The following is a 72,089-nucleotide window of genomic DNA, read 5'->3' on the forward strand; positions in this document are numbered from 1 at the left end:
ACTCCTCCTCAAAGACGCTGATAAGTTAACCTTGGGGCAAAATGTGACTGTGATTGCTTCCCACAGCCTCGAAAGTATTGTGCGGCAGCCCCCCAATCGGTGGATGACCAATGCCAGAATGACTCATTACCAGAGTTTGCTGCTAAACGAAAGGATATCTTTCGCGCCCCCTGCTGTCCTGAACCCAGCTACCCTACTACCAGTCGAGTCAGAATCCACCCCAGTACACCAATGCTCAGAAATCCTTGCTGAAGAAGCTGGGACTCGACGGGACCTGAAGGACCAGCCATTGCCCGGAGTGCCTGCCTGGTATACAGACGGTAGCAGCTTCATTGTGGAAGGTAAGCGGAGAGCAGGGGCCGCCATCGTAGATGGCAAACGGACGGTATGGGCAAGCAGCCTGCCAGAAGGGACATCAGCCCAGAAGGCCGAGCTAATCGCCTTGACGCAGGCATTACGCCTAGCCGAAGGAAAAAACATCAACATCTACACGGACAGCAGGTCGCCATTATCCACTGCCCGGGCCACCAGAGAGGAAATAACCCTGTGGCGGCCGGGAACCGGAGGGCCGACGAGGCTGCAAAACAAGCCGCCCTGTCGGTCAGGGTGCTAGCAGAAACTATAAAGCTTCAAGAGCCAATCGAGCCTGCTCAAGCTAGGACCAAGCCAAGAGAGCTCACTCCTGACCAGGGAAAAGAATTCATTTAGCGGTTACATCAGCTAACACACTTAGGACCAGAAAAGCTCCTTCAACTAACGAGCCGCACCAGCCTCTCCATCCCGAATCTCCGGTCCACCGTTCAAGAAGTCGCCAATCGGTGTCCGGCTTGTGCCATGACTAATGCGACTACCACCTACCGAGAGACCGGAAAAAGACAACGGGGAGATCGACCCGGCGTATACTGGGAAGTAGACTTTACAGAGGTAAAGCCTGGCCGGTATGGGAACAGGTATCTGCTAGTATTTGTAGATACTTTCTCTGGATGGGTAGAAGCTTTCCCTACCAAAACTGAAACGGCCCTGACTGTATGTAAAAAGATACTAGAAGAAATCCTGCCCCGTTTCGGGATCCCTAAGGTGATCGGGTCAGATAATGGCCCAGCCTTTGTTGCTCAGGTAAGCCAGGGACTGGCCACACAACTGGGAATAAATTGGAAATTACATTGTGCGTATAGGCCCCAGAGCTCAGGTCAAGTAGAGAGAATGAATAGAACCATCAAAGAGACCTTAACTAAATTGGCCTTAGAGACCGGTGGAAAAGACTGGGTGGCCCTCCTTCCCTTAGCGCTGTTCAGAGCCAGGAATACCCCTGGCCAGCTTGGTCTGACCCCTTATGAAATCTTCCACGGGGGACCCCCCCCCATACTTGAGTTGGGAGGAACACTGGGTCCCGATGATAACTTTCTTCCTGTCTTATTTACTCACTTAAAGGCTTTAGAAGTTGTAAAAACCCAGATCTGGGACCAGATCAAGGAGGTATACGAGCCAGGTGCCGTGGCCATCCCTCATCCGTTCCAGGTCGGAGACCGAGTGCTGGTCAGACGCCATCGACCCAGCAACCTTGAGCCTCGGTGGAAAGGCCCGTATCTGGTATTGCTGACCACCCCGACCGCAGTAAAAGTTGATGGCATCGCTGCCTGGGTCCATGCTTCCCATCTCAAGCCTGCACCACCCCCGGCACCAAACGAGACCTGGGAGCTGGAAAGGACTGATCATCCTCTTAAGCTGCGTATTCGGCGGCGGCGGAGCAAGCCTACCAAGTAATAACCCTAACCAGCCCAACACCCTCACCTGGCAGGTACTGTCCCAAACTGGAAAGGTTGTCTGGTTCAAGACAGAAGTCCACCCCCTTTGGACTTGGTGGCCCTCCCTTACCCCTGATATATGTGCCCTGGCGGCGGGTCTCGAGGCTTGGGATATTCCAGAAATTGATGCACCGGCCTCTAAAAGAGTCAGGCCTCCTGACTCAAACTATGAAAATGCTTATAACCAGATCAAATAACTCCCCTTGGTTGACCACCCTACTGTCAACCATCGCCGGGCCCCTATTACTCCTCCTTCTGTTGTTCACCCTTGGGCCCTACGTCATCAATAGACTAGTCCAATTCATCAATGATAGGGTAAGTGCAGTTAAGATTCTGGTCCTTAGGCAAAAATACCAAACCTTAAATGGCGAAGATAACTTTTAATTCCGCTCTAAGATTAGAGCGATCCACAAGAGAAATGGGGGAATGAAGGAAGTGCTTTTTACAAGGGTATAGGGAAAATACAGCCAAAAAGTCAAGTTAAGAAACAAGGGGAACAGAGTCAAACAGGATATCTGTGGTTATGCACCTGGGCCCCGGCCCGAGGCAAAGGGCGGATAGTTCCCAGAAATAGACAAGTCAGTTAAAGTTTCAAGAGTGCCCCTCAGCTGTTTCAAGGACTCCCACTTGACCGAAGTTCACCCCTGGCTTGATTTAAACTAACCAATTACCTTGCTTCTCGCTTCTGTACCCGCGCTTTTTGCTATAAAAAGGACCCAGGAGCTCTACTCGGCGCGCCAGTCTTTCGAAAGACTGAGTCGCCCGGGTACCTGTGTGTTCAATAAACCTCTTGTTTTTGCATCCGAAGCCGTGGTCTCGCTGTTCCTTGGGAGGGTCTCCCTGAACTGACTGACTACCCACTGCGGGAGTCTTTCAAATGAAGGAAGTGCTTTTTACAAGGGTATAGGGAAAATACAGCCAAAAAGTCAAGTTAAGAAACAAGGGGAACAGAGTCAAACAGGATATCTGTGGTTATGCACCTGGGCCCCGGCCCGAGGCAAAGGGCGGATAGTTCCCAGAAATAGACAAGTCAGTTAAAGTTTCAAGAGTGCCCCTCAGCTGTTTCAAGGACTCCCACTTGACCGAAGTTCACCCCTGGCTTGATTTAAACTAACCAATTAAACTTGCTTCTCGCTTCTGTACCCGCGCTTATTTGAACTGACCAATTAAACTTGCTTCTCGCTTCTGTACCCGCGCTTTTTGCTATAAAAAGGACCCAGGAGCTCTACTCGGCGCGCCAGTCTTTCGAAAGACTGAGTCGCCCGGGTACCTGTGTGTTCAATAAACCTCTTGTTTTTGCATCCGAAGCCGTGGTCTCGCTGTTCCTTGGGAGGGTCTCCCTGAACTGACTGACTACCCACTGCGGGAGTCTTTCATTTGGGGGCTCGTCCGGGATCGGAGACCCCCACCCAGGGACCACCGACCCACCAACGGGAGGTAAGCTGGCCAGCAGTCGTTCTGTGTCTCGTTTCTGTGTCTCGTCTCTGTGTCTGACTCAGTGATTTCGACTGTCTTTTCTGAGCGCGCGCATTTTGGTTTCAGTTTGTTCCGGGTTAGTCGCTCTGGGAGCGAAGTGCGGGTAGCGAACAGACGTGTTCGGGGGCTCGCCACCCGGCAATCCTGGGAGACGTCCCAGGATCAGGGGAGGACCAGGGACGCCTGGTGGACCCCTTGGCAGAGGATTATTGTGTTTTGGTCTCACCGCGTCTCGGGAGGCGCGCTCTGCCATCGGACTCTTTCTTCTATTTCTACGGCACTCGGTCTCGTCGCCGTTTCTGGTTTCTTTTTGTCTTAGTTGTGATAGGTCTTTGCGTCGTCGTTCCCCTATTGGAAATTTTCGAGATGGGGCAAAGTGCCCTTACGCCCCTCTCCCTTACTCTAGATCATTGGAAAGATGTCAAAGCCAGGGCTCACAATCTGTCCATGGAGATCAAAAAAGGAAAATGGCAGACTTTCTGTTCGTCTGAGTGGCCCACATTCGGCGTAGGTTGGCCGCCAGAGGGAACCTTTGATCTTACTGTCATTTTTGCAGTTAAAAAGATTGTTTTTCAGGAGACCGGAGGACACCCGGACCAGGTTGCCTGTGTCGTGGTATGGCAAGACCTCGCCCAGAATCCCCCTCCCTGGGTGCCACCCTCCAGCAAAGTCGCTGTTGTTTCGGGATCAGAAAATACTCAAAGGCCACCTACAAGGAAGCCTTCCGCCCCTCCCCAACCCCCCGTCCTCCCGACACCAGATGACCTATTTTCTCTCTCTGAAACCCCACCTTACCCGGCGGCTCCGCTGCCCCCTCTGGCCCCTCAGGGAAACAGATCGGCACCAGGCCGAGCGCCCGGTGATCCTAGCCCTGAGGGACCGGCTGCGGGGACTAGGAGCCGCCAACCTCGCAGTCCGAGAGACGGCTCCGGTCCTGACTCCACCGTAGCTTTGCCCCTCCGAGCCATAGGGCCCCCAGCTGAGCCTAATGGCTTGGTCCCTCTACAGTATTGGCCTTTTTCCTCAGCAGATCTTTACAATTGGAAGTCTAACCACCCGTCTTTTTCTGAAAAACCAGCAGGACTCACGGGACTTCTTGAGTCCCTTATGTTCTCTCACCAGCCCACTTGGGACGATTGCCAACAGCTACTCCAGATCCTCTTCACCACTGAAGAGCGAGAAAGGATTCTTCTGGAGGCCCGCAAGAACGTTCTCGGGGACAACGGGGCCCCTACACAACTCGAGAACCTCATTAATGAGGCCTTCCCCCTCAATCGACCTCAATGGGATTACAACACGGCCGAAGGTAGGGAGCGTCTTCTGGTCTACCGCCGGACTCTAGTGGCAGGTCTCAAAGGGGCAGCCCGGCGCCCCACCAATTTGGCTAAGGTAAGAGAGGTCTTGCAGGGACCGGTAGAACCCCCCTCGGTTTTCTTGGAACGCCTGATGGAGGCATATAGGAGATACACTCCGTTTGACCCCTCTTCTGAGGGACAGCAGGCGGCAGTTGCCATGGCCTTTATCGGCCAGTCAGCCCCAGATATCAAGAAAAAGTTACAAAGACTAGAGGGGCTCCAAGACTTTTCCTTACAAGACTTAGTAAAGGAGGCAGAAAAGGTGTACCACAAGAGAGAAACAGAAGAAGAAAGACAGGAAAGAGAAAAAAAAGAGACAGAAGAGAGAGAGAGACGGCGTGATAAACGCCAAGAAAAAAATTTAACTAGGATTTTGGCCACAGTAGTAAGTGATAAAGGGTTTACAGATAAGCAGAAAGGGACCCTGAGCAACCGGGCAAGACCGACACCTAGGGACAAAAGGCCTCCTCTCGACAGGGACCAGTGCGCCTACTGCAAAGAGAAAGGCCACTGGGCAAGGGAATGCCCCCGAAAAAAGAAAAACGACAAAAAAGCTAGGGTTCTATCCCTAGACGACTAGGGGAGTCAAGGTTCGGACCCCCTCCCCGAACCTAGGGTAACATTGACAGTGGAGGGGACCCCCATCGAGTTTCTGGTCGATACCGGGGCTGAACATTCGGTGTTGACCCAACCCATGGGGAAGGTAGGGTCCAGGCGGACAGTCGTAGTAGGAGCAACCGGCAGCAAAGTCTACCCCTGGACCACACAAAGACTTTTAAAGGTTGGACATAAACAAGTGACCCATTCCTTTTTGGTCATACCTGAGTGCCCTGCTCCTCTGTTGGGCCGGGACATCCTGACCAAACTAAAAGCTCAAATCCAGTTTTCTACAGAGGGCCCACAAGTAACATGGGGAGATCACTCTACCATGTGCCTGGTCCTAAACCTAGAAGAAGAATACCGGCTGTATGAAAAGCCGGCCTCTCCCTCCATCGACCCATCCTGGCTCCAACTTTTTCCCACCGTATGGGCAGAAAAGACAGGTATGGGACTGGCCAATAACGTCCCACCAGTAGTAGTAGAGCTGAAATCGGGTGCCTCACCGGTGGCCGTCCGACAGTATCCAATGACTAAAGAAGCCCGGGAAGGCATCAGACCCCACATCCAAAGGTTCTTAGACCTAGGGGTCTTAGTGCCCTGCCAGTCGCCCTGGAACACCCCTCTGCTACCAGTAAAAAAGCCAGGGACCAATGACTATCGGCCAGTCCAAGACTTGAGAGAAATTAACAAAAGGGTGCAAGACATTCATCCCTCAGTCCCAAACCCATACAGCCTCCTGAGTTCCCTTCCGCCTAGTCACACTTGGTACTCAGTCTTGGATCTCAAGGATGCCTTTTTTTGCCTCAAACTACACCCCAACAGCCAGCCACTGTTCGCGTTCGAGTGGAGAGACCCAGAAAAAGGTAACGCTGGTCAGCTGACCTGGACACGGCTGCCACAGGGGTTCAAGAACTCACCCACTCTCTTCGACGAGGCCCTCCACCGGGATTTAACTCCTTTTAGGGCTCTCAACCCCCAGGTCATATTACTCCAATATGTGGACGACCTCCTAGTGGCAGCTCCCACATATGAAGGCTGCAAAAGAGGGACACAAAAGCTCTTGCAGGAACTGAGTAAGTTGGGGTACCGGGTATCAGCTAAAAAGGCCCAGTTATGCCAGAAAGAGGTCACCTATTTGGGGTACCTGCTCAAAGAGGGAAAAAGATGGCTGACCCCGGCCCGGAAAGCTACAGTTATGAAGATCCCTACTCCCACAACCCCCAGGCAGGTCCGCGAATTTCTGGGTACTGCCGGATTCTGCAGGCTCTGGATTCCTGGGTTTGCTTCCCTGGCTGCACCCTTGTACCCCCTGACAAGGGAAAACATTCCTTTTACCTGGACTGAGGAGCATCAAAAGGCTTTTGACCACATAAAAAAAGCCTTGCTGTCTGCCCCCGCCTTGGCTCTCCCAGACCTCACCAAACCATTTACTCTATACGTAGATGAAAGAGCCGGTGTAGCTCGAGGAGTGCTTACTCAGACCCTAGGACCATGGCGACGGCCAGTAGCTTATCTATCAAAAAAACTGGATCCAGTGGCCAGTGGGTGGCCAACCTGCCTAAAAGCGGTTGCTGCAGTGGCACTCCTCCTCAAAGACGCTGATAAGTTAACCTTGGGGCAAAATGTGACTGTGATTGCTTCCCACAGCCTCGAAAGTATTGTGCGGCAGCCCCCCAATCGGTGGATGACCAATGCCAGAATGACTCATTACCAGAGTTTGCTGCTAAACGAAAGGATATCTTTCGCGCCCCCTGCTGTCCTGAACCCAGCTACCCTACTACCAGTCGAGTCAGAATCCACCCCAGTACACCAATGCTCAGAAATCCTTGCTGAAGAAGCTGGGACTCGACGGGACCTGAAGGACCAGCCATTGCCCGGAGTGCCTGCCTGGTATACAGACGGTAGCAGCTTCATTGTGGAAGGTAAGCGGAGAGCAGGGGCCGCCATCGTAGATGGCAAACGGACGGTATGGGCAAGCAGCCTGCCAGAAGGGACATCAGCCCAGAAGGCCGAGCTAATCGCCTTGACGCAGGCATTACGCCTAGCCGAAGGAAAAAACATCAACATCTACACGGACAGCAGGTATGCTTTTGCCACTGCTCACATTCATGGGGCAATATATAAACAGAGGGGACTGCTCACTTCGGCTGGAAAAGACATTAAAAACAAAGAAGAAATTCTGGCTCTGCTAGAGGCCATTCACCTCCCTAAGCAGGTCGCCATTATCCACTGCCCGGGCCACCAGAGAGGAAATAACCCTGTGGCGGCCGGGAACCGGAGGGCCGACGAGGCTGCAAAACAAGCCGCCCTGTCGGTCAGGGTGCTAGCAGAAACTATAAAGCTTCAAGAGCCAATCGAGCCTGCTCAAGCTAGGACCAAGCCAAGAGAGCTCACTCCTGACCAGGGAAAAGAATTCATTTAGCGGTTACATCAGCTAACACACTTAGGACCAGAAAAGCTCCTTCAACTAACGAGCCGCACCAGCCTCTCCATCCCGAATCTCCGGTCCACCGTTCAAGAAGTCGCCAATCGGTGTCCGGCTTGTGCCATGACTAATGCGACTACCACCTACCGAGAGACCGGAAAAAGACAACGGGGAGATCGACCCGGCGTATACTGGGAAGTAGACTTTACAGAGGTAAAGCCTGGCCGGTATGGGAACAGGTATCTGCTAGTATTTGTAGATACTTTCTCTGGATGGGTAGAAGCTTTCCCTACCAAAACTGAAACGGCCCTGACTGTATGTAAAAAGATACTAGAAGAAATCCTGCCCCGTTTCGGGATCCCTAAGGTGATCGGGTCAGATAATGGCCCAGCCTTTGTTGCTCAGGTAAGCCAGGGACTGGCCACACAACTGGGGATAAATTGGAAGTTACATTGTGCGTATAGGCCCCAGAGCTCAGGTCAAGTAGAGAGAATGAATAGAACCATCAAAGAGACCTTAACTAAATTGGCCTTAGAGACCGGTGGAAAAGACTGGGTGGCCCTCCTTCCCTTAGCGCTGTTCAGAGCCAGGAATACCCCTGGCCAGTACGGTCTAACTCCCTATGAAATCCTCTACGGGGGACCCCCCCCCATACTTGAGTTGGGAGGAACACTAGGTCCCGATGATAACTTTCTTCCTGTCTTATTTACTCACTTAAAGGCTTTAGAAGTTGTAAAAACCCAGATCTGGGACCAGATCAAGGAGGTATACGAGCCAGGTGCCGTGGCCATCCCTCATCCGTTCCAGGTCGGAGACCAAGTGCTGGTCAGACGCCATCGACCCAGCAACCTTGAGCCTCGGTGGAAAGGCCCGTATCTGGTATTGCTGACCACCCCGACCGCAGTAAAAGTTGATGGCATTGCAGCCTGGGTACATGCTTCTCACCTCAAGCCTGCGCCACCCTCCGTACCAGATGAATCCTGGGAGCTGGAGAGGACTGATAATCCTCTTAAGTTGCGCATTCGGCGGCGGCGGAGCAAGCCTACCAAGTAATAACCCTAACCAGCCCAACACCCTCACCTGGCAGGTACTGTCCCAAACTGGAAAGGTTGTCTGGTTCAAGACAGAAGTCCACCCCCTTTGGACTTGGTGGCCCTCCCTTACCCCTGATATATGTGCCCTGGCGGCGGGTCTCGAGGCTTGGGATATTCCAGAAATTGATGCACCGGCCTCTAAAAGAGTCAGGCCTCCTGACTCAAACTATGAAAATGCTTATAACCAGATCAAATAACTCCCCTTGGTTGACCACCCTACTGTCAACCATCGCCGGGCCCCTATTACTCCTCCTTCTGTTGTTCACCCTTGGGCCCTACGTCATCAATAGACTAGTCCAATTCATCAATGATAGGGTAAGTGCAGTTAAGATTCTGGTCCTTAGGCAAAAATACCAAACCTTAAATGGCGAAGATAACTTTTAATTCCGCTCTAAGATTAGAGCGATCCACAAGAGAAATGGGGGAATGAAGGAAGTGCTTTTTACAAGGGTATAGGGAAAATACAGCCAAAAAGTCAAGTTAAGAAACAAGGGGAACAGAGTCAAACAGGATATCTGTGGTTATGCACCTGGGCCCCGGCCCGAGGCAAAGGGCGGATAGTTCCCAGAAATAGACAAGTCAGTTAAAGTTTCAAGAGTGCCCCTCAGCTGTTTCAAGGACTCCCACTTGACCGAAGTTCACCCCTGGCTTGATTTAAACTAACCAATTAAACTTGCTTCTCGCTTCTGTACCCGCGCTTATTTGAACTGACCAATTAAACTTGCTTCTCGCTTCTGTACCCGCGCTTTTTGCTATAAAAAGGACCCAGGAGCTCTACTCGGCGCGCCAGTCTTTCGAAAGACTGAGTCGCCCGGGTACCTGTGTGTTCAATAAACCTCTTGTTTTTGCATCCGAAGCCGTGGTCTCGCTGTTCCTTGGGAGGGTCTCCCTGAACTGACTGACTACCCACTGCGGGAGTCTTTCAGTCGTGGCAAAAACCAGCGAGAATTTGAAAGTAGGGCAGAGCAGGGAAAAGCAGCTGAGTCCCACTGAGGGAATACTACCTCTTGTCACTGCGGCCAGTCCTGGGGAAACCCCAGTAACAATTGACCTACCGTTTCAGCCCTTTCAGCAGACACTTCTTACACACCTAGTAACGTGGCAAGACACTGTGCCGGGTGCTGGGCGTGTGTCAAGGAGCAAGGATAAGGCTGTCTTTAGGATCCAATGGCAAGTATGAGAGTACTTCAGAAAGGTAATGGAAAAGTCGTGGCATCTTCCAATTCTATTTTCCATGAACTATTCGAAGTACCCTAGTACACACCCCAGCCTTTCTGAAGAGCCCCGGTATGGTAAGCACCCCAGCATTTGAAATACTCGGTACATCAGATTTGGTTTTTAGTGCAAAATTACTGTTGGTGCTTGCTGTTGATGGCCACTGTCATCCTCGATTAGTTCTTGGGGACGTGGCATTTTATCACTTAAGGCTCGTGTGTTTTCTACATGCAGTGCATGGAAGTGTGAGGTTTCCAAGCACAATTTACCACCCGTCCCCTGAGATTGTTGGGGGTGGGAGGACGACAGCTTCAGAAAGTCAAAACCATGGAACCAACGTAAGATCGATGAGATCAGCCGCATTAGGAAAGAAATCACCTTGGGGTGTGTGTGTGTGTGTGTCTGTGTGTGTGTCTGTGTGTGTCTGTGTGTGTATCTCTGTGTGTGTGTGTCTGTGTGTGTGTGTCTGTGTGTGTGTGTCTGTGTGTGTGTGTCTGTGTGTCTCTGTGTGTGTGTGCATCTGTGTCTCTGTCTCTGTGTGTGTCTGTGTCTGTCTGTGTGTGTCTGTGTGTGTGTCTGTGTGTGTATCTGTGTGTGTGTATCTGTGTGTGTGTCTGTGTGTGTGTCTGTGTGTCTGTGTGTGTGTGTCTGTGTGTGTCTGTGTGTGTGTGTGCATCTGTGTCTCTGTCTCTGTGTGTGTGTCTGTGTGTGTGTCTGTGTGTGTCTGTGTCTGTGTGTCTGTGTCTGTGTGTCTGTGTGTGTCTGTGTGTGTGTGTCTGTGTGTGTGTGTGTGTCTGTGTGTGTATCTCTGTGTGTGTGTCTGTGTGTGTCTGTGTCTGTGTGTCTGTGTGTCTGTGTGTGTGTCTGTGTGTGTATCTCTGTGTGTGTGTCTGTGTGTGTGTGTCTGTGTGTGTGTGTCTGTGTGTGTGTGTGTGTCTGTGTGTGTGTGTGCATCTGTGTCTCTGTCTGTGTGTGTCTGTGTGTGTGTCTGTGTGTGTCTGTGTCTGTGTGTCTGTGTGTGTCTGTGTGTGTGTCTGTGTGTGTGTCTGTGTGTGTGTCTGTGTGTGTGTGTGCATCTGTCTCTGTCTCTGTGTGTGTCTGTGTGTGTGTCTGTGTGTCTGTGTCTGTGTGTCTGTGTCTGTGTGTCTGTGTGTGTCTGTGTGTGTGTCTGTATGTGTGTGTCTGTGTGTGTATCTCTGTGTGTGTGTCTGTGTGTGTGTGTGTGCGTCTGTGTCTCTGTTTCTGTGTGTGTGTGTGTCTGTGTGTGTGTCTGTCTCTGTGTGTGTGTGTCTCTGTGTGTGTCTCTGTGTGTGTGTGTGCGTCTGTTTCTGTGTGTGTGTGTGTGTGCGTCTCTGTCTGTGTGTGTGTCTGTGTGTGTGTGTCTGTGTGTGTCTCTCTGTGTGTGTGTGTGCGTCTGTGTCTCTGTTTCTGTGTGTGTGTGTCTGTGCGTGTGTGTGTGCGTCTGTGTCTGTGTGTGTGTTTGTGTGTGTGTGTGTGCGTGTGTGTGTGTCTGTGTGTTTAATTTGGACTCATCCACAGAACTAGGTTAGTCATAATCTTTGGTTCTTCACTGGTCCCTGAATAGCCTTTTAAAACAATCTGTTTACTTGATAATGAATTCAACAATAATAGTCCATTACCCAACAGGAGATGTAGAACTTGATGAAACTTAGATCTTCTAATCCATCCCAACCCTGTCACCTGATGTAATCAGTATCTAGACACACACACATATTTATATTAAAGAGCATATACATGACAAAACTGTATTTTAAGTATACGTGTGTCTCTGTGCACTGCGCCGTTTTACCACAGCTTAATGTACCCGTTCTCCTGTCTGGTGGCATCTGGGTTGTCTCTACACTGTATTTTACTCTTTATTATGGAAGTTTGCAAACGCACAGAAGTGGAGCAAAGGCCCTGGGGCAGGCGGTGCAGCCGTCACTGCGCCCACAGCTGCCAGCACGTGGCCTCTCCTCTCGCCTGTTCTCCACCCCGCACTGGATAATTTGGAAGCGGATCCGAGAGCACTCATGAATAATTCAGTACGTCTCCTGGAAAGATAACGACACTTTCAAAAATGCAGCAGCCCCCAAGTCATGGTTAAAGTGGCCCCAGCCCAGCGTTCCGAACGCCCCGATCCTCCGCTTTTGCAGGGCGTGACCCTGCGCTGCTGAACCCGCGGACGGAGGAGCCTGTGACCGGGCCGTCCCGGTGGGTCTCAAAGGCCGCCGGCGGGCGGTGCTCGTCGGGCTGCAGTCAGCTCCGTCGCTGGGTGGTGCTGGAGCTGCCGGGGTCTGCAGGGGGGCGATTGCGCAGGGCGCGGGCACATCCCGGGAAGGAGCAGGAGGCCGGCCCGGGGCGCCCACGCCCGCTCGGCAGCGCCAGCGCCGCCCCGACCCACGTCCCTGCCTGACTCCTCCTCCTGTCCAGCTGCAGCTCCTGACCAGGGGCTCGAAGGCCTCCGCCCGCCCCTTCTCACCGCCTCTGCCTTCTCCTGCGCTTGGCACAGAGGACAGGACGGGAAGAGGAGACGATAACAGGAAAGTGCAAAAGTCAGGCTCAAAAACCGCCCATCATCGCCTGGGTCCGTGCCGGGGGGTGGCGAACTCTTCCTGCAAAGTGGATACTTGGGGCTTTGCTGTCTCAACTGCTCAGCTGTGTTTGCAACGAGCAAAAGCCGCCAAAAACAGTATGTAAACAGGCAGGGCTGTGTTCCAATAAAACTTAATTTACAGACACAGAGGGCAGACTGGATTTGTCAACGGGCTGTAGTTTGTCAACACTTGTTCTAAACAATGCAACTGTTTTTATTTCTGTCTCTTCCTCCTGTGTTTTTTATTATTAAATAGTTACTATAGTTGAAATAGAAAAATTTTAAAATAGAAATCTAAAAATATAACTAAAGAGTTAAATAGTTGTTATTTTCTCCATTTTTCAGATGAGAAAATTGACATACTGGAGACCAAAGGACCTGCCCAAGATCACAGAGGCACCACATGACAGTACTTGAAACTGAACCTAAGAAATCTGTCTTCAAAGTCCTTGTTACTAACTTTTCTCTTCATCTAGAGGCAAACAAATTTTAATATTGCTATAACCATTAAAATTGTACAAAATGATTTACAATTTTCTCTTAACATTGTAAATATTTGTCTCTCAATCTTGAGAATTAGGATTGGTAATTGCTGCATAATTTTTCGTCATCAGGGTTCTAAGTTTTACTAAATTATTTTATATATCTCATCACCTTCTTTTCTTAAATTATTTCCTAAAATTAATCCCCAGGAGTAGCATTACTGGGCATCTCTCTGCCCCTTGTAGTGATGTGGTGGGGATGGAACTGCTGATTTCTGGCATCTGTTGGTTCCCATGGTGTAAATACTGCCACGATGGCCACTTTTGTGCTATCAACAGGACATCACTGAACAGAGTTGGGAAGAGATGCACACACCTGGCTCTTGCGAGGTGGAAGCTGGCCCTAGTTCTCCCCTGTCTTGGTACATATGGCCTTATTACTTCTTGGTACCAGATTATAAATGGAATTACAGGGTGTGAGGTAATTATTTGGTAACAATCTTGATCTCACTTTTTAACACTTAATAGCATGTGATTGCATTAGTATCTCAAAGTTGCTTTAATTTACATTTCTGGTTATTAGGGAAACTATCATTTTTTTGTGTGTTCTCTTCTGAAAATTCCCTTCTCATGTTCTTTCATCTATTAAGGTGATGCTGCTGCTATAGACAGAATGTTTGTGTCCCCCCCCAAATTCATATGTTGAAACCCTAGCTCCCAATAAGATGTTATCTGGTGGTGGTGCCCTTGGGAGGGGATTAAGTCATGAGGGGAGCCATCTACGAAGCAGCAAGCAGGTCCTCACCAGATACCAAATCTGTCAGCACCTTGATCTTGGACTTCTTGGCCTCCAGAACTGTGAGAAATCAGTTTGTGTGTTTATAAGTCACCCAATTTATGGTATTTTGTTATAGCAGCCTGAACAGACTAAGACAGATGCCTTAAAACTTGGAGTATCTCTGGATGTTATAGCTATTAATTCCCTCAAATTATTTGGCACAATTTCCTTTAAATTGTGCTTTTATTATTTCATTGTACAGAAAGTATAACATAATTAAGCCTATCAACATTTACTCTTGCAATTCTTTTTCTTTACTTTTTTTTTTTTTTTTTTTTTTTGGTGGCTGGCTGGTAAGGAGATTCGAACCTTTGACCTTGGTGTGTTATCAGCACCATGCTGTAACCAAGTAAGCTAATCAGCCAGCCCTACTTTTGTAATTCTTTTATTGTTAGTGAACATGAGAGGATTTGTGGTATTTTCATCTGTTCTACAAATATTTATTAAATGCTGATTCAGGGTACTGGGGATACATCTGTGACCAGAATAATATCTCTGCCCTCAGGGATCTTGCATTTGGGTGGAACAGAGATCTCTGCTTTTTTTTTGCTTTTTCACAGAGATAGAAAGTATACAAGCAAATATATAATGGAAGATATGGTGGTGATAAGAGCTACGGTGGCACAAATCAGAGTGAGGGGACAGAAGGGATGGAAGGAGGTGCTAAAATACTTTAGAAAAGCTTCTGGGAAGGTTACAATTGAACAGAGACCTGAATAGGTGAAGTGAGCCATGCTAATTTTCCTGCCATTCGGGTTTTTAAAAATTATTATTAAATCCATTTATCTATCTGGACTTTTTTTCATATGATATATAAGAAGTTTCTGATTATATTTTTCAAATTCGTATACAATTATCTCAATGTCCTTCCTTTCTCTTTATTTTAAGAAGTGTTGTTACGAAGTTGGGTCTATTTCTCAGTTCACTAATATGTTCCATCGTGTATATTTTTCTGACATTCCACTCTATTTTAATTGCTATTTTTTGGATCACCATTTCCAAGAAATTCAACAATTCTTGCTGATTCTTCCACTTCAGTATTTCTAAATCATCCTTTCCAGTCTCAAAATGAAATTCCACCATCCTAAAAGGCAAGGGATATCTTAACGATCTTTGTGTCTATAGTACCTCCCATAAAGCCTCGCCAAAATAAACTTTTTATACATTTTCGTTGAATGAATGAATGAACTTCAAAATGCACCCAGCTGTTTTCCACTCTCACTTGGGCCGAAGGGCACCTCATTATGCTACTTATACCGACCCATGTGCACATTTGTTCCTCTCATTGATTTTCAGAAAAAATGTAGCATAAGACTTCAGTCCTTTACTACAAACCCACTATAAAACACAGCAGCTTTGCTAAACATCTGAAAGAACAGAATCCCTCAAAATGCTCAGCATTTCCATAAGAAAGGACAGAGTTGGTGTTTGACTTATTTCATTTGCTTTATTTTACTTGGATAGGATTGAAAGTCTTCATGGCCAGTCTTTAGCATGGTCAGACCGTATGCTTTTCCGGTTCTGTGTTTACACCGTCTGTGCATCCATATTCCCCCCAAAACCAAGATGACCAGTGAGAGGGGAGCCAGCGCTATCTCCCAGGAGAACAGGGAGGAGGCTGTAGGAAGAAGAGAGTCATGTCAGGGGTTGAACAGTCTCTCGCTGCAAAACAGGATAGGGCAGTGGAGGCCTACAGAGAAGAAAGGCATTGGAGTTTTTTTCTCCTGATAAATGTGCATTGATTACCAGAAAGGATGTCCCTTACGCCAAGATCAAGGACATGTGAGAATGACATCTGTGGCATTAGTGAAACTACCAAGACTGGACAACATCTGTTAGAAATAAACATCACAGAGTAAGGGGGCAGGTGCAAGGTCTAACTTTGTCCAACAATGGAACAGTGTATTTAAGATGTTGTCTTTTTACATCTCAATCAGTCAACTTTGACATGGCCAGAGAATGGTCTGCTCTGTTCCACGAGTGTGAGTGTCATGAGGATTAAATAGAGTAACAAAGAAAAAGAAAACAAACTTTGAATAAAGGATCTATAGGTGCCAAGATTATTGCTTAGATCCAACTATCTTATATTCTATTCTTTGGCATCTCTGTGTTAAGGAAATATAGGAAGAGATTATAAACAGAAAGTAGAAAAGCAGATATTGTTGATAAGGCCTGAGTTCTACATTCATAAGCTACTATTTGCTGTGGTCTGCCAGACAAGCCACAGTTTCCTTTGGCTCACTAATCTGATCCCCACAGGGTGGATTTTGCCTTTTGTGGGATCCTTCATGTCCAAATTTGTACAACCACTGTCTCTCTCCCAGCGTGTGCGTCATGGAAATGATCTGAAACACCACCCTTTGTACAAGTGCCCTAGTTCTCAAAGGCAATACAAAAGGGGCTTAAGTTGCAGCCTTCAGATTCCCCGAAGGAGAGTTTGACTGGCTAGATCCGGGGTGGGTCCAGGCAAGTGTATTGTTAACTGGTGACTCCAACAAGTGTGACGTTCATGGTGCACAGAGTTGGAAAAAGGTGTGTTGGGTGTCAGTCCTGGTGCTGGGGCTTGAGCAAATCTGTGGCTTTCTAATCTAATTTAAAGCACATCTGCAGCTGCTTCCCCAGGGAGACGTGGGGATGTAGAGTGGTTTGTGTTTGTTTGGTTCCTGCAGGACTGCCCAGAAGGCGTCGGGGAAATTCCAGCTGGGGTCAATTTGGCTCGTCTGCTTGTACCTTCTCAGGCTGTCAACAAAGACGGCATTAACTGCACCTCCCTTCCCTGCTCAATGATTAAACATTGAGATAAAATCAACTTGGTCAAAAATTATAACATGTTTTCCTTTTCTTCTTTTTAAAAGGTCCTTAAATGGGCACTGGGTTCATCTGGCTATAGCCTTTTACTTATTTCCTGTTGTCTAGTGACTTTGACCCTAAAGCTGCCCCAAACCCTGGGTATCTCTCAATCTCCAGCTCTTGGAGGATGATGTTTCTCAACTTCAGGATAAAGAACAATCCACCGTCATCTAGATGCCTTGCAAGGACAGCTGACCCTTGTGACCCAAGGCAGAACCACATGAGGACAAAGGGTAGTTAAAAGACCATGATAGGTCTGCCCATTTAGCTCAGTGGTTAGAACATGGTCGAGGGTTCGGGTCCCTGTACAAGCCAGCTATCCCCCCTGCCCCCCCCAAGAAAAAAAACCGTGCATTGAAGTCCATCACAGAACCATTTTACCTGTTTTCCAAAAATCAGCTTGCTATTTAATTTTTTTATTTGGGTATAATCTCCCAATGTCCAGCCTCCACCCTACAACAACAACCACCACATGTAGAACGTGGAAGTCTGGCTTTCAGTACTCCACTAACAGGCAATGCGAGGGCCTTCCCCAGGGGTCACCTGGAGAACAAGCAGCCTTGTCTAGCATGCTCAGAACACTCAGCACGTCGCTCTCCCCTTCAACATCCCCGAAATACATACCTTCTGTGACTGTGGTACGTAGTGTCTGCACACTCAGTGCATTGAGAACAACGCATTTAAAATCTGTGTTCAAATCCTGTTTTATAACTGGATTGAAAATCAGTGGCACTTCGATGTAGTTCTCATTGTTTTCTGAATATTCCCTGAGTGAAAAAACATTCCCATAAACATGCACCAAACACAAGCTTGCTTTTACAATGTGGACATTTAAACATTCTTAATTAGAAGCATCCACTGTGCTTCAATTGACTTCAACTTTCATAAAGTCAGGAGCACTCGCCACCACATTTGTCAGTTATGTAGGAGAATTTCTAAGCCTGTCCAAGTGTCATCGAGGATGCTGGTCCCTATAATAGGACACGTGTTACAATGAGAACTTACAGGACCCAGTTTGGCTTGGATAATAGGAAAGTTTCATTTTATTAGGCCCTTGATGAACAAGGAAGCAGTAGTGGGAACAGAAGCGTCTGCTTAGGGGAAGTCTGACTCTCTCACCAATAAATTATTTGCATCTCGTATGGGTGGGAGTTTCCAGGACCCCAGCCCTCAGCACTGTCCCCTGCTGTCATCTGTACCGCCGGCTCTCACTCTGGCAACAAGTCCAGATCAGAGGCAGCAGACAGCCCGGGGGAGCAGCCCTAGTCAGGAGAGCTGCATTTGAGATGTGGAGGAAACCGAAGACACTTCACTACCATCTGCTAGTGTGAACAAAATCACCAGTGAGCGGATCCATTAGGGCTATTTCTGTTTTAGCTGCAGGGGAAAATGTGCTCCTTTAGTAAGTGGATACTGTGAGTGACCTGACACGGGGCATTTAGTTGCGGCCAAGTCTTTGACAACAAGGACTTGCGAACCACACAGAATTTTTATCCACTAAGTTGCACCCGGAAAGACTTTTTTGTTGCTGTTAGTCTTTCAAAAAAGACAAAGATTTGACAAGCAAAAGTTTAAGATCATTCAAAGTACCAAAGGTGTAATTTTAAAAGTGCATTATAATTTGGAGCTTTGACTGGTGTACCCTCCTTGTACGGCAATGGATACCATTTACGAGGTCTGGTTTCAGAGTGAGGACACATTTTGGAGAGATAAATGCTTATGAGAACAGGAGTTTTTCTTTCTTTTATCATTAACCTTCCTGAGACGGTGGCAGCCCACGGTTCCCTGAGAAACAGAAGGGGCACTGTAGAAGCCATGGCTTAGGTCTCAGAGTTTTTCTACAGGTTTATGAAAATGTCCAACAGTGAGGTTGCAGAGTGGGGAATGGAAATGTATTAACTCCAAAATATTTTTTTAAAAGCCTGCAAAACTCAAGAAATAAATGTTTAATTAACTACAAAATGCAACATCACTACCAACTAGTTAACTGCAACTCAATTCATATAGTTGTCCAGAAAGTCGATCCTCAAGATAACTTTTAGCAAAACTCAATTTTTCAATTTCTAAAAATTCATCAGTTTGGAATCAACAAGTTACTTTTGTGTGTCATACAGTACGTTGGATATGACATCGTCTCCAAAAGCAAGAGTGAATCCCGCGGAGGTCTCACAGCAGGAGACCCTCGCCCACTTACTGGCGCGGCCCCTCGGTCACGCGGCCTCCTTGGTAGGCGCTCTCTATGTGTGTGTCGTTGGCCAGCCACCACAGCGCGGTGCTCAGGGCTGTGCCAGCTCCCAGAAACACCTTGCACGGGACGGTCAGCCTTGACCCTGTGCACAAGACACAGCATGTCAACTGACAGAAGCCAGCATGGGAAAGAAGTCACCGAGCTCCTTACAACCACCAGCAAACCTGAGCGGTGGGTCCCTCACATCTTCTCAAACACCCCACCAGGCTGATTCTCTTCATAGAAGGAAATTTAGTTTCCTCAAACGATTCCACTCACGTATTTACCAAGTGCCTTGGGTTCTTCAACTGGCCTTCGTGGCAGGTGAAGTTAAAGATCTTTGCCAAGGCCACAGCCCCTGCAGGGCTTTCTGAATTCAAGAGCTGCCTCCTTCCACAATGTATTCTAGTTACTTCAAGAAATCCAAACCCACGTACAGACTCTTTTTGCCCGTTGCTGGTCTCAGCTTTGATATTTCCCCTGGGAATTCTCCCTTCCCAGATGGCTGTCATTTAGGATTTACCCCTTTGAAAGCCATTGTGCTTTCTATGGATGGCGCCCTCTGCAGTTGTGCAGTGTGATGGCACTGGATGCACCTGCCTCAGTCACGGTAAGTTATTTTTAAGTCACCAAAGAAGAGGAGAGGGAAAAAAAGAACAAATTCTTCTCTCTCACATCTTCCTTGGGGGTGACAGGCCTCCCTGAGGTTTGTCTCTTGATGTCCCCAGACCCACTTCAGGCTCTGAATGCCAGCTCTTCTCCACCCTTTGCCACCCCATGACCTTGAAGAGGTCTCTCAGCACAGCGGCCTTTAAGTCCAGTGTCATGTGACTTCCCACACATGTCAGTGCATTCAGAGCAATCGACTGGAAACTGGGCTCCACTCTGCTGGGGAGCACCGAGGAGCCAGGGCTCTGGGACTTCGATCAGAACCAACCAGTGTCCCCACTGCCCCGGGGTTTCCAGGTGGCTGTTCCCAAAGCCAAGGGGGCCATGTGGGCTGCAACTCCTTTGCCAGTCCCAGAATCTGCACAAAAACCCTCCTCCTCTATGGCCTCCAATTAAAATTTAAACCCAATAGCAAACAGAAGTAAAAATCAAATAAGTTTTTTAAAAGGACTCCACAGCCAAGATTTAATAAATGAGCATCAGACCTACAAAACCATTGTACAGAAACAAGCACACAAAAGTGGGTCCAGGTGCGTCGTGGGCACGCAGGTCTGAGTTTAAACCCCAGCCTGATCATGAGTGTGGCTTTTTGACCTTCACTGAGCCCCTGTGACCTCCTGGATGGTTTTTCCTTTTGGAAAATGAGAAAAAGCAAAACCTTCCTACAGGGTCCATGTTGGGATTGAAGGGGATCCCATTTGGCCTAGTAGATGCTCAATAGACACCAATCCTTTCCCCACTGCCAGCTTCAGAGGCTGTCACTACAGCTTTCACTTGCCCACATGTGCCACCCATTTAGACCGTCCAGCAAGTGTGTGCTGGCCAGGACAGCCTGAGTCACAATAGGGTGACAAATGGAAAACCTCACTGGTCATTTTCATCAACGCTTCAGCCAGCTGACCAGTTACTTTGGCAACAAGAAACTGTCTCTGGCCACTGCTGGCCCAGTTTCATAAACGGAGGCTTTGAGAGACGCTGAGCATCAGCCAAGTGTTAGTGACGTGAACTACTCTAGAGAAGCTGGCTACGTAAGGGATTCAGGCTATTAATCCTCTCCTGCAGTTAACTGCTGCCAAAATGTTTAGAGTTTTACATGTACATTTTTGTAGGTAGGGTTTTTATGAAGCAAAGTACACCTGTTTTCAAACAATGCCACTTGTAACAACATTTGACAACAAGAAATATCCCCTCACATTTGTTATTCCAGCCTCTCATGCTGGGGTTCTAAGGTCTCCACCCAGACACTATGCACCCCAAATATGACACAAGGGTCCTGAGCCCCCGGGGCTGGGATCTCAGGCACCTCCGTGGGCATGTGGGTCACACCATTTTTGCAGGCCTTACCCAGAGAAGCTGATATGGTCTCAAGGGGGGAAATGATCACAGGAATGGTCTCCTCTTTTTTTTCTGAGAAAAATGTAAGGAAAAGAGATTCCATTAGGAAAGCTTTCATTTCAAGCTGAGTCTCAGGTTCTATTGTTTAGCTAATTAACTAAGTTATCCTTTAGAGTGTGGCCAGTCATTGTGAGAATCAGCCTTTGCCTAGCAAAGGAAATAGGCTCTCCACAAAATTGAGCATCTTTGGCCAACCCTTTCCCAGCAGAGAGATTACTGGAAGAGGCCACAGTTAAATGCACATTCCACTGCCATGGGCTTTGTTCTTTGCTCTGTGATAGACAATTAACCATTCCCCTCCCTGGCTCCCTGAATGCATTCTTAATAGACATGTTCATGATGTCCACAGGATAGGTTTTACCCAAAGGTTTACTAGTCTGGAAATATCTCCTGCATCTATCCCAAGTGCCTGCCACAAAATACCGAAGATTCACTTCTTCCTGAAAAGGCACGGGGGCTTTTCCTCAAGAAAAGGTTCAGAGGACTGCCTGTTTATAAGACTAATCCCACCCTAGGTGATAAATACAGTAACCCAGCCTTGGCCACTGATGCCTTGTTAATTGAGGAGACAAACTCTCTGGGGAGGCAGAGGTGGATCTCCTAGGGATTAGAGCCAGCTTGAAGACACTGAGCACCTGAAGTGGAGCAAAAAGGACAGCTGAGGATTAGTGAAGGGCTGTGAGTTCTCTCTACAACCGGCCTCTTCCCCCTCATTGCTCCCACTAAAGAGCATTTTGAAATCCTAACATGAGTAAGCATTAGGCAACATGACCGTGCAGACTGGGGAGCATATGGCTTCTCGGCTGTGGCCAGAAGCTTCCCCCTGCCTCAGAGTCACGTCTATGATTGCCATAGAGCTGCGGCAATCAAGGGAGAGAAAGAAGCCTCAGGACTGGGGGACACCCCAGTGGTCCTCAAACTTGAGGGTGCACCAGTATCATCTAGTGCACTCATGAAACAGCAGCCCCCGACCCCCCAGTTTCCAGTTTCATAGGTCTGCATGGAACCCACGATTTTGCCTGTCTTAAGAGAACCGAGGTGGTGCGGCTGCTGCTGGCCCAGGAGCACCGTTTGAGAACCACTGTGTTGTTAAGGTAGGATCCAAGCACAGGCTAATATGTCAGTCTGCCGCCCCCTACTGCTCCTTTGCAGTATCGCAGGAACAGGATAATTAATGGTACTGAAAGGCACAGAAGTCTGTCACCCACCCTGGGGGGAACAAGGAGTTCATAGGAATGAATCCTCACCGGACAGCAAAAGAAATATAACCTAGAGACCTCAATTCGTGGTAGATGTGATGCTCCTTATAGTAAGCTGAATCTCTAGATTCTCTGTGAGAAAGTCTTTTTCCTCAAAGACCAATTATTAGAACTTAGTCTCCAAAGCTCCCTGAAATCCCTTTGAAAGACTCCACAGGTGTCAGTTATACAATATATAAAACAAAGAAGTGTGGCACGCTCTCCAGGGCAGAGCCGAGGACGCACACTTTTACACCTCTTGCACTTAGTTCCTTGTCTGTCACGTAGGAGGCACGGAGTCAATGCTGAACTTATGTTAAACAGTAGCCGACACTGTTTACAACGCAATTTTCATGTATAATTCATTTAAATCAATGAGAGCTGTCACCATCTGAAATCCTGGTACCAAGGGCAACTAGACCACAGGGGAGACAAAAAAAGCGGGGTGTGTGTGCGTGTCTGTGTGTGTGCGTGTATGTGTGTGTGTTTGTGTGCGCGTGCGTGTCTGTGTGTGTGTGTGCGTGTGTGTGCGTGCGTGTGTGTGTGCGTGTGTGTGTGTACGCGCGTGTGCATGTGTGTGCGTGCGTGTCTGTGTGTGTGCGTGTGTGCGTGCCTGTCTGTGTGTGTGCGTGCTTGCGTGCGTGTGCACGTGTGTGCTTGCGTGCGTGTGCGTGTGTGTGCGTGTCTGTGTGCGTGTGTGTGCACGTGCGTGCGTGCATGTGTCTGTGCGTGTGTGTGCGTGTGTCTGTGTGTGTGTGCACGTGCGTGCGTGTCTGTGTGTGCGTGCGTGCGTGTGTGTGCGTGTGTCTGTGTGTGTGTGCATGCGTGTGCGTGCGTGCGTGTGTGCGTGCAATTTCCGCTGTATACACCTTCTGGTTGAAAAATCCAATAAATTCCTAGTATCCTAGAATTTTACATAAAGTTAGGGCTACTGTGTTCTGATAGCTGGCCCTGTAGGTGCCAGCCTTCCCCCGGGGACTTCCCAAAGGGACATTCCAAGGAAACCATTGTTCAGCCCCCTCTAGTGGCGTGTTGTAGCCTCAGTCCTTGAACCCTGTCAACTGCCCAGGGATTCTGTCGCTTCATAACAACCTTTCAAAGTATCACACTCGTCGTATTAGCCTGATACTTCAGGAGAGTCGGGGTATCGTTTTGCCTTTGCCCTTCATTCCAGACACATTCAAGGAATTTCACGTGAACCCTGCTGCGTTCTCTGCACGCTTGCTCTTGAGCCAGGGTGGAAAGTACCGCAGCGGCAGGTACTCACTGTGGACGCGCAGTTCAATGCTCCTGGTGACGTGGTACTGCCTGCCTTCCTGGGCAAAGGTGGTGGCACAGCTGTAATAGCCCGCGTCCTCCAGGGACACGTTGTGCACGAGTAAGCGAGTGGTCCCCCGCACGCTTAGAAATTTCTCATTGTCTTCACCCAAAAGAACAGAATCCTTAAGAGAAAATGGTGTTTAAGGTCACGTTATATACTATGGTAGCTCTCAAAAGCTACGAATCACATCATCATTGTCAACCAATGCTGAATTTGCAACCCAAGAATCACCCTGGTATTTACCTTGATAGTTTTACGCTTTGGGCATACTTTTAACTGTATTTTTAGCAAAGAGAATTTGTTAACATATAAAACAAATAAAATTCATGGATTTGTTTAACCACAATATTTAATGTCTAAGCACAATGGGGGAAAAAAGATTGACACTTCTGTGACAAAGTAGGTCATTTAAAATTCAGATATATTTATGACCTGACTGATTCCCATATATATATATTCCTATATATATATATTCCTACGTATATATTCCTATATATATATATATTCCTATATACATTCCTATATATATATTCCTATATATATACAGGACTTAGAAAATATCCGGGAAAAGCACTATTAAATACTCATGATGACTTGGATGACAAAGTTCAGAGGAGATGGCATCACAGTAATTACTTTTAAAATCATTTCATTTTGAGGAGTCAGTAAAACAGAAAAATTTGTTTTAAAAAAAACAGAACTAAATGGGAGAAATGGACCCAAGGTTCTGTGAGTCCTCTGCAGGACAGAATCCTCAAGAGCAAGGCCTCCAATCGAATAGGAAACACTGAGTGGGATTTTTAAAACATCCTCATGAGCACACAATGTTCTCAGGAATATCTCTTTCAAAACCATGACGATAGAAAGCTTGCAATAGTCAAATATAACCTTGAGTCATTTGAGAATCTTACTGTGAATGGGCACACAGACAAAACTGAAATAGTTAGCCACATGGCTCATGAAGTATTACTTCACAATCTATTTAATTAAAAAGGAGAGAGCTCGTTGCTCCTAGCATGGGCAGTCAAATATGAAAAAAAGCAAAATAGGGCCAGCACCACAGCGGTTCCAGTAGTGTGTGGGGCCCGGCCTCCTGGGGCAGGGTTTAGGCTTCACCATCTACCAGCTGTGTGACCTTGGGACAGTTCCCTACATGCCCTTATCTGTAAAATGGAGATGTTATGGGTTGCATGCTAGGGATTTTAGAACAGGCTTGGACACAGCACGCACTCAGTAACACTTAGCATTATTATGAAGGGACAAATACTATTCAGCATTATCATGATTTCCTTGTCCTCCTGCGTTTCTAAAGCACCATTTGTGTCAAGCACTGCTCTAGGCGCTTCATACACAGCACTCCATTTAATCTTCAAAACGATGCCAGGCACTGGGAATTACCAGCTGCCCTTCTACGAAGGAAACAGGTTTGAGAAGTGAGGTGATGCCACGGCTGCTCAGCAGGGTTTCACACCCAGATCACCAACTCCGGAGCCTGGGCTCTTTCCTCAACAGGTAAAACCTTCCATTTGCCTCTTTGTGCTCTTCCTAAGCCAAAAGAGAACACGTCCTGCAGCTGGGCCGGCTTGTTTGTAGGCACCGGCTACTTTCCCCTATTTTCAGAAAGTCATCTCGTAGTTTCCAAGAGTGACTTTATATCCTGCATATATCTTGTAGTTACAATACCAGTCATCTGGTTAACCTATTATTTATTAAAAGGTTAATTCTATCAATGATTGAAGAAACAAGTGTACATTTTGGTATTAATCTATAGTCTATATCAGGGGTTAGCAAACCTTTTCAGGAAAGAGCCAGATAAAAAATATTTCAGTCCTCAATGTGCATGGTCTGTCACCACCATGCAATGAAAAAAGCAGCCGCAGACATACATCAACAAACGGCAGCGGCTGTGTTCCAGTAAAACTTTATGGACACTGAAATTTGAATTTCATATAGTTTCTACATGTCATGAAATAGTGTTCTTTTAGTTTTTTTTCAAACACTTAAAAAACTGAAAATTCTCTGTAGCTCATGAGCCGGGCAAAGACGGGAGGCAGCTTGCTTTGGCCGCAGGCAGCAGCTTGCCAGCACCTGGTGCACCTAAGCGACACCTAATGATCTCACTGGGAACCACTGCAACACCCAGTAGCATTTATTCAGCCAGACAACGGAACAAAATTGTGTTTTTATTTAGTCCTTTAACTCAAAGGTTGTCATGTGCTTAAAGAAAAAACAAACCTTTAATATGTGCATATGCTTGTTATACAAACAGTTTTTGCAGACAAATGACAGGATAAAAAGCTATTTCCTTCAGCTGTTATTTACTCTGGGTTCATTTTATATTCTGTCGTCACAAATCACTATTTGGAGGACCCTTACCCAGGGTGCATAAGGACTAACAGAACATATTAATCACAGCCCTTTTAAAATTGTTTTATATATTAGACAAGGGGTTTATATTAAGACAAGCAGTCTTCAAAAAGTTCATGGAAAGATTCATATTATTTTTTAACTCTATATTTCCATGAACCTCTTAAATATAAGTACCCTTGTAAATATTTATGTATATGTGTGTGAGTGTATTGTCTTCAGAAATGGGCATTTTATATTTTTCCTATGGCTAGTAAAGCACATTTTTAATGAAATGGCATTTTTAAAAGCTGTACCTTGTACCATTGAATCTCCATGTCTGTTTGGTTGTGGGTGAATTCCCTCAGGTCAGGACACACTAATACACCAGAGGTTGACAAGGTTAGAATTTGTGGGTATGAGATGAATGGCAGAGAAGCTTCTGTATTCTCAAAAACCCTGAGCTCAATGGACATTTCATCGCAGTAAGAGGCATTTCTGATTTAAAAGGGGAAAAAAAGGATCGTAAATGGCAAGACAAAAGAGAAGTAAAAATAAATGAAGTTAAGAATAATTTACCCAACCCCATTAAATTCTGCTTCTGCATTGTTTTGATTAGTGTTGCAGTACTTCTGTCCTTGATTTTTTTAAATCCTTTGGGGGACAAAAAGCATCACATCACAGTTGTTGTATAGAAACAGTGACAGGTCCTGTGTTTTTCATAAAGGACCTTCCACAAGCCTGTCTTCAACACCATCAAAGGCCAGTAAGAGATTCCCCAAGTCCTCTTCAAAAGGGTTTAAACCTTCCATGTTTAGAAGCTTCTTAAACTCCCCAACATGCTCCAACTTTGTGGTCCAGGGAACCAGATCCAAATGGAGAGATTGTTTTCCAAGAGCCACTGTCCCATGAAAAGAAAATCCCCTTTACTTTTTTGGGAAATCACTTATCAACTGAAGTGACACACACACACACACACACACACACACACACACCACCTACGACTGGGGCAGATGTTGTCTGAAATTATTTTATTCACCAGTAATTCCTCTGTGTTAAGAATGTCACTTTCTCTGGTTCTCTTTCTAAACATAAATATTCCTGGGTACAGTTTCTCCTTAAATCAAATGAGTTTATGAAATCTGGAAGGACTTTGAAGGCAGCTGGTGGAAGAAGAGCACAGACTCTTGGGGAGGGGTCAAAGCATCACTGCAAACAGGAGGCCAGAAATACTGTTTCCAACCAGGCCATGCTTCTGCCCTACCCTGCAGAAGAACTAAGCCAAGAAATCTTTAGATCACCAATGCGAGGCCTACAACTCTATTCTGCAAGAAGCAGCAGGACATGTCAAGACCACTCAAAGGGGAAAGGACAGTTCTTTCAATAAATGGTGCTGGGAAAACTAGACATCCGCATGCAGAAGAATGAAGCTGGATCCTCACCTAACACCAAATACAAAGATTAATTCAAAGTAGATCAAAGACCTAACCATAAGGGCTAGAAAACCATGAAAGTCTTAGAAGAAAACATAGAAGAAAAGCTTTACAACATTCGATTGGGCAATGACTTCTTAATATGAAAAGCACAGGCAATACAAGAAAAAAATACATAAATAGGAATTGATTAAAATTAAAACCTTTGGTGCAACAAAGGACAATATCCTAAGAATGAATACACAGCCCACAGAATGGGGGAAAGAATTTTCAAATCATACATCTGATAAGGAGTTAATATCCAGAATATGTAAAGAACTCCTACAAATCAACAACAGCAACAAGCAAAAAACAATCCAATTTCAAAAGTGGGTGAAGGACTTGAATAGACATTTCTCCAAAGAAGAAACATGAGTGGCCAGTAAAGCCATGGAAAGATGCTCGACAGTACTGATCCTTAGGGAAGTGCAGATCAAAGCCACAATGAGTGCCACTTCCCACCCATTAGGATGTCTATTATAAAAAAAGAAAATAAAAACAGAAAATAACAAGTATGGTCAAGGATGTGGAGAAATTGAACCCTTGTGCATGGCTGGTAAGGATGGAAAACAGTACAGCAGTTCCTCAAAAAATTAAAAATAGAATTACCATATGACCCAGCAATTAATTCTTCTTTGGGTATAAACACAAAAGAATTGGAAGCAGGGACTGGAACAGATGTTTGCACACCTGTGTTTATATCGGTGTTATTCACAATAGCCAAAGGCAGAAGCAACACAAGTGCCTGTGGATGAAGAAACAGATAAATAAAATGTGGTCTGTACACACGATGGAATAATAGTGTTCAGCCTTGAAAAGGAGGGAGATTCTGACATGTGCTACCACATGGGTGAACCTTGAGGACGTTATGCTGAGTGAAATAAGCCAGTCACAAAAGGACAACATTGTTTGATTCTATTTATATGAGGCCCCTAGAACAGTCAAGTTCATAGAGGCAGAAAGTAGAATGGTGGCTGTCAGGGGCTGGAGGACAGAGAAATGGGGAGTTATTCCACAGATATAGATAGAGTTTCAGTTTTGCAAGATGAAAAATTTCTGGAGATGGATACAGTGATGATTGCTCAATGATGTGATTGGACTTAATGTCACTGAACTGTACACTTAAAAATGGTTAAAATGGTAGATTTTAAGTTTTGTGTATTTTACTACAAACAAAAAAGCAACAGGACAAACAGGGAAGAGGACTGGACCCAGGCTCAGGAGACGTGGGCTCCACCACCCACCACCCAAGGGAACTTTCTAAGCGAGCTTGGTTCCCACATCTGTACAATAAGCATTTGGATTGATTTATTCCTAAATAAATTCTATTCAGGGTTCTACATCTATTTCTTGTGTCCCTACCATGTGGATTCAGCAGGGGGCAAAACAGACCAAGTCCCTGCCCTCCTGGAGTTTATGTTCTAACGGGGCAGACAAACACTAAATGCATAAACACATACAGATGTGTCAGATGGGAAAACGCTATGAGAATAATAACAGCAGGGTAAAGAAAGGGTGACAGAGTGTTGTGTCAGATAAAGTGACTAGAGGTCCTCTCCAAAGAGCAAAGACTAATGAAGGCAGGGAGGGGGCCGTGAGAACATCTGGGTGGAGAGTATTTCAGGAACAGCAAAGAGGACATAACGTGGATTCTCACCTGTACACTGGATTTTGAAATCCGGATCATCACTAAAGAATTACACAAAAGTCCATTCTGCAAGGAGCCCACTCCCCAGCCCCTCCCAGAGGGACTTACCTGACAGTGCAGATGTAGGTGCCAGAGTCACCCTGCAAGGCTGGCAAAACCCAGATAGCACCATCCTGGACCCTCATGCGCATGTCACCTTCTTCTGGAACTGTCCTAGCAGAGTCCTTTTTATGCCACGTCATGTTGATGTGGGGCCTGGCAGAGGCCCACAACCAATATGGCACCTGGGGGCACCTCAGGACCACAGGCTCCCCTTCCACCCTGAATTCATTTTTGTAGTGCTTGCCTCGAAATTGGCAGTTTCCTGCAGCCACTGAAGGACAGAGAGACAGCAGTCAGGCTTTGGTTCCAAAACCTACGCAGATCACAAAACCTCCCTGGACCCCAGACCGAGGCTGGTTCCAGCAGAGAGACAGGGGCTGCATGTCCACAACAAAGTGACCTGCACCCCAGGCCCCCATTAACCCCCCATCCCCACCCCCTATTATATGAGTTTAAAACTGCCAAATAACAGGTTCAGAGCTACTATCAATTCCAACTTACATTTTCTGGGGAAAGTTAAGTCAGGTCCACATGATGGCCAAAAAAAAAAAAAAGATATAAAAATTTGGCCATATTTTTTACTCGATGGCCCCTCATCATTAAAAGTTGATCTGGTCTGAGTTCAGACAGAAAAGCTTAGCTCTCAAAGGAATACCTGCACTCCCATGTTTATCACAGCTCTATTTACAAAACCAAGATATGAAACAGACGTAAATGTGTGCAGGACTGGATAAGGAAGATGAGGTGTACATGCACAATGGAACACTACTCAGTCATGAGAAAAGACTGAAATTCTGCCATTTGTAGCAGCATGAATGAGCTTGATGGGAGAAAATTATGTTAAGTGAAATAAGCCAGGCACAGAAAGAGAAATACCGCATGTCCTCACTCATAAGTGGGAGCTGAGAGAGGAAGGAAGGAAGGAAGGAAAGAGCAATCACAGTAATACATTGAGCTTTCAGAAGGAGAGAGCAGAACTGTGGTTATGAGAGGTGGGAAAGGGGAAGGCAGAGGGGAGATATTGAGAAATTAGTTAATGGACACAAAACTAGTTTGAAAAAATAAGTTCTACTAATGTACAGTCAAGCGAGGCATCTATAATTAACATTAATTTACCGCATGTTATCAAATGGCTAGAAGAGACATTGAATGTCCTCAATACAAAGAAACGATTACGTTTTGTAATGATGAATATGCTCATTTTCCTGATTTGATCATCACACACTGTACACAGAGACTGGTATTGAACCCTGTACCTCACAAATATGTATCGTCAATTACGTTCCAATAAAAAGAAAAGAAAAGCTTAGCTCTGATGGGTCCTATGGCTAAAAGCCAAAGACAGCTTTTGTTAAGGGCAAACACACCACTTCTTGGTTTGCTCCATGGCAGGAACGACCCACGCCCAGGGTGCAGCAAAGAGGATGGGCAAGAAGCAGCTGTCACTCAGCAAGGCACGAATATTCACACCTCGCTCACCGATGACAGCGAAATCCCACTAGGTAACTGCTTTCCACAGAGAAGCTGCGGGCAACTCCTTTTCCAGCTGAAGGATCTGTTTCTCACCTGTGTGCTCCTCACCTGTGCTCTCCTCACCTGTGCGCTCCTCACCTGTGCGCTCCTCACCTGTGCACTCCTCACCTGTGTGCTCCTCCGGCTGAATGGTGAAGGCAGAAACACCCATTATCAACATGTACAAGATGAACATTGTCCCCGACAACTTCCAGAGCACACAAGAAGTGGAGATCTGAGGTCCAGCACCCTGTAGCCTAGGGGAGGAGGCAGGGGGTCACCAGCAGCCACAAACACTCCAAGGGAGAACCCTTGAAGATGGTCCCAGGGCAGCATCTGGAGGCTTAACAAGCTGATGGAAAACTTTTTGCCTAGATCTTTTTTTAAACAAGAAAACCCAAAATTCTTTGATTTGCTACTCTACAGCTATATTCACCAAACATGCCTTAACTCAAATCCCTGCAGCACTTGCAGACCCTCTCGGAATAGGAATTCTGTATCCTAAGTTTCTGTCTCTCCAGCAGTGCGCCTCAGCAGTCGCTGCTCCTCTGCCTGAGACACCCTCTCCTCGGCTGAGATTTCTGCTCGTGCCCTCTCCTCCTTCAAGTCTGTGCTCACGCGTCACTCTCTTGGTGAGGTCTTCTCTCACCTCCTTGTATGAAACTGCAACATCCTCCTGCCCAATCCTCCGTATTTTCCTCTCTGCTCTGTGGCTGTCTGTGGCATTCATCATCAACCGTGTCTCCTCTCTCTGTCATGTCAGCTCATGTGCACATGGATTCTACCTTGTTCTACTGACAATTCTGTGTCCAGCTCCTATTTATTAAATGAATGAAGGAGTGAATGAATCACTAGGAGCCAAAAGGTCCTCACCTTTCACTTGTCAGAGAACTTTTTCTATATTCCTTGTGGGTTAACCCTTACTTTACACACAATTCTGACATACACTGAGAGATTCTGCACACTGCTAACTTTCTGATCTAAAGCATCCTAGGGGGAAAGAAAAAAAAATACAAAACATGATTAATTTATGCAGGTTAATAAAGCATTCCTTCCTAAGACTGGAGTATCTTTGGTGGCTCCCTGTGGTCCTTCCCGCAGCGTGCCACCATTGTCGGTTGCACCAGCTAACCATTGCCACAGCAACGCTGCTTAACAAACCATCCCAAAACTGAACAGTGTAAAACAACAATCATTCATTCCTACTCACAAGTCTGTGGGTCAGACAGAAGTTGGCTAGTCTAGACCAGGCTGGCTTAGGCCTGGCTCCGAGCTATCAGTGGGGTCTGAGCCTGCTGCATGTGTCTCTCATCCTCCTTGGACTAGTAAGCTTCCCAGGAGGTGATGTTCTCATGGGATGGCAAATACCATGTGGGCAAAGCACACTGGGCCATGCTCAGAACTAAGTCACTCTGGTCTGCCCACATTCCATCAGCCACAGCAAGTCAGGGGGCCAAACCTGCCATCAGTGGGACAGGGAAATAGTTACACTGGGAGGGGTCAAGAAGTGGGAGCATCTGACATCTACCACACCTGATGCTTGACCGGCTCCCCATGGGTGGTGACAACCTTGAGGCAGAAGCTGGGTCTTGCTCATAGCCCTCACAGCCTTCACAGTGCCCGGTCCCAGAAAGTACCAGGGAATATTTATGATCAGAGTCTACCAGACTTGGGAGTGGTGAGCAAATACAGAAAAAAAAAAAAATTCCCAACCACACTTTCCCTGAGTCGTTCCCTGCTCCTGGAACAGATTTCATTACAGATGACTCGCAGTAAACCCAGTTGGCTCTTAACTGGTAGAGGAACAGTTGGCATTGAGGAAGTGACCTTTGTTCTCTAGAAATCTCCCTCAAGAGTCAGGAAGCATCAGAGTCCAAGGGCTCTGAGTTGCAGTCTGAGCTCCCACTTATGGTGACCCGAGATTTTCCCCTTAACATGGTATCTGGCCTGGAGCTGCCTCCCCTAAGCTCTTCCTGTTTCTACACAGTCTTATCCTTCACAAGTTTCTAGAGTGCGAATATTTCCTGTAACTGTACTGCTAACCCAACTCTCAGGTTCTCCAGGCCACTTGGTTAACATGAGGTCACATAAACATTGGCCAGTTTGCTTTGTCCTCTTCAGACACACACTAGTTTACCATGTCCCCAACTGTCCTGGCCCCAGCCAAACTCATTAATTCTCTAGCAAGAATACAAAAACGCAGGAATGAAATACACCAGGTATAAACAATACTACATATCGAAATGAATAAATGAAGTCAAAGGTGCTGATGTTGGGACTTGTGTAATAGTAACAGCTGCTCTGCCAAATATTGAACATTCATTCCTGCATTTTATCCCCACGATGTGAGTATCATGTCAATTTTACAGATGACACATTAGAAGAGATCAAAGAGGTTAAGAGCCTTCACCAGGGTCTTGCAGCTACTAAGCAGGCATCAAATTTAAAACCAGGACTGGTGATTTTAAAGTCCCTGCTCTTCAAAAATAGACTTTCTGTGACAGATGCTGCCAGTTTCCACTCCCGATATCTGTCCTCCCTGATTGCCCAATGATAGAACCTCTGACATTTATGTGGACACATGGCCACTCCACATAAAGACTGCATTTCCCACCTTCCCTTGCAAGTAGGAGTGGCCATTTGACAAATTTTTGGTCATCAAACGTTAAGTGGAAAGTGTGATCCTCCTGGAAATTACCCTTAAACGTCTCCAAAAGTGGAATCCTAAAAGTTTCCACCAACCTTCTTTCCTGCTGGCTCAGGATGGATACGGGGGCTGGATCATGGCCACCATCCTGGACCACAAGGTGCGGACCATTTGCTGAACACCCTGTAGGACCTGCTTTTATATCTTCAGGCTTTCTGTCCTGCACAGCCAACCTCAGCCCAGTATGTTGCCTTCCCAGAGTTTACAATAAGAACCCAGGGGAAGGAGGCCTGCTGGGTGGATCTTTCTGACACTCAGCTGTTCCAAATAAACAGGTTCTGTCCTCTGGCTCTCAAAGTCCCTTTGCCTCAAAGGTAGAAGCTGCTGTTCAGCCTGCCCTCAGGTGAAAGCACTCCCCAAGGCTCATGTTCTCTCAGGCTCAGGCTTAGCCTCGAACTATGTGAGGGTTTGTAACCACGTTTCAAATTACTCTGACATCAGCGAGCCGGGCTGTGTCCATTCAGGAGCAGCTGCTGCCTGAACCTTCACAGAGCTACGGAGCTGGAGAGCCGTAGAGAAATCGGGTCCAATCTCTTCCTTTTACAGCTGATGAAACTGAGTTTGAAGTTAACCCTCTTTTCCAAATCACAGGACTGGTCAGGTGAGAAGTAAGAAGTGTTTCAACAGGGACCCTGTTCCGGTGGAATAAAACCCTAAAATGTTGTTCTCCTGAAGTGACTGCCATTCCTACCCACTGCCCCCTCCCCCAGCCAAGGGAATTGTCTTGATTTCTCTCCCTGGACTTTGGCAAAACAACTGCTGACTTCTCCAGGAAGTGGCTTCAGGCAAGGAAACCACAAACACACGGTAGTGACAGTTTTCAATAATCAAAACCTCAGAAAAAGGCTGGAACCCAAATTGCCGTAGCGTGGGAAATAAAAAGGTTTTGAAGGGCTTACAGGAAAAAAAATAGATTTGCAGAGGTTTGCAGCAAAACATGATTCTCCTGCCCTACTTTCTTTAAATGCACTTTAAAATGACAGACAGCTTGACGTTTCTGCTGGAATCTGAGCTGACCTTCTTACGGGAAGAAAGAAATTTCAAGGGTAGCTTGTTCCGAGTATTTGAGTTACAATTCTATCTTTATTTTTTGGTCAAATAACTATGTTTTACCACATTCAATGAAAGAAAACAGGAATGGGATGAAAAGCAGGGCTGAGCATAAGACAATGACAAAAATAAGTGAAGATTTTAAGGAAGAAAGAGTGTGGCAAGGTAGAAAGAGCAGGCAGCACCACACCGAGTCAGGGACAGGTAGTGTCCCATCCCCCTGTGGCATATTCTGGCAGTGGGCACCAAGGCCCAGGTAACCGGTTACCTGCCTTGGATCCCCAAGTGTCTGCCTCCTGGCCCCAGCTTCATGAACAGTACACGTAGCCTAAAAGAATATAGGCATTAGCTCCACCTCCTTATTTAGTTTTGAGAAGTTACATATTGAAAAGTTAAAAAACTAGTGTGACTGGGCCGGCCCCGTGGCTCACTCAGGAGAGTGCGGCGCTGGTAGTGCTGAGGCCGTGGGTTTGGATCCTATATAGGGATGGCCTGTGACAAACACCAGTGCAGTCAGCTTTCTGTGTCTGCGGGTTCTGCATCTGCGGATTCAACCAATCACAGATTTAAAATATTCAGAAAGTCAATCAATCAATAAAAAGTAACGATACAGCAATAAAAATAATACAAATACAAAAGCAATGCAGTATAACCATTTATATCGTGTTTATATTGTATTAGTTATTACAAGTATACATGAATTAAAGTATATAGAAGGATATGCATAGGTTATATGCAAATACTACGCCATTGTACATCAGGAGCTTGAGAACTGGAGAATTTTTGTATCTGAGGAAGTAAAGGAACCGATTCCCCACGGATACCAACAGGTGACTGTCTATATTTCATCCAGATTAACCGATTGCTAATATTTTGCCACTTTTGTTTTATTCTCATTCCCTTTCTCTACACACACATACATACACACATACTATACTGTACGTACATATATACACATTCATACACTATATACATATTTTTCCCGTGAACACCTGAAAGTTGTAGACATCATCAAATTTCACATCTAAATACTTCAGAATACATGTAGGAGTACATTTTTTAGCAGACTGAGAATAAGTTAGTAAATAATAGTTCCAGACATGAATCTTCAAGCATTTAAAAGGAGTAAAATTTTTTATATTGAATATATCAGGAGTGAATTCATCCAGAACACTAAAGTTTTCTTTATTTCTATCCTTACCTTGTTCCCAGGAGTTTTTAGACAACTGTCCTATCTCTGAGTCAGGCAGCACCATCGTCCAAAGAACAAAAACCAGGTGCAGGTGTCGAATATTAATGAAGTCAAACAGCTATCAGTCCCAGCACAGATCACTTAGGCACCTCCAGTGTGTTAAATGAGTTCCTAAGAACCCAGACATGTGTCATGCAAGTCATATGAAACCTTCTGAAACCCATGGGGAAATACATATTTACATAAAATTAAGCTCAGGAATTTTTTAAATTAAAAAGTAAAGTAATATAAAAAGCATTTTTAATTAATCTCAGGAAATCACAGAATTTTAACAGTATGAGCAATAGAGAAGAAGGTTTAGATTTATTTACAGAGAAATATATGACCAGGTTTGAGGCAGCTTTTGTAGAAAAATGTACTGGCTCCAAGTAAAATCCTCTATGGGTTGTCCAAAAGCTATTTTGTTAGAAAAGAGAAAAGGTAGTTTTTCACCCCCAGAATTAAGCGAATTCAGCCTCAGAGCAGCATGGTGGGCTGTTTCTGGTCTGCATGGCCATGTCAGAGTGACAGCTGGCAGTGTCCTCGACACTGGTCTCCTGTTCCCCACTGGGGCCTAGGGAGACAGAATCTCTTACTGAAGGTCAAGACAGAGGAACACACATTGGGAACAGGACAAGGCATTGGGACACACTGGGCCGAATCTCAGAGGGGCAAACCTGGAGAGGCTGATATGTTGTCACCAAAGCTATACCCTCTTTATATTTTACTTTCTGCTGACAAGTATCCCGTCTCACCAAAACCACCTTTTCCCTCTCAAACCTTCTGAACTTAACCTATTTCTGTCCCAAGAACCACTAAGAGACACGTCAGTAAATCAGCTCAACTCATCCTCCCACACATGCAAATCCTCTGTTGACACTTTCCATTCCCAGTAAGCCTGGATCATACAGAGCCCCCAGCAGGCGGACCCTCCACCAAAGCTTTCTTCACCTTCCTCCCCAGCCAGGCCCTCCCCCGGGCTGAAACCAACAAGACATTCCTCTAGCCCAGAAGAGCCACCATCCTGCTCCAAAATGAGTGTGAAGAAGCCTCACCCATGAGGCCCTGGACATCACAGGGCAAACCCACAGGCTTCAAATTCTCCCAGTCTGACATATGTGTAAGATGGATTCACTGCTCTGTACAACTCCAAAGGACAAACTTCCTGAGCCTGGTAGAGCACAGTATCCCATTATAAACATGGAGAAAGAGAAATAGAACCAGATACATTAAGTAACCTGCCCAAGGCCACAGAGCTGATGAAAGGATAAAGCAGGATGTTAACCCTCATCTACACAATCCTCAGGCTCATGCTTTGCTCTGTAGAAACATCAAAATCTGGAGATAGAGGGGGCTCCGGAGCCATTAAGTTCAGCTGCCCACCCAGTCTTCTCAAACCCAGCATGCCCTGTACATGGCTAAGTTCACCCCGTCACAAGATGGGCATTCCAGTCTTAGGAAGTACTTGACTTACGATGGCATTATGTTCTGGTGAACCCATCGTAAATTGAGAATACTGTAGGTTGAAAATGCATTTAAATCATTAATCTACCAAACACCATAGCTTAGCCTAGCCTACCTTAAACATGTTCAGAACACTTACATTAGCCTACAGTGGGGCAAACTCATCTAATACAAAGCCTATTTTATAATAAAGTGTTGAATATCTCATGTAATTTATTGAATACTTTGCTGAAAGTGAACAACAGAACATTTGTACAGGGACCTGAAGCACGGTTTTTCTGCCAAATGCACATCACTTCCCACCACTGTAAAGTCAAAAAATCGTGTGTAAGTCAAACCATCACAAGTCAGGCACCATCTTTATCCATGATCAGAAACTTCTCTGTCATTTTGGAGCCCAAATTTGCCTCCCTCTAAAGTCCACTCATTAGTCAAATTTTATAGAAGAAATTTGGCTGCACCTTTTAATAGCCCTGGGAGTCAGGGAGTCTGTACAAAAGAGCAGAATGGAAAGTACACAGACAGAGTGAGGGCAAATCCTGCAGGACAGCTGTGGCATGTTACATTTACCTGCATGAGGTTCGGCCTCCTCATTTGTGAAATGGACATACCACACGTACCCTGTAATGTTGCATTACAGGAGCAGTAGATGGCATATGGCCCGTAAAGAGCTCAGCATGGTGCTGGCAAAGAGAAAGTGCTCTGCAGCATTTTACAGAAGCAGACGCAGGTATCAGGGAGGTCAGTAATCTGAGTGAGAAGTCAGAGCTTCCGCTGTCTGCATCCCACCTAATTCCTGCTGAGCAACTATTCCACAGCCTGAGAACTTTCTGGTGTCACAGTCAGGAACTTAGCTAACACCAGTTACTATACTAGAAATGTGTGCAACTTTACCTAATGGAATCAATAAACCCAAGTGCACAAATCCATGTTGCAGAAATGTGTTAACATATAAACACACAATCGTAAGCACGCATATACACAGAGACACACACAGACCTGCCGGGAATGCTAAGGTTTCTAATGCTTTCATTCAGACTGACATCTTAGTGAATGAGTCTTTAAGCACATGAAACTGGAGGTTGGAACTAGTCTTCTGTCTTCACTCTACCATTAACTAACTATGTGATCTTAGGCAACCACGAAGTCACTTACTCAGTCTGGATCATAGTTTCTTCATCTCTAAAATACAAAGGTTGGGAGAGGTCCCAGATCACTCCCAGGTATAAAAAGTTAGGATTCTAAGTCAATCTGTATTTGAGATGAGGTCTTATTCCTGGGGGTACCTGGGTTTGGCTTCAGTTTCTTAAAGCATCAATCAGAGGATTTAACCAGACAACCACTGAACCGAGTCAACTCACTTGCTCAAGGTCCCAGAGCCAGCAAATGGCAGAGCCAAGACTCAGAACTTCTGAGTTCTCCTGAGCACTGGAGAATATTCTAGTTCTGTTGGGCTACCTGCTGGGTAATGTTAACCAGTAACTGGGTGCTCCACTGGTGTTGGGACAGATGGCCAGTTGTTATCAGATGCAGAATCTCTAAGCCAACCTCTTGTAATCTGAGTTTAGGAAACACCTAAAATATGTGGATAATCAGTCATCCAGAAAACTTGCCTATCTAAAGTGTAATGCAGACAGAAGAAACGAGGACAGAAAGGTCTGAATAGGTGAAAGATAGCCAATAGGAGCCTTGTCACAATGGCATGTGTATTTTACACAGAAGAAGCTTTGAACCCTTCCTTTTGAAGCTCTTTCTCTTTATTTGTGTGAGCGTGGCTAGTTTTTCCGAGTAGTAGATTGTATTTTCCAAAGATGACCACGACAATATCTCCCATGCCATGTGGTCTTCTATAATGTGACTGTGCCACTCCATCATCCAAGAGACAGAGTCCAACTTGCCTCCCCTCAATGTGGGCTGGCTTCTAATCTGCGTGTAGCCAGCGGAATGTGGCAGGATGACATAAGCTCTGAAGCTAGGTCAGAAAACTCCATGCAACTTCCACCTGGTTTCCTGGGGATACCCACTCTGCTGAAACCCACCCACCAGGTAAACCAGTCCAACGACGCTGAGACCACCTTGCTAGGGAGATCACATGTAGGGGGTCTGGTTGACAGTCCTAGCTCTGCCCAGCTTCCCAGGAATCCCCTCAAAGGCACCAGCCATGTGCGTGAAGCCGTCTCAGACTCTCCAGAGGAGTCCATTCGCCAGCTGAGCACCACTGCCTGAAGTCCCTCAAACCACAGGGAGTGGAAGAATCACCTGTCTGAGCCCTTCTCCGACTCTAAATGTGGGAGTTCTAATAAAATGGTTGCCAGTTAAGGCCACTAACTTTGGGGGTCATTTTTCAGGCAGCAACAGAGGAACAGAAAGCTCAGTCAAAAGCAGATTAGAGGTAGCAAAGCAGGAAAGGGAGAGGCTGGAGGAAGGAAATGTGCACTGGAGAAAGTGGCAGTGGACTGACCTGTAACAGAGGGGACAGAAAAACCATTAAGACAGATGCAAAAACCAAAGCACGCCAAGCCTGTAAGAACAAACACAAACAGTGCCCTCCACAGTCCTGTGCCCTGCTGAGGGTATTAAGATATCACAGCACAAAATAATTGAAGTTCCTAATGATTTTTCTGAATCGAGAAGAATGGTCTAAATGTTGCTCGAAACCCTCTTTCTCTAGGATGGGACAGTGCATAAGGTATGTGATGACAGTAATATCACAATGTACTTCCCTTCTTACTATTCTGGATTCTTCCGCTACTTGGGCCCCAGGACAGGGGAGGAGCCAAGGTCTCCTCAGAGAAGAGGGAAGGAAGTGGGTATGACCATGACGTAGCGGAAGCCCCTCCTGCTGGGAAGGGGACGAGGAGGAAAGGTACCCTCGGGCTCCAGGTGACAGGAGGGAAGCCGCGAGAGGAAGCAGGCAGATGGCCCTGCCTCCTATTCTGGGTTCAGATCCTGACAGCAAAGGGACAAAAGGTAAAAGAGAGAGGGAAGCTGAAAGCAGAGGACCTTTTGCTCTGCTTCCAAACTGGGTCTCCAGGGAATCACACCTCAGAAAGACAAGGGTCCCGGGGAAGAATGGAAATGGTGTTGCGGCGTGTTTGGTGGAGGGTGCCAGGCGGTGCCCTGCTGGCCTCGGTCCTTCACTGTGGGGAGAGGTCCAGACCTTCCCCTGTACTTCCAGTGGAGAATGGGAGCCAAACTGAGGTCTGGGCTGAGATGGGACTGCCATGATGATGAAGAAGGTGACCTAGAGCCAAGGTGGCATCAGGGTATTCAGTCAGTAAGAGCGGTGGGGCCACATGTGGACAAACAGCCTCATCTTCAGGGGACAACCACCCTGCCAAGGCCCCGAGCGCCCCACCCTCTCCTACCGTGGCTTTCCTGGTGCTCACCTGAGATCCTCGTGGTCCTGCAAGAGATGCTGCAGCGTCCGTCCTGATTGCCTAGTGTCCCTGCCCTACTGGTTGCTACATATTTTGAGTATCACCAGGACAGTCTAAGGCAGAGGAGAATTAAGATTGGCCAAGACACAGGGGACTTGTGGAGCCAGCAAGAGGCACACTGGGGCCAAGTCAGCCAAGCATTGGTTCCGACTCAGCTGAGGCCACAGACCACAGTTTTCCCAGCTATGGCCACCAGCAGCAGATTCAGCAGGACACCCCATGACCAGGCGGGTCCAGGGACAGCTCCATGGAAGCCAGCGAAGACTCCACTCAGCACGTGTGGATCAGCCATGCCCCCCGCCATTCCCTGGGAACACAGTCCCCCCCAGGCTCCTTCCTGGCTAGAAGGAGGTGCCAGGTGAGAAACTGGAAGGCAGAGCATCTGCCCAAAAGAAGCCGAAGGAATCCAAGACAGGCGGATTTGAGCCAGCCAAGATGGGGATATCACGTAGTGGTGGGTTTAATCCCCTTCTCTGGTGAAGAGGGGCCTCGGGAGCCAGATGAGATTCTTACCAGAAAAGTGATTAAAGGTACATTTCTTTTAGCATCGGTTTGTGGTGAGTATACATTTCCACCATGCTGTATATATATGTCAGAAATATTTCCTTCCAGGGCCGGCCCCGTGGCGCACTCGGTTCGGATCCTATATAGGGAGGGCAGGTGCACTCACTGGCTGAGCGCAGTGCGGCCAACACCATGCCAAGGGTTGCGATCCCCTTACCGGTCACAAAAAAAAAGACAAAAAAAAAAAAAGAAAGAAAGAAATATTTCCTTCCAAAATTGTTAAGATGTCAAAACAGCTGGGATTTTCTTCCTATGCTTCAAAAGATCATCTTCTGCTCTTTGGAGAATGTGCCCACCTAGAACAGCTTGTCCTCTGAGGGTCACCGAGGGCAGCAGCTATCCCAAGCCCTCTGTTCAGGGTATCCACAAGAAAAGACCAAAGTTAACACAAACACACACTCACACACTCACACACAAAAAAGACTGAAACCCCCAAGCAATTTTTATCTATACTGTGTGGAAAAATCCCTTGCCGCAGGAAAACCCAATCTTTGGCCTGAGTACAGCACCGCCTTACTGGGTTTCCCACAGACCCAAAAAGTCCTCCCAGGAAACTCTTGGCTCTGCCCTGGGGCTGTGGGCAAGTGCTCCAGCTGCACACTCAGCCCATCCGGCTGCCCTTGGCTGTCACCACCCACCTGCATGCTCCCTGGTGGTGAGAACAGCTCCATGAAGCTTGGCCATCTGAAACCTGCCTCTGTCCACTGCCGCTCCAAGTGACCTGAGCGAGCAACACTGTGATAGGTACACTCAGGTCCACTAGGTCTTCACAGTCTGACGCAGCTGGCCAATGAAGTTTATGTAGCATGAGCAAGAAATAAACTTGTGCTATACTAAGCTACTGAGATGTTTTAGGTTATGGCTGCAGTACAGCCTGGACTTTTACACACAGCAATCAAAGGGTTAGGACGTCGTATTCATTTTCTATAGCTGTTTGACACACTCTCGGTCACTTACACCACCCCATTTATTAGCCCACATTGCTGTAGGTCGGATGTCTGGGCTCAGCTTAGATGAGTCTCTGTTCCCACAGACTGAAATCAAGGTGTCGGTTGGGCTATGTTCCTTCATGGATCTCCGGGTCCTGTTCCAAGCTCACATGGTGGCTGTGATAATAGGACTGAGGTCCCCTCTTTCTTGCTGGCTATCAGCGGAGGTCACTCTCAGCTACTAGAGGCCACCACCATTTCCTGCCCCACGGCTCTCTCCATAACAGGACAGTTTGTTTCTTCGAGGCCAACAGAACAGCATCTGCTGTGGCTTCAAATCTCTCTGACCACTTGACTCCTACTGACAGATGCTCTTTTAAAGAGCTCAGCTGATAACGTCAGACCCACTCTGCACGGTCTCCATTTTGACTAACTTCAAGTCAACTGATTAGGGACCTAAATTACACCTGCAAAATTATTTTGCATTTGCTGTATAAGGTAACCTATTAATGACATTCAAGTATTCCTCTATCCCAGCCTCACTCAAGGAGGAGGAATTACACATGGATCAATGGAGTCGTCTTAGAAGTCTACCTACCACAGACATTTAAGAAAACCATTTGATGACCATTAGCTCTAGAAAACTTAGGATTCACCCAAAGCTTTACATTAACTTCTTCCTTGCTTCCAAATAAGACCTTATCCCAAATTTTCTACTTGCTACTCGAAGTGTGGTCCACAGACTGGCAGCATGACACCACTTGTGAGAAATGCAGACTCTCAGGCCCACCTCGGTCCCAGTAAGTCAGAATCACCTGCATGTTACCAGGACTCCCAGGTGAGGTGAGAAACACAGATCTCAGAGGCCCTTGTCCTGAAAATGGCCCTTCACAGGCTCGCCCTGCACATGAAGCCTCCTCTTAGTTCCTAAGCAACTGGTTCTCAAAGTGTGGTCCCTGGGTGGCAGCAGCAGCAGCACCTGGGAACTCATGAGAAATGCAAGTCCTCGGGCCCCACCCAATCCTCCCGAATCAGAAGTTCTGGGTGGAACTAGCAGTCTGTGTTTGAATAAGCCCGTGGAGAACCGCTGGCCAAAGGTGCTGTCACTATCCAGTGTCCCCCACGTGGAAAGCGGGTGATGACAACATAGAAAGGCAACCTGCCTCTGTACCCCTCACACTGCTGCAGCTGTGCTGTCGGGAGAGGCCGACTCTGCTCTCCTGGGGGAGGCGAGGAGGGACTGGGGTCTCTGGGTATTCTGGATCGCTCAGCTCTAGCTGGCAAACTGTTGGACTTGTTGGGGTGGGATGGGGATGTTGAGGGGTCGGCCTGCTGGCAGGGCCGGGAAGGGGCTCCCAGGCAAACTGAGAACACACTGGGCAGAGGTCATCCTCACCATTCCCCCGACGCCTACGCCAAGCTTCCTTCTCGCCTTTCAGGATAATCAAAGAGGCCAAACAATGGAAAAGAAAAATATACAATTAAAATGGACAATATATTAAATGAGGTTTGAGGGAAGGCCTCTCTTCCATCTGTGCACGTGGGAACGCCACGCTGAGCTCGGGAAAAGGAAGCCCGACGTCCTCCTGCGAAGTCAGAGCTGGAGAAATGCAGCAGGGAAGGTGAGTTTGGTGGAAGGGGACCAGGCGCAGGGAGGGGAGCCAGTGGCACCCCCCGCAGACCCGTAACGCCGGGAGGGCCGCGGAGGGGCCGGACTCACCTGCCTCGGAAGAAGAGTCTTGACCAAGATCTCACCACTTCAGCACCGCACTCTACCGAGTGAGCCACGGGCCGGCCCAAGATCTCACCACTTCAGAGGCACAGCTGCGGGGCCAGGATAGAGGGATCCTGAGGGGGCTGGGGCGCTAAGAAGAGGAAAAGCCTCCAAAAGCGAATGGGATTCAAAAGAGGGAACTTCAAATACTAAGAGCACTGATGTGGAACCTACTTTGTGCCAGGCACTACGCTAAGTGTTTATGTTATTTGTATTCCTGACTTTCCACAACCCTGTGACAATCACCATCATCAAGACGGCTATTTGCAGATGGGGAAACTGAGGCACTGAGAGGGTAAACTGTGTAACATCACCCAGACAGTAAGAGGCAAAGCTGGACTTTAACCCTGGCCATTGAGCCTCAGGGACACAGATTTTACCAATTGACAAACTGTCCTATGTCTCTCAAACAACTGCAAGTGACAGCTCTCAGCCAACACCGAGAGCTCTGGTAGCAGAGCAGTCACACTTCCTTTAAAACACTCCATACCAGAAAATCCCATGAGCCTTCCGAGGAGGAAAGCCTCTGCACCCAGTGCACATCTCACACCAGCAGCCTCTTGTGTGTGGACACCGGGGCAATCGACTTCCTTGTGCTGGGTTCCACAGTGTGTTTGCCTGTCACCTGGAATCATAGAAGGTCCTTAGAAACCCTCTGATCTGGCTCTTTTTGACAAATACAGAAGCCGAGGCCCAGAAAGGTCAAGAAATGCTTAAGTTCACCTTCGCGGAAGTGAAGGTCACAGATGGGGAAGGGCACCCAGACGAGGCACCTGAGTCCCAGAGAAATCGGGAGTCACCTGAGGTTCCACCCAGAGATCGACCCGGGTGTCCTGACTCCTGAATCTCTCTCTCTCTCTCTCTCTCCCCCTCTCTGTCTCACAGGAGCCTCTTACCTGCAGCCCTGTGATCTTCCTCCCAGGTGCTTCTTGCCTGGGTAAGGCTGCCAGGCCAGACTTTCACCTTTGGTGGAAGCTGCGAGATCCGGGCGGGGATTTATACCCTCCAGGCTGCAGGGATTTCCTAACCAGGCTGTGTCACTCACTCTGACTGGGTGGCAGTGGACACACCTCCTCACAGGGGAGCACCCCCAGGCTTTAGTGCTGGATGCGTGATCACCCAGATGGGGAAGTGGCCAAGGAAATTCTGTGTAAGTTCCCCTATTTTTTGTGACTCGCTAAAAATTACATACTTTTAGCTGAGAGATGGTTTTAAAGGGATGTGTAATTTGCCCGATGGGTATGGCCCCATTAGCTAGAAAAAAAAAGACCTTCAGTCATGAGCCATTGGGAGAGCTGGTTTCCCCCCAAGGAACTTTTCTGGGATCTAAGAAAGATAAAGCTTATGTTTTGTTTTATTTGGGTTTATTTTGTTTTGTTCAGAGTCTTATATAGTTTGTAATTGTTAGGTGAAGGAAGGGGTTGATATTCTAATTCTTTATTCCAGTTTGTGGTATTTGCCTAACTGAATAGTGTACACCCTGTAAGTGGAAATTCAGCACTAAGTCAGGTCTGTACAAAACGAATGTCTTCTAAACCTTCCTAACAGGCCCAAAGGCGCTGCTGGTTGCTCCCCTCCTCCACACAAGTCACCTCCATGGAGTTAGAGAGGACAGAGCTAAGATTGGGTGAGCCTGCCCTGCATCTGCCCACAGGAGCTTGCTCAGAGCCACCCGGATCCCCTGCAAGCCTCACCTGTGACACGGCCAACTCATCCTGCCTCTCCACAAGACCTCGTAGTTCAGGGCCTTCCCTGATATGAACAGGAAGCCAAGTCAGAGAGGGTAAGACCTGGCTACATCCCCTCCTGGAAGGCGAGGGTGTGGGGCTTTAGCCCTCTGGGTCCCCTGCATCCTCTTGCCTGTATGCTGGGCCGTGTTGCATAGTTCACACAGAGATGTAATTTGGATTCCCCCTGTTGGTGGATGGAAAAGAAAAATGCTTTTCAAAATGCACTTTAAAATCCATGTTATTAACCTTAGTGACACTTTCTGCCTGATTTATTCAGATCTTCATAGTCTTATGGGTAAAAAGGTGTAAAAAGGTACAGAAACTCTTTTAGAGAAATCTTAGGAATTTCATACCCAGAACAAATGGCTCAAAGTCAAACGGGCCCACTGGACCTAGTTTTACCCTTTTACTAACAAGGAATGTAACTCTAGGAGGCCAAAACTCAGATCGAGTAAATAAAATCTGAGAAAAATACATTAGATATAGATGGAAACTTCAGAGAATCAAGTCCGTCCTCCTCCTGTTAAAGGAAGATCAAACTGAGATCCAGGCACGGGGCGCACAGGTGAGTAAACCGTGTGAGTTCACGGGCGTGTGTAACTGCATGTGGGTAGTGTTCCTACAGAACCAGAATAGCACAAAGTGGAGCTTGTGGGCAAGAGGTAAATGGTACGTGTATCCATGTTTATTCAAGAACCAATTGAGAGGGAAATATTTGGTTTTGTTCCATAATTTTGACTGGATAAGACTGAAGAGTGAGCTGTAAATTGTGGGTCAAGCCAAGTAAGTTTCAAGGGTGGGAATTCACGTCAGCAGAAAGATCTCACAAATGCCACTGTCATCCCAGGATAAAGGACATGCCAATGATTGAACCCTTCTCTCCACTCTTTGTGGTCAACCATGCACATCACTCCCAGCTGACATGCCTCTGTGGGATCCTGTGGACTAAACAGCACGGACAGCCCGCAGCTTAATATAGCCAAAGAGAGGAAGCAAAATCATGCAACCTGCCTTCTGCCGTGCTGAAGTACAACTGCTGATCTTGTGAGCTATAAATTACATAACCTCACTTCTTTCTAAGGGAAGATCAGTCACAGAGTCACAAGAATTTCTTGAACAGTCCTTTCAAGAACTAATGCTCAAACCCAACAGTCACCCTAGTATACACCCCAAGCCTGCGGTAGGACCTGCGGACCAGGGGTTACTTTTCCTGTGTCCCTCTGTCCCCCATTCAAGGCCTGCACCAAACTGACCCCACCATCAACAGCACATTCAGCTCAATTTCTCCACCAGCTGATGGGAAATGGACACGGCACAGAATGTTCTGTAGATCTTGAAATCCTCTGAGGTTTGAGGTGAAAGTCACCCATTGTTTTAGTCCATAACAGAAATACCTGAGACTGGGTAACTTATAAAGAAGAGAGGTTTATTTGGCTTACAATTCTGGGACAGCTGCATCTGGTGTGGGCCTCAGGCTGCTTCTACTCATGGAGGAAAGTGGCAGGCAGCCAGTGGGTACAAGAAGATCACATGGCGACAGGAAGCAAGAGAGAGAGAGAAGGTGCCAGGGTCCTTTAAACAATCAGGTCTCGTGGGAACTAATAGAGTGAGAACTCACTCACTACCCTCCCTCCCCCAGGGAGAGCATGAATCCGTTCATGAGGGATCCGCCCCCATGACTCAATCAGTTTCCAACACTGCCACACTGGGGATCAGATTCCCACATGAGGTTTGGAGGGGACCACACATCCAAACTCCATCACCCATGAGGGGTATTGCAAAGATTGAAGCAATGATTGTTCATTTTTAGACCCAGGAGAACTTTCAAAGATTTGTTCTGATCAGAGAAGAACAGCATCCTCTGAAAACCCTTGCAGCAAGGATCTAACTCCTTTTCCTTCCTTGTGATGTACGTGCCAGAGAGTGGGAAAGGTGAGAAGGGAGCTTGAAGAGAGGAGAGTGTGTGTTGGATGCTATATTGTGTATTATAATACGGACTATTTGTCCCCAGTTGTATGGGACAGCTTCAATGCCAAATATTGTCATATTATCCCTATAAATTCACTTATTCTTATCAGATCAGAGTTTCATAATTTTAATTCAAGAAAATATAGTCATCAAGCCCATAGAGTAAATATAAGACCCTATAAAATTGAAAATTCCAAGGCCTTCCCTGGTCAGCTAGACAATAACAGAAAAAACAAAAACTCTATGTTTTATTCACAGAGGCATAAGAAAAGCCATCCCCTCCCCACACTAATTTATAAATTAAATTTAAACTAAAACTTTGAAAACGGGCTTCAGTCTCCTCATCTGTATAAAGAGAAGGCTGAGATAAGGGAGCTCTGTGTTGCTTTCCTATTGCTGTTGTAACAAATTACCACAGTGGCTACTGTGGTTTCAATGTGTCCCCCAAAGCCCACGTGTTGGACACTTGATCCCCTGTGCAACAGTCTTGGGAGGTGGGGCCTAATAAGAGGTGATTAGGTCATGAAGGCTCTGCAGGAGTGGGTTAGTTACAGAGAGAGTGGGTTTGTTATAAAAGCAAGTTCTGCCCCCTTTGCCCTTCTGCCATCCACCCCATCCCCAGCCCACACCCACCCACGTCCCTCATCCAGCTCTCACACTCTGGGCCACTGCCAGGCTGCCTGCATTGCACCAGGGCCAGTACCAGACAATCAAAGCCCACTGAAAGTATTCAAACTACCCCATCCTACACCTGTGTCCTCAACCTCACCTGCTCCTTCCAGCAGAAACCACAATAGAGGCAGGTTCCCCCATCCCTCCTCTCTGACCAACCCTGGAGCTTCCTGTGTGCCCCTCCCGGTGCACCCCCTACTCTTGGGGACTGTGAAGGTAACAGACTGTCTTTTCAATGGCAGTCACCCCCATCTGTTAGCCTTGCTCCACCTAAATAATAGTAACACCTGGATCACAATACGCCCTTTCCCAAGTCAAGAGAGTGTTGGTACCCTGGGGGCTGACCCTGAGGTAGGATTAGTGTTAGGTCCCTGGAACTGAAAACCTGACTTTTAGAAAGTTTCGTTTCTCTATGTTCGGTTCTTCAAGGTCTCTGCCCCCGAGCACGCTGAGCAGGCTGCACCTCGAGTGTGACATGGTGACTGCTTTCCCCTCTAGCCCAGGGTTTCTGTCTCCCCAGGTCTGGTCCCATGAGCAGGCTGTATCCAGACTAGAACACTGTCACTGTCTTCCTAGGCTAGGCCAGATGCCCATCCTATCCCTATAAAAACGACACCCTGCTGCCTCTTGGCACTGTCGCCATGTTTCGTCTCAGCCCAGCAGGTCCGCTCTCCGCTTGCTAATAAAATCTTCTCTTCCTTTACCTGGCAGCGTCTCCTTCCTTAGTGACCTCACACTTGGCATAACTTTTTCTTAGAAATTTGGAATTGGGTCCCAGAAGGAGACAGGTTAACCTCTGTGAGGAGCTGGATGTCTAACTTATAAACTCAAGAGCCACTGTGTCCCAGCAGATGCCTGGAGGAGCCAGAAGTGTCCCAGTTGAGAGAGAAAAGAGGGTGGGGACACAGAGAAGCAGGAGCGAGCTCAGCACAGGTCCCAGTGGCCCCTCAGCCCTGCTGTGGGACTCAGGCTGTGGCATTCCTGACCCTGGGTCCCCATCTCCTGAGACCACACCGGGAGGGCAGGCCAGAGCAGAGGAAACATGAGTGCCCCCGTAGAGACAAGGAAGAGCTGGGACAGGAGGGCAGGAAACAAAGACACTCTGGGCCAGGGAGCAGGGGCAGCTGCGACCGAGCCCCTTGGGCAGAAGTTCTCAAAGCATTGCCCAGACCGGCAGCAGTGGCACTGCCTGAGAGCCCGTTAGAAATGCAGGTTCTCAGGCACCACCCCAGACTCCTGAATTAGGAACTGGGGCAGGGCCCAGCCGCCTGTGGGGGACAAGCCCCCGATGACTCTGATGTTTGCAAAATTATGAGAAGAGCTGCTCTGGTGCTTCTAGCTCTGGCTGCATGTGAGGACCCCCAACCCAGGAACCTCTTCATACTCCTGATGCCAGGATCCCCCCTTCCTGCCAAGAAGACCCCGGGGTGGGGGGCAACCACTAATTTCTAAGTCCCCCAGGCTGTTCTCATGTGTTACTTGCCAGGGTTGAAAGTTGTTCTACTCACACTCTCCATTCCTTGTGTCTTTGTCTCCTACAGAGAAAAAGCAAGTGAGTGAAAACATGCCAGCCTGAGTCACTGAAGATGGCCACTGGGATGGAGGGAGGCCACGGTCACCAGGCTGGATCAGAACAGGCCTCGCAGAACAGCAGTGCCTCTAGCGCTGAGGCTCAGTTCTGATCAGGGCAGCCAGGGTGATCAGACTCCAACCCACACTAAATGTGCTCCCAAAAGGCCAAGGCCCATGTCTGCATCTTCATTCATTCATTCATTCACTCATTCGTTTGCTCATTTGTTCATTCATTTGTTTGTGTCACTAATATGTCATTTTTTTGAGCACCTGTTCCAAGCTCAGCATTGTTCTAGGCCCTAAGGAAGGGAAATGGCAGTAATAAAGATGTAAACAGATAAAGGTCTTTGTTAGGACCAGCGAGATGTGTGATAACAATATGCAGTTTGTCCTCTGCATGGGACCCTACCCTCCATGAGGTACAGCCATCCAGTGTCAACTCCCACTGGAGCTGGTCTCAGCAACTGGCAGTCTCTGGTCTCACTCTCAGAGTCTGCAGTGCACCAGCCTGGGGTTTCTAAGCCTGACCCCACTACGCTGAGCCAGTGAAAGCAGGGCCTCCAACAATGCTGGCAGTTTCGGAACAGGACTAGGATGAAATTTATTCTAGGTCCATCTATAGGAAAAGGGCTGCTGTAGAGCTAGGGCTGGGTCTGGAGCTCACTTACCCCTCAAGACCATTCACAAATCCTTCACATGCAGGTCTGTGAGCTAGGTAACTGGCAAAAAGGTCCTTGGAGCCTTGGTTGAAGTAGGAATAATCTTTATTCAGCACACACAACACTATGAGCCAAGCAGTCCACACAGAGAAACCCAGAAACTCAACTGCTACCCACAAAATCCAAAGAAAAACTGAAACTGAGCAGTTGCCAGCAGAGTAAACATGCTCTATTTTTAGATGCGAGTTCTGCCGGCCAGCCTGCTTCACAAACTCAAGAACACACAACAGCAACAAAACTAAAAAGATACATTGGTGCACATGCCACTAACTCCACCCACACACAACTTGTTTACAAGAAATGTCCAGGGAGCCTGACTAAATTAATCTATTTTCCCCACAGTTGCTAAGAGAAAAACACAAACAAAATTATAGGGTACACATTACATACCTAAGAAACACAGTCAGGTAAAAAGTGGTGATGCACTGATAACAAATCATAATTATTTGTTTTAGGTGTCTCTATTTGGAACACTGTTAGCCTGAATCCATTTCCAGAACATACTTGACAGATCTGCAACTGCTTTTTAAAATATATACATTCCACACTAATTCAGGCTGATCTACTTCTCAAAGCAATGGCTGAAAATCAAACAGGGCAGTGTCTCAGTCGGTTCAGGCTGTGTTTAACAAAGTACTTCAGACAGGGTGGCTAATAAACAACTGGAATTTGACATGTGTTTCTCACAGTTCTTCCAGGTGCTGAAGGCCATCTTCTCATTATGACCTCACATGACAGAAGCGGGGTGAGGGAGCTCTCTGGGGTCTGTTTTATAAGGGCACTCATCCCATTCATGGGGGCTCCACCCACATGTCCTATTTACCTCCCAGAGGCCCCATCTTCTAATCCCATCAGCTTAGAGGTTAGGATTGCAACATAAGAATTTGGGGGGCACACAGACATTCAGTTCAAACAGGCAATAAATGGTCCAGTCCATGAATTGTGGGTTCATGCCCTCCCTTCCAGCTTCTGAATGTGGAATAGAGAGCCCCTACCCTAGTGCTCCAAGGGTCAGCCCTGCCCCATCCCATCAATGCCTTGGGAGCACAGTCACCTGGCCACTCCCCCAATGACCAAGATCAGCAAGAAGACAATAACAAGATCTCACACAGGCAGACATGCCTATCTGATTTGCCCTCCTGGCCTGGCTCCCAGAAGAGTCAGCCCCAGGGCAGGGTGCTGAGGAATTTCATCCCCAGACTGTATTACAGCCCTTGCTTGTAGATCCACAAACCCACAGGCTGTCAGAGTAGCCAGAGCCTCAGAGCCACCCCAGGGCACCCTCTCCATTTGCAGATGAGGAAGCCAGGGGTGGTGGGATTTCACCCATGTAAAAGATTGAGGGGTGAAGCCACCCCCTACTTTCTTGTGTGCATTTGAGCTTTGAAAACAATTAGAAACAACAAATGGAAAAAAATCATCTTCCAGACCAGGATCCCTGCCCTTGGAGTGCAGTTGGCTTCCTTTGCCTGCACCGGGCCAGGCCATGCAGTATGATGCTGGTGTCAGGGGTGGTCTATCCCAGAGCTGTGTCTGGGTACGGGCAGACTTAGGTTCCTACTCCAGCTTTGGAATCTTTAGCAAGTGCCTTAACTTCCCAGATCCTGCATTTCTGCAAGTGTAGTGAGAGGGCCGTGGTAATAGCAGCTCTCAGACAGCATTGACTAAGTACTAACCCTGTTCCAAACACTTGATTCACATATTGGCTTATTTGGTTGTGAGGAAAATGGAGTAGTTTAGTCAGGCCCCCTCACCTCAGGTCTGGCTGGGTATCATACAGCACATCCTTTGTAAACAAGTTGTGTGGGAGTAGAGTTAGTGCACATGCACACCCACCTACCCTTTGGCTTGTTGCTATTTTTGTATGCTCTTCAGTATGTGAGGCAGTGGCTCTGAACTGCTGGTCAGCAGAGCTCCTGTCTAAAAAATAAAGCCTATTGTTTCTTCACCCATGGCTCCAAGGATCTTTTCCTGTTACCTAGCTCATAGACCTGCATGTGAAGGGTTTGTGACCCTGTCTGGACAACGTGCTCGAGGGGTTGGTGAGACCTAGCCCTGTCTCTACATTAGTCATCCCAACAACCCTGTGGGGTAAGTGTGATGTGTGTCAGCAACCCGATTTTGCAAATAAAGAAACTGAGGTACACAGACAGTAAGTAATCTGTCAAAGGTAACACAGTGTTATGGGTTGAATTGTGTCCCCCCAAAACGCAGCCAGTAGCTCAGAATGTGACTTTGTTTGGAAATAGAGTCTTTGTAGAGGAAATCAGGTTCAAAGATGGAACAAGCAACATTTTCTTGGTTGCCTGTCCACATTCTCAGAAGTGTAAACTAGAGAAAAAGAGCTGGCAAAAACAAACACCTCCAACAGGACTGGAGCCTCTCCCACCTCCCCAGCTGCAGCAACAGAGCAGCTCCATCCAGAACATCACGTACCCCACAGAGGCGGCATGGGTTTGTTTACCACATTCTTTTATAACCAGTATCTCACTCTGGGGGACTGAATGTGTTACATTCTGTCAAGAACTGAATGACTTAGCTCCTCCTGCCAAGTGGAATGAGGCCGAAGCAACATGCCTGGGGGTGGGGGGTGTCAGGTGAGAGGCCCTCCCCAAACCTAGCCTCCTCGCCCCTGGGCAGCACACCGGGGTTCTGGATCCACCCCGCCACTCAGGGTGCTGGGTGCTGGATGGAAGGGCAGACGCTCACCCTGCCCCAGGGGCAGAATCTGTGCAGCTGATGCTGGAGGCACCCTAAACACAGAGGCAAGAAAAGGGCGACTGTGCACAGCAGCGTTGGTCACTGCTTCAGTCCTGCTGACCACACGTCAGTAAGCACTGGCTTTGTCCATGGAGTTAAAGCATGAAGGGGACCGTGGCGCTGTACTAGCAGACACCTGGCTTCACCGCTCTGCATCTTGCTTTTCCCCTCTGTGCAATGGAGACAACGACAGTGTCTATCCAGGGTTGTTTTTGGATTAAACCGGCATCTAGAAAGGCCGAGCACAAAGGAAAGCACTCAGTGCACATCAGCAGCTAGGACAGAGCTCACACGGACTAGCTGATGTGCCGCACAGGAACACCCGGCCTGCAGTGCAGCGACTCGGGCCGCGGGTTAGTAGAGGGGACCGCACCCAGAAACAGCCACAGGCCCGGCCATCTCAGTCACGGGGAATTCGGGGACCCCCGGGCGACTGGCTCAGGGTCGAGTCGGCCTCGCCAGGCCTCTGACCTTGTTCCCGCCAAGCCCACTCGCAGTCAGGCCGAGTCCTGCAGGAGCCGCTTTCCCGGCTCTGCACAGGCCTGGGGGCCGGGCACCGCGGGAAGCGAGGTCAGAGGCCGAGCGTGGCCCAGGTGCCTGCGCGGCGGTGACACCTGTGCAGGGCGGGGCCGCGTGGCGTGCGGGGGCAGGAGGGAAGGAGCAGGGGGGAAATGGGCCCCGTTGCCCTTCCAGAGGGGACAGACGGCTGAGGAAGCGACGGTCCCCACGCCGCCTGCTTCTAATGACTGAGCTGTGGACTTCCTCGTCACTCAGCTCCCACGCACCACAGCCCCGGCAGGCGGAGGCAGGGAACTGCGCGTGGGAAGCTCGCCCTGTGCTCCAGCACCAGCCGACACACGACATGGGTCGCGCCACTTAACGCCCCGCCCCCGACCCTCCCCGCACCGATGAGGAAGCCCAGGGTGGGCAGGCCTAAGTCCCGCAGCTGGAGGGCGCAGAGCCGGGGTGCCATCCCAGGGGCGCCTGGAACTGCAAAGCCTGCCCCCTGCTGGCGGGTCCGCCCCTCTCCTGCCAGCGCGCCCCGCCCGGCTGCCCCCGCTGCCTCCTGAGCTTCCCCAGGACCGGGTCCATCCCCGAGTGACACTTAGCTTCTCCCCAGTCTGGCCGGTTCTGTGTCCCTTGGAGCCCTGGTTCTCACCGCGGGGACCTCTTCATTGCTGACCGCTCAGGTTGGGTGGATGGCGCTGAGAAGCACGAGCAATTCCTGGGTCTCGGGTGGCGGCCGGGACGCAGAGACGCTGCCACGCAGGCCGAGACTGTTCGCTCTGTGCGTGGCCACTTCCCACCACGGCCTTGCTACCAGGTTGCCATGAAAGCAAGTCGAAGACCAACCTTTGCCTCATATGCATACAGACTTTTTAAACTAAGCCTTTATTATCAAGCAAGGGCAAAAAGATGTTCATACATCCTGTCCTGTAGGCTCAAGAAAGTTCCACTTCTCCGTCCTTGTAGGTACTCTGACTCCTACCTGGCATGAAATATTCATTTCAGCCACAAGCCAAGCCAGAATTAGGCAACAGAATCCTCCAGTGACCAGGGACGGATACAGAATGAACAGGGCATCGCCTCAAGGGGGGTTCTTATGTCCTGTGTATGCAAGAGTGGAGATGCGTGCTCTCTAAAACTGTCCCACCAACCCACACATCTCAAATGCCTTTAATCTCAGCAACTAGAGCCCATTTCCAGCTTGTATCATGAGTACTAACAGGTCAGTATTTTCATCAATAAAAACCCACTCTGACAGTCAGTTGGTAGTTGATTGAAATGCATGTGACAGAAGCCTCCTCTGGGGTATGGGATTCTTACTAGAAGGCCAGCTGACGCCTCTGGCCTGAGCTCTCTCAGGAATGCTTGCAGCCCCTGGGGTGTGGCTTTATCTCAGAACCACACGTGATAACATGCAGAGATGCTGACCCGATTAAAAGTCGATTACTCGACACGTTGAGAAGAGCTCAGCCTTCTACAGAATCCCAGTCCTGCACTCTTCAAAAGTGTCAATATCATGAGATACAAAGAAAGGCTGTGACCTGTTCCAGATTATGGGAGACTAAAGAGAGATGACAACTAAATGCAATAAATGATCTCGGATTCTCTTTTGTTATAGAGGGTATTATTGGGACAAATGGGAAAATCTGTATAAGGTCTGTATATTAGATAAGTATCGTGTTCATTACCTGATTTTGATAATTGTACAGTGGTTATATGAGAATTCCTTGTCTTCAGGAAATATACCCTAAACTATTTAGGAGTAATGGGGCACGCCTAATCATACCCTTAGATGATTCAGGAGAAAAAATACAAATACACGCACACACACACACGAAGCACAGAGAGTAGAGAAGGACAAAGTTAATGTAGACGGTCCCAGCTTATGACGGTTGGACTTAGGATTTTTCAACTTTATGACGGTGTGAAAATGATACGAGTTCAGAAGAAAACATACATCGAGTCCCCATACAAACATCTTGGTTGTCACTTTCAGGACAGCGTACAGTAAATTACATGGGATACTAAACACTTTATTATAAAACAGTCTGAGTTGAATGATTTTGCCCAGCTGTGGGCTAAGGTAAGTGTTCTGAGCACGCTTCAGGCAGGCTGGGCTAAGCGAGGCTGTTCGGTAGGTCAGGTGGGTGTTCGGTAGGTCAGGTGTATTAAATGTTCACCTACCACATTTTCATCTTGACGGGCTTATGGGGAGTAACGCATTGTTAGTCGAGGAGCACGTGTATAACAAAATGTTAGTGTGTGGAATCTGGGTGAATAACGTGAAAATTCTGTTTGCTATTCTTGCAAGTTTTCTGTCGATCTAAAATTACGTCATAGCAATTTTAAAGTTAAAAATGCCCATCACCAGCCCCGTAACACCGTCCACACCTGGCTGGTTTTCTCATCCGTTCGTGGGCTGGGGCCTCCTGCTCCCAGTCCTCCCCAGGCCTGTGCAGAGGGGCCACTGAGGGCAGCCACACAGGTCTGCCTGTCAGGTTCTGGGGACCTCTTGGCTCTCAGCAGCTCACTTTCAGGGGGCCCCGACTCTCTGAAACTTCCCAGGAGCCTAAGCAGGAGTCAGGACTCGGGCTTTTGTGGAAACTCCTCCTCTATCCCTGCCGTCAGGCCTAGAGAAGAGCCACTAGAATCGTCCCCCAAGCCTGGCTCCTCCTGCCCCCTTCTTCCCATCCTCCTCTGACCCCACAAGTCTAGGGAAGTTGGGAGGAGCACTGAGTCAGGCCCACTTTGTTCTAGATCTTTTCACAGGTCAGATCCATACTTTTGTGGAAATAAAATGAGGACCACCCAAATGACAGCAAGCAAAGCCTAGGTGCTCAGAGTTTGCACTAGCACAGGAGCACGGGAGTTGGCCACCGTCCCTTGCATTTTGGCAGAGACCCAGAGGCAGGCAGAGGAGTGGGAGGGCTTCATAGTGGGAAACAGGGAAGGTGCCAGGAGTGCACTGATAGGAGCCGCATGGTGTGGGGGAGCTGGAGGGACTGTACAGAAATGGGGTAACTTGTGTGATTGGTTAGGGGGGCATGTTTGCCTTTCTCTGGATGTAAATCAGAAGCAGGGGCAAAAATTAGGGCAGCTGTCTGTTACTAATCAAGTGCTGGTTGTTTGGGGCCAATCGTTGGGAGTTAGTTATTGTTTGGTTTTCTGGAACAGTTGCTGGAGAAGTGTTCTGATGTCCCACAGGTCTGACATAGAGCAGGCTGGCTTCTTGGGCTTGTTACTGTGGATAATGGGTTGGTTTCCTGGGATAGTTGCTGTAGATTATGGGTCAGAGTTCTATTTTTATATATGGTTTAGTCATTGTCTGTTTGTGTATTTAGTTTCTCACCTTCCAAGGCCAAAGACTATCTGCCAGTACCCAGGAAACTCCAGCCCTGAACCTCAGCGTACCCAGTAGATTTTTTTTTTTTTTTTTTTTTTGTCTTTTTCATGACCGGCACTCAGCCAGTGAGTGCACCGGCCAGTCCTATATAGGATCCGAACCCGTGGCAGGAGCGTTGCTGCGCTCCCAGCGCCACACTCTCCCAAGTGCACCATGGGGTCGGCCCCCCAGTAGATTTTTAATGAGCTAGAACAGGTTCTCTGATAGGTGCCCAAAGGTGTGTTTTGGTATGTTTTTAAGTCCTGGTCATTTTAAGTCCTCAGCCACACATGTGCACTGTGAACCCTGGGCATTTCCACAGCAATATTATTCTTCAGCTGCCCGGGGCTGCCATTGCCCCTGCATCTCAGTTCAGCCAGCCAGCCAAGGTCCCAGCCCTACTCCCCAAGGGTGGCAGGTCATCCCCCCAAATGCCCTCAGTTTCTGCTATTTCATAATTGTCAGTGCAGCCTGCCCTACCCCCTTCCATGGTGTTAGCCCGTGTGTGTCTAGAATCAGGCCCAGGCTTGGGGCAGGAAGGTCTTCCCATGTGCCCCGCAGACCCCTGGCATTACCCCTACAGACCCCTCTTCCTTCTGGAAGGGTTTCTGGTTTGCAGAGTTTGATTCTGTTTTATTTCAGGAAGTTTTTGTGTTGCAACTGTTGTTGCTGCTGTTTTTAGTCATTCAGAGACTGAAATAGAACCCTTAAAATGGTGCTCTTCCCTTTCTTAGCAGTATTTTGCACACCAGTTCTACAAAACCCACCCTGTCTTCTCATCAGCTGGAGTCGTAGTGCACACATGATACAGCTGTGTGGGCACATGCTGCACAGATGTTCCTCGCAGACAAGCCTCCAACATCGAACAGCCACAGCATTTTGCTCCATAAATTTTAGATGCAAGAAATTTCACATTTCTGTATTTTTCCACATCAAATTAAATCTGGCCCTGAGTCCCCCATCCCACCCTCCAGTCATAGACATACTTACTACCTTAGTCAGAGCTGGTGAGAAATTCAATCCCAGTCAGGTCTGGGCAGGGCCCCCTCTAACCTCGCCATCACTGTATTGCTTTCTGCCAGGAGCCACATGAGAAGCCCTCTCCATGGACAAGCTCAGCCCCAAAGCCCCACATGGCTCTCAAGACCACCCCACCCTGTAGCCAGTCTCCAGGGACACCTGCAGCCTGTCTCCTCTGCCCCAGCCCTCCCATCACACACACATACGTACATGCTAAAAGAAATTTTGAAAAAAGGTGAAATAATGACACTCGTACAAATATAAAAATAAATATGTATTAACAATTTATTTTACTCATATGATATGAGAGATGCGAACAGATGTTATAACCAGATCAAAGAAAAAGTCAAAACAAACAGATTTATGTAGGAAGAGCAATGTTGAGATGAATTGAAAATGAAGACAAAATTGTTTTTTCCAAGGAGGTGGGGGAAGCCAATGAAATCACTACCAGACAGGACACAATTAATGTATCTACTGGTGAGCCGCAACTTACCAAGAGTCACAGAACAGCTCCAAGATAGCAAGTGCAGCTAGACTGACAGCCCAACCCGGAAGGTATGGTACGGATGACGTAGAGTCTTTTACTGAAACACACATTTTTGTCTTCAACACAGGGCTCCACCCTTGCTCTCCCAGCCCTCCCACATCTGGGTCATTCCAGGCTAATCCCCTGCAATGGGCCCACACTCCCTGCACGGGGTGAGAGACTGGATGGATATACAGGCAGGCAATGGCTGGACCACATGTGAAAACAGAGGTCTGACCCACAATCTGCAGCAGCCAGCCTGGAAGCCAGCCCGATATCCACACTGACCAGCCCACGAAGCCAGAGGACCATCTCCAGGGATGATTCAGGGAGGCCAAACAGTAATCCCTCTAACAATTAACCCAAAACAGCCAGAACTTGACTAATAACTGACAGCTGCCCTAATTTTTGCTATCTCCCCCCTACACACCCACCCATGGCCTTCCAACTTAGGTCCAACCAGAGAAAGCCAAACATGACCCCAGACCAATCACAAAGGAGGCCCTGTTTCTAGTTAGCCACCGCAGCTCCCCACCCCACGCCAAGCCTCCGGCATGCCTGGAGCCTTCCCTTTTTCCCACTGTGAAGCCCTCCCACTCCTCTGCCTGCCTGAGTCTCTGCCAAAATGCCAGTGACAGCAGCCGACTCCCTTGCTCCTGTGCTAGAGCAAGCTCTGAACAAACTGGCTTTGCTTGCTCTTATTTGGGTGGTCATTTCATTTATTTCCACAAGGGCATGTTCCACACAACTGGACATACGAATTTTGTTTTCCCCCTGCAGCATCCAAAGTTTCAGGTGCCTGCCTGTGCTGGAGAGAACAGAAGCCCTGCCTTGCACATTCCCTTACAGTGCCAAGTGTGAGGTGAAGCTGTGCTCCACCCGTCATCCTGTCTCATAAGAAGGGTGCACAGAACACAGGCCATCAGCACCATGACACTGAAGACTGGGGAAGGAAAGAATCAAACCACACTCCTGGTAAAAGTATCTGAATACCTCACCCCTTCCCAAACCTACCCACATCCTATAGAAAACCCCTTTGTCTGACATCAATTGCAAGTTTATGGGGTTCTCAAAACCACTTTGTTTCAATAATTTGCTGGAGGGACTCACAGAATGCACTGAAAGTTGGTGTGCATACAGTTACAGTTTATTACAGGGAAAGGCTACAAATTAACATCAGCCAGGGTAAAAAAGAAAGCCCATCAGGCAGAGTCCAGGCAAAGTAGGAGACATAGAGTTTCTGTTTTGAGTAATGCACTGTGGAGTTGGAATGCATTACATTCCCAGCGTCAGCATGCTGCAAAATGGGGGAACTTCAAAAAGTTCAAAGAAAAATGGAATTAAAAGAGAATACAAATCTTTCCATGAATTTTTTGAAGGCCCTTTGTGTGCATAGTGTTTCACTAACCAAGGAAGCTAATCTGAGCCTCAGTGTTCAGAGTTTTTATTAGGGCTTCATTATGTAGACATACCAATCCATTTGGCTGATCTCAGTCTCCATTCCCCAACCCCTCCAGATGTAAGCTGAAGACCTCTCCCTAAATTACATTGTTGTTTTAAATATAAAATGACTCAAAACGTTTGCTTCCCATGTGCACTTCTAAAGAAGGTGCTGGAATTTGCTCTCACAGAACTAAAGAATAAATCAAAAAGGAAGAATATATGTTTTAACAGATTGAAAAAAAAGACCACAAATCCTGGGCAGCTCTTTCTGTCTATTTCACTACCCTTAAATCTGGGCTGGCCTCTGACTTATTTTGGCCAAAATGGTCTCTCTTGACCTTGTAAAGTACAGGCCAGCTATTCTGTAGGATGCCCTACAGTATGTTTGTCTGGTGTTTCCTAATGATTAGATCCAGGTTATGGATCTTTGACAGGAATTTCACAAATGGAATACCAGCCTTTCTCAGTGCCATGATGCATCTTTTTTTTTTTAATTCAGTGATTTTTACTATTCTCACAAAGTTGTGCAGCCATCACCACTAATTCTGACCAATAAAATGTGGCAGAAGTGGCGAGCAATTTCCAGACCTAGATCTCAGGTGATCTTTGTGGCTTCTGTTCTCACACTGGGAATTCCACCCTCCCACCCTGTGAACAAGCCCAAGCTGGCCTGCTGGAGAAAGAGAGGCCGTGTAGAGAAAGGCCCAGCCACCGAGGCCATCCCAGCTGGCCAGAGGCTTCACAGCTGAGCCATGAAGTCATAAGAAATAATCAGAATCTTTGTTGCTTGAGCTACTTAGTTTTGAGGTGGTTTGCTACCCAGTACAAACTAGTGAATAAGCATGTGATCCGGCAAGGCCTGGCCCATCCCTCCCTGCCCACCCCAGCCAGCCCCTGCTGCTGCTTGACCAGAAGAGGTAGGAGGTGGGTGGGGGACCTGTGGGAAGGGCATCGGGTCATCTTCCAAATTCCCCCTGCCCTTCAAACCTCCTCAGCTCTTCCTGGTCACAAAGCCAATCGGCCAGGCAACAGGCAACGGGCAGGGTGGCTGAGTCATGTCAGAACTCAGCACCTGTCTTTGCATTAGTTTTGGAGGCTGTGTGAGTGTGAGAGGCACGTGTGCACCTGCACACACTCCCTCCTGTGCACAATAACCTTCTGACCAGTTCTGGAAGGCTGCTGTACCTCAGGAGAAGATTGGTTTAAGGGACCGAAGTCAGGAATGCACCAAAATATAGTCTTTATAAGTATTTTTATATATTTATTAAAGTAAAACAATAGTAATTCCAGCAGCAGGGAGGTGGACACAGGATCTCCTTCCCCTGACCTCATGCTCCCAGGTGAAGGACTTCTGCTCTGGAGACAGCCCCACCCCCACCTCCACAGAGGAGGAGGGTGACAGGTGGGGGCATCGTCCGTGCAAAGCTCTCACTGGGCACAGGAACTCAAGAAATGGCTGTGATCACTGGAGACCTCTCCATGTTTTCTTTCCACCCTAGTTCAGTGCCGGGAAGTTACCCTGGGCAATTACATCTTCTCTGCAGCCTCTAACCTTTTCTCAGCTATCTAAAGCAGGAAGACAGGAATCAGTGAATGGCATTACTATTCTAAGTGTTGGTGGCCACACAGCCCTGCTGTCCACACAGAGCTGGGGGGATAAGTGAGTGACAGAAAGAAAGGGGGCCTGTGCATCCATCCCCACCTCCATCCAGTCTTCCCACTCGTGGCTCCCTGCGCTGGTTCCTTCCTTCTGATGACCAAGGACAAAGCTTAAAGCATTTGGAAACACTTTGTCCCTGACCAACCTTAGAGTCCTCTCCAACCCAGGTGCACAAGAGAGAGAAATGATTGTAGGAAGGTAAGTGGGAGGACACCGTGGGCTGGGAGCTCATCTCTCCCTGGGCCTCACGAGCTCTGACTGCATGCTGGAATCACCCCACGACAAGCGCATCTGCTTGAAAGCCACCAAGAGCTGAGCAGCCTGGGTTCGACAGGCATCCTCATTGTACGGTGCCCAAATAGCCAGAATGGCACTCCTTCCCAGCAAATGTCCAGAGGAAGCCTCCCTTCTGCTCGCCTCCAGAACTCCTGCTGCTGTCCACATCTCCACTGCCTGGCACACCGGGGTCGTGCTGCTGGAGCAGCCCACACGGCCCATCGACCTCTCCACATGTGCTTCCTGATCGCTGACATTGGACTGCACCTGAGAGATCCTGCCAAGGTGTCACAGAGAAAGGACACATCTGTCTGCTGCAGCCCACAGAGGCCCATGCACTTCTGCCTCCTCAACAGCCCAGGCAAACAGTCCCATGAGCTGCAAACTGTCCCACAGTGGTAACAACTCCAGTGGGACAGGGCTGCACCCGTGACTGTCTCCTTCCTCAGCTTGCCACCCAGCGTCTCCCTGCACTCTGCTGGTTTAGAGCCAGGGGCTTTTGCCCCCTCCTCAGGGCCCATTCAGCAGCCAGCTTCAAGGCCACATCCCTGTCCAGTGAGTGAGTCCCAGGCTTCCTGGGACAGGCCTCTGAGACCTGCTGTCATCAGCCCCTGAAAAGTTTTGCCCAAGGTGGGCTGGCTGCTCACTCCTCCTCGGGTGCCATTTCCCAGACACTGGAGGCTGTTAATACACAGGAAACCCCTTCCAAATGGAAGCAGCCCACTGGGGGAGGGATTCTGGGAAACTGAAGAATCCAGAGAAAAACAGCACATTGTAAGATGCATTCGTCAATGAACGTGACCTAACTGTTCTGTGAAGTCAGATCTTTCAAGGCTTGACTTTCCTTTCCTGGAAAGAGAAGGGAAGCAATCATTCATGCCCCGATGCTTCTCCTGGATCCACAGAGCACATTCTACTCATGGGAGCATCTGTGTGGGGGGCGAGAAAAACCAAGCTGGCACTGGGCCTTTTATATACACCCCTGGCATCTGGAAGACCATGGAAGACAATCTACGAATCACTGAGACAGAACCACATGCCAGGAACCCTACACCCAGCCAGGGCTCCAGCCACCCGTCAGAGTGAAAGAGTGGTATTTGGAGGCGTGCAGGGAGGAGGAGACGTCATCACGCACGTACCCATCTGAGAAGGAGACACCACACAGACGACAACCTCTGAGGACAGGAGAAGTGGTGGTGATCAGTAAATGTTGGGGGGTGGGGTGGGGATATGCATGTGTGTCTGCCGGGGAATTTATGATGCAGGCCCTACGCAGAAGAATTCTTGAAATAGAAAACACATATTCCCAGGAAATTCCAATCATATTCTCAAATCATTTAGAATTACTAAATGATTTCAGAAGAATCTAGTCCTTAGGCATCAGGGAAGAAGGGGAAACTTGAAGCATTCTAAACATCTTTCCTGGGCTTGTGGGGAGAGAGGAAGGGAGTGCATTGTATCAGTCTCATGCCTGGGGCTGGCAGTAGGAAGGAAATGAAGTTCTTGAAGAGGGAACAGCTGGTATGTTATTTTCATATACAGTAGTCCCCCCTTAGCCACTGTTTTGCTTTTCATGGTTTTAGTTACCCACGGTCAAATGGAAAATTCCAGAAATAAACAATTTATAAGTTTTAAATTGCATGCCATTCTGAGAAGCATGATAAAATGTGCCACCCAGCTTCATCCCATCAGGGACATGAATCTTCCCTTTGTTCAGTGCATCCATGCTGTAGACACCAGCCACTCACGAGTCACTTAATAACCCTTCTGATTATTAGATCCACTGTCACTGTATGGCAGTGCTTGGGTTCAAGGAACCTTTACTTTATAAAGGCTCCAAAGTGCAAAGGTAGTGATGCTGGCTATTTATTTATTTATTTATTTATTTATTTATTTATATTATTATTTTTTAAATTTTTATTGAATCAAAATTGATTATACATGTTTTTGGGGTTCAACATTGAGATACGTTGATCAAATCAATATTACTAGCATATATATTGTTACAAACCATAATTATTCTTCATGCCCCTTGTCCAATCCCTCCCCGTCCCCTTTTCCCTCCCCTTCCCCCCTCTAATTGCCCTAGATTTCTTCTCTCCCTCTGAAAGAATAATGGTTACTCTGTTGATTTGCTGCCCAAATGATCTGTCCAATGCTGAGAGGTGTGATCAGGTCCCCCAAATACAATCATAGAGCAGATGCCTCTTCCATCACTATGAAATGGGCTCTGTGAGGAGAGACGTCCTCCTCCTTTCTTTATCTCTGCTGGTGACTCTTCTTGTTTCAATGCACTCCAGTGGCTGACGGATGATCTGCATGGTGGTTGTGGCATCTAGCTGCCTTCATGACAGCCATGGTTATCGTGGTGGCTGTGGTGGGCCACCAACATGGAGGAGATGATTTTGGCATGCTCCTTGGTGCTGGTGGTGTGTCTGGCTGTAGAGCGTGTCCAATCCCTGGCTCCATACCCCGTGTCCCCCGGTGGGCCCCAAGGTGGTCGTGTGGTGAGCCTGGTTGTGGGAGGGGGATCTGGTCCCCTTCTCCATGCCCCAGGTCCCCAGGCAGGCCACGAGGCACTGGTGAGGTGTTCCTGGTTGTGGGAGGGGGGTCTGGTCCCCCTCTCCATGCCCCAGGTCCCCGGGCAGGCCCTGAGGTGCTAGTGCGGTTACCTGGTTGCAGGGGCGGGGGTCAGGTCCAGTCGATGCTGGCAATTCAGATATGCCAAAGAGAAGCTGCAATGTGCTTCCTATAAGTGAAAAGGTGAAAGTTCCTGACTTAATAAGAAAAGAAATCATACGCTGGGGTTGCTAAGATCTGTGGTAAGAATCAATCTTCTATCTATGAAATTGTGAAGAAGGAAAAAGAAATTTGTGCTAGTTTTGCTGTTGCATCTCAGATTGTCAAAGCTGCGGCACAGTGTGTGATAAGTGCTTAATTAAGATGAGAAAGACATTAACTTTGTGGATGGAAGACATGTACAGAAACATGTTCTGGTTGATGGCAGTCAGATTTGGTACTATCCACTGTTTCAGGCATCCTTTGGGAATCTTGGAATGTATCCCCATGGATAAGGGGGGATTACTGTATAGTGAGAAAATATAATTGATTATAAATATGAGAAGAGGTAAAGGTAACACTGTTAGAATGGAAATATACATCAGAATGCCCAAGTTAACAAAGAGGGCAAAGGAAATGTATATCCAACAGCTCATACTAGCAAAAAATGAGGAAGAGGAGAAACAGTAAAGAGAATAAGTAAAATAATAAGCATAAACTTACGTAAAAGCACTAAAATAAAATAGATAAGTTGTTCCACCACATGTAAACAAAGTGAATGATCCAAATGAAAGAGAATTTGACAGACTGAATTAAAAACAATACACAGCCGCCATATGCTGCTTACAAAACACTCCATAAACAAAGGCATAAAAAAAATGTTGAGAGTAAAGGAAAGTACCCAGAGATAGATAATGTTACAAATTCAGACAAATAAGCAAAAAAGATGTGGCAATATTTGTTTAGAAAAGGGTTGACTCAGCAGACTTCTGTTGCTCAAACCCTGCACATTCGTGAGAAAGTTTTTTCTTCAGGATTTACCCTTAACTATTTCCTGGGAGATGAGCTCTGAGACCCTAGAATATTCTGCCTGATGAATGTTTTTGTATGCTTGAGGACTCAAGCTATGCTGTACCAGATTGCTTACATAATTTATGCTAACAACGTGATTTATGGTGACTATCTAGCTTTGTATACCTGAGGCCTTGGATCACAATGGACCAGTATGGTCAGACGGTTTCTGCTACATGTGATTTATGGTGCTTGCCTGTTTTTACTGGGAGGGAGCTGGAGTCTGAGTAGTCGGAGTCAGTCACGCATGTGCTTCATACCTATATGACTGACCCTGATAGAAACCCGAGCACCAAGGCTCACACGAGCTTCCCTGGTTGACAATGCTTTCGCGTTGCTGCTGGGAGAATTGAGTGCATCCACATGACTCCACTGGGAGAGAACGCCTGGAAGCTTGCACCCAGTTTCTCCTGGACTGCATGCCGTGCTCCCTTTTTCTTTGTTGATTTTAACCTATATCCTTCCACCAAGCCATAACCATGGATATAAAAGGTTTTCTGAGTCCTGTGAATTCTTCCAGCAAATCTTTGTGTCTGAGGGTGGTCTTGGGAGCCCCCAGTCTCACTATCAACATCAGAAATGGTGAAATTTAAGGTTTTAAGTGCTAAACAGGATAAAGAGAGCAAAGTGAACCTGATTTAATGATAAAGGCAAAACTTATTAAGAAATTTATACCTGTATTAGTTCCCTATTGCTGCTATTGCTAATTATCACAAACAGTGGCTGAAAATGATACAAATTTATTATCTTACAGTTTTGCAGGTCAGAAGTTTGAAATTTATTGCAGGGCTGTGCTCCCTCCAGAGGTTCTGGTGAGATCCTGTTTTACTGCCTTTTTTAGCTTCTAAAGGCCACCTGCATTCCCAGGCTTTGGCCCTTTCCTCCATCTTCAAAGCCATCAATAAATCATTTCCAAATCTCTTCTGCTTTTATCACCACATCATCCTCTTTTCCTCTGGTCTTCCTGCCTCCCTCTTATAAGGACCCTCATGATTGCACTGAGTTTACCCAGATAATTAAGGATAGTCTCCCCATCTCAAGATTCTTAACTTAATTACATCTGCAAAGCCCCTTTTGCCAGTAAGGTGACATATTCACAGTCCTCAGGGATTAGGGTGTTGACATCTTTAGAGGGCAATTATTCAGCCTATTGCAAAGATATAGTAGGCTTTTATCTGTATAGTCTAAACATTATGCTAGACAAATAGATAAGACAAAAAATCTTTAAAATGTAGAAGAGAAACAACCTAAATGTCCACTAACAGTAAAATGAATAAACAAATTGTATTTTATTCATGCAACAGAATATTACACAGCAATAAGGATGAACTAGTACCATATACACCCATATGGAGGAATCTCACAAGGTTGACTGAAAGAAGGCAGGGAAAATTATTACACATCATATGACTCCATCCATATACAGCTAAAAAAAGGCAAAACTAATCTGTAGCATTAGGAAGAGGGTCATAGTTATCTGTGGGGAATAGGAATAGTGACTGAAAGGGACACAAGGAGATTTCTGGGGTACAGGCCAACACCATTAGTCATTTTGTCATTGGAATTACAGCCCACAAAAGTAGACTAGAACCTGAACACTAACCAAAGCACAGCAATTGCCTGTAAAATAGAATTAAGTAGGACAAGTCTTTTCTAACACAATAGGCAAGTTTCTAGAATATGGTTAAAAAAAAATCACTTGTCACACCAAAAACCAGGTAATCCACAACTTAAAGAAAACCAACGGATGCAATACTGAGATAAATCAGATGTTAAACCTATCTGACAAAGATTAAAGATGCCATTGTAAAACTGCTCCAATAAGTAATTACAAATTTATTCTAAACAAATTTAAAAAAATAAAATCTCAGGAAAATAAAATAGAAGTTATAAAAATAACCAAATGTAAATTATATCGCTGAAAAGTAAAATAACTAAAATTAAAAACTCACTGAATGAGCTCAATATTACAGTGGAGATGACAAAAGACAGATTCAATGAAATAGAATTCATTCAGTCTGAAAAACAGAGAGAAAATAGACTGGAAAAGAAAATGAACAGTGACTCAGGGACCTAACGTGAGTATAATCAGAGTCCAAAAAGACAAGGAGCAAGAATGTGGCATTGAAAAAGTATTCAAAAACTCCCAAATTTGGTGAAAGTCATTAAACTAGAGATTCAAGAAGCCGAATGCCTTTTTTTCCATCCCTGTCCATAAGGCCCACTGGAAGCAGTCAGCTTTCAGCTGGCCAGGTCAGCAATACACAACTATTATTATTAAAAGCAACCAGAGAAAGGAGAAATACAACCCATTCCCTAGAGGGAAACATTATTTGAATGACAGCAGGTTTCGATCTGAAACCATGGAGGCCAGAAGGAAGGACACAGCATTTTGTAAGTGTGTGCTGAAAGAAAAGAGCTGTCAGCTGAGAGCTCTCTATCCAGTGAAGAAGGTGGAGTAAAGTGTCCTCAGATACAGGAAAACTAAGGCAATTTGTTCACAGCAGAATTATCCTTTAAAAAATGGCTAAAAGAAAGTATTTCATTGTGATTTCGATGGTTTTTCCCTAATGACTAATGGTGCTGTACATCTTCTCATATGCTTTTTTGGATATTTGTATATATTTTTGGAGAAATGTCTATTTAAGTCCTTTGTCCATTTTTAAATTAATTTTTGTTTTTGAACTGTAAGAGCACTTTATATATTCAAGATAATAGATCCTCATCAGATATTTGACTTGCAAATATTTTCTCCCATTTTGTAGGTCTTTTCCCTTTCTTGCTGCCCAAAAGTTTTTCATTTTGATAAAGCCCAAATTAAGGAGCTTTTCTTTTGTTGCTGTGCTTTGGTGTCATATCTAAGAATCTACTGCCAAATTCAAGGTCATAAAGATGTGCCCTTATATTTTCTTCTAAGAGTTCTGTAAGTTTTAGCTGTTAAACTTAGGTCTTTCATCCACTTTGAGTTAATTTTTGTACGTGGTGTGGGGTAGAGGGTCCAATTTTATTCTTTTGTATGTGGAAATCCATTTGTCTCAGCATCATTTGTTGAAGAGATTTCTTTCTCCACTGAGTGGCCTTGGCACCACAAACAGAGAGTCACGGCCCCTCAATCTGTTTTTCCAGACTTGAGCCAGTTCACAAACCCAGAACGCCCTGAATGAAAGGGTATCTGGGTCCCCTTGAGGAAGGACCCTGGTACACAACCAAAAATGTACACTTATTTTATTTTATTTTATTTTTTTCTTAGTTTTATGTTGTCGATATACAATGTGGTTGATTATTGTGGCCCATTACCGAAACCCCCCCTCCCTCCTTCCTCTGCCCCCTCCCACCCAACAATGTCCTTTCTCTTTGCTTGTTGTATCAACTTCAAGGAATTGTAGTTGTTATGTCTTCTTCCCCCCCACCCAGTTTTTGTGTGTGTGTGTGAATTTATTTATTTATTTTTAGCTCCCACCAATAAGTGAGAACATGTGGTATTTCTCTTTCTGTGCCTGACTCGTTTCACTTAATATAATTCTCTCAAGGTCCATCCATGTTGTTGCAAATGGCAGTATTTCATTCGTTTTTATAGCTGAGTAGTATTCCATTGTGTAGATGTACCACATTTTCTGTATCCACTCATCCGATGATGGACATTTGGGCTGCTTCCAATTCTTGGCTATTGTAAAGAGTGCTGCGATGAACATTGGGGAACAGGTATACCTTCGACTTGATGATTTCCATTCCTCTGGGTATATTCCCAGCAGTGGGATAGCTGGGTCATATGGTAGATCTATCTGCAATTGTTTGAGGAACCTCCATACCATTTTCCATAGAGGCTGCACCATTTTGCAGTCCCACCAACAATGTATGAGAGTTCCTTTTTCTCCGCAACCTCGCCAGCATTTATCGTTCAGAGTCTTTTGGATTTTAGCCATCCTAACTGGGGTGAGATGGTATCTCAGTGTAGTTTTGATTTGCATTTCCCGGATGCTGAGTGATGCTGACCATTTTTTCATATGTCTGTTGGCCATTTGTACATCTTCCTTAGAGAAATGCCTACTTAGCTACTTTGCCCATTTTTTAATTGGGTTGCTTGTTTTCTTCTTGTAAAGTTGTTTGAGTTCCTTGTATATTCCGGATATTAATCCTTTGTCAGATGTATATTTTGCAAATATTTTCTCCCACTCTGTTGGTTGTCTTTTAACTCTGTTAATTGTTTCTTTTGCTGTGCAGAAGCTCTTTAGTTTGATATAATCCCATTTGTTTATTTTTCCTTTGGTTGCCCGTGCTTTGGGGGTCGTATTCATGAAGTCTGTGTCCAGTCCTCTTTCCTGAAGTGTCTCTCCTATATTTTCCTTAAGAAGTTTTATTGTTTCAGGGTGTATATTTAATTCTTTAATCCATTTTGAGTTGACTTTAGTGTATGGTGAAAGGTATGGGTCTAGTTTCATTCTCCTGCATATGGATATCCAGTTATCCCAGCACCATTTGCTAAAGAGGCAGTCTCTTCCCCAGTGTATAGGCTTGGTGCCTTTGTCAAAGATCATATGGCTGTAGGTGTGTGGGTTGGTTTCTGGATTCTCTATTCTATTTCATTGATCACTGTGTCTGTTTTTATGCCAGTACCATATTGTTTTGGTTATTATAGCTTTGTAGTATAGTTTAAAGTCAGGTAGTGTTATACCTTCAGCTTTATTTTTTTTGCTCAGCATTGCTTTGGCTATGCGTGGTCTTTTGTTATTCCATATAAACGTCTGGATAGTTCTTTCGATTTCTGAGAAAAATGTCATTGGAATTTTGATGGGGATTGTACTGAATTTGTATATCATTTTGGGTAGTATGGACATTTTCACTATGTTGAGTCTTCCAATCCAAGAGCATGGGATATCTTTCCATCTTATGTATCCTCTCTAATTTCTCTCAGCAGTGGTTTGTAGTTTTCATTATAGAGATTTTTCACCTCCTTGGTTAACTCAATTCCTAAGTATTTTATTTTTTTGGTGGCTATTGTAAATGGGCAGGCTTTCTTGATTTCTCTTTCTGCATGTTCACTATTGGAGAGTAGAAATACTACTGATTTTTGTGTGTTGATGTTTTATCCTGCTACTGTGCTGAAATCATTTATCACCTCCAAGAGTTTTTTTGTAGAGGCTTTAGGCTGTTCGATATATAGGATCATGTCATCTGCAAACAGGGACAGTTTGACTTCATCTTTTCCAATCTGGATGCCCTTTATTTCCTTCTCTTCTTTGATTGCTCTGGCTAGTGCTTCCTACACTATGTTGAATAGGAGTGGTGAGAGTGGGCATCCTTGTCTAGTTCCTGTTCTTAAAGGAAAAGCTTTCAGCTTTTCCCCATTCAGGATGATATTGGCAGTGGGTTTATCATATATGGCTTTGATTATGTTGAGATACTTTCCATCTATACCTAATTAATAGAGGGTCTTTGTCATGAATGTGTGTTGAATTTTATCAAATGCTTTTTCAGCATCTATAGAGATGATCATATGGTCCTTGTGTTTGATTTTATTAATATGGTGTATCACATTTATTGATTTGCATATATTGAACCAACCTTGCATCCCTGGGATGAATCCCACTTGATCGTGGTGAATAATTTTATGTATATGTTGCTGTATTCTGTTTGCTAGTATTTTAGTGAGGATTTTTGCATCTATATTCATCAAGGATATTGGCCTGTAGTTTTGTTTTTTGGTTATATCTTTACCTGGTTTTGGTATCAGTATGATGTTTGCTTCATAGAATGAGTTTGGGAGATTTGCGTCCATTTCAATCTTTTGGGATAGTTTGTAAAGAATCGGTGTCAATTCCTCTTTGAATGTTTGGTAAAATTCTGCTGTGAATCCATCTGGTCCTGGGCTTTTCTTTGTTGGGAGCTTTCTGATAACAGCTTCAATCTCCTTTATTGTTATTGGTCTGTTCAGGTTATCTACGTCTTCATGGCTCTGATTTGGGAGCTTGTGTGTGTCCAGAAATTTATCCATTTCCTCAAGATTTTCATATTTGTTGGCGTATAGTTGTTTATAGTAGTCTCGAATGATTCCTTGTATTTCAGATGAATCAGTTGTAATATCACCTTTTTCATTTCTAATTTTTGTTATTTGAATCTTCTCTCTTCTTTTTTTGTTAGCCATGCTAATGGTTTGTCAATTTTATTTATCTTTTCAAAAAACCAACTTTTTGATTCATTGATGTTTTGTATTTTTGGGGGGGTTTCAATGTCATTAAGTTCTGCTCTGATCTTAATGATTTCCTTCTGTCTGCTAACTTAAGGTTTGGATTGTTCTTGTTTTTCTAGATCTTTAAGGTGAAGTGTTAGGTTGTTCACTTGCCATCTTTCCATTCTTCTGAGGTGAGCATTTAATGCAATAAATTTTCCCCTTAATAC

The 72,089-nt window shown here is 46.8% G+C and overlaps 1 protein-coding gene across 1 annotated transcript; it reads right to left on the reverse strand.

Annotated features, from left to right (window-relative positions):
- Positions 1–18,926: 18,926 nt before the first annotated feature.
- IL1R2 (interleukin 1 receptor type 2) lies at positions 18,927–30,862 on the reverse strand. Its single transcript, XM_063078905.1, has 6 exons — positions 30,796–30,862; positions 29,161–29,425; positions 26,250–26,430; positions 23,533–23,707; positions 20,977–21,039; positions 18,927–19,066 (listed from the first exon to the last, which is right to left on the reverse strand). Exons 1-6 carry the CDS (start codon positions 30,860–30,862, stop codon positions 18,927–18,929), a joined length of 891 nt encoding a protein of 296 aa, XP_062934975.1.
- Positions 30,863–72,089: the final 41,227 nt, after the last annotated feature.

Source organism: Cynocephalus volans, chromosome 14 (genome assembly GCF_027409185.1).
Source record: "Cynocephalus volans isolate mCynVol1 chromosome 14, mCynVol1.pri, whole genome shotgun sequence".
Classification (NCBI taxonomy): domain Eukaryota; kingdom Metazoa; phylum Chordata; class Mammalia; order Dermoptera; family Cynocephalidae; genus Cynocephalus; species Cynocephalus volans.

Coding starts and splice junctions, on each gene's coding strand:
- IL1R2 (XM_063078905.1), bottom strand. CDS start 30,862: ATGTTCATCTTGTACATGTTGATAATGGGTGTTTCTGCCTTCACCATT. Junction 21,040..23,532: donor CATTGAACTGCGCGTCCACA/GTGAGTACCTGC, acceptor CATTTTTCTCAG/AAAAAAAAGAGGAGACCATT. Junction 19,067..20,976: donor GACCATATCAGCTTCTCTGG/GTAAGGCCTGCA, acceptor TCTTGTGCACAG/GGTCAAGGCTGACCGTCCCG.